Genomic DNA, 72089 nt, shown 5'->3' with positions numbered 1-72089 from the left:
TCTAGGAAGAGATGGAAACAATGCAGTGACATCGTTAGTATAGTCTCCTACAGTTTCCATATATACCTTGTGGTAATAAGAAACATAACTATTTAATTTCCATTTTGTTTTGTGTCTAAGAAGTATAAAAGATTGACAACTAAAATATGATTTTATTCAGAACTGAAATGGAAATATTACTTCTAATAAAAAGATGAATGATTTTTTTTCATTTTTTAGAGACATTTATCATACTAATAACTTGGGGCTAACTTCACAATGCACGACCCATTTTCATTAACAAGGAGGGTCTAATGGGAGGGGGTAGATCACAGATGAGCCTAAATAATGGTACCAAACTGCCTGTATTCACTGAAATGAAAACTAATAAATTAAATTTAAAAAAAAAAGAAAGAATATATTTTGTATGGACACACTGTTTACCATGTGCCATCATTTCCCTCCTCCCTGCCCCCAGTCACCTCAGTGGGGTTGCTGGTATTTACCAGAGGGTTTTGGGATATATGTTTTAAGAGCTGTAGTTAGTTAATTTTGGAGGAGTATACAATGCCTCAGGGTATGATGTCCCAACCTGTGGCTCTTAGATTCTTTCTGCCCTCTCTTCCATGAAATTCCCTGAGCTATGGAGGTAGGTTTTAAGTCTACTTCAGTATTTAGCTCTCAGGAGATTTTGGATTTCTGCTTCGGTATGTGTTGAGTATCTTCAGCATCTGTCTCCCTTAAACTGGTGTACATTGTTAGGCTGCCATGGAATAAGCACTCTTGTAGATCTCATCAAATACTCTTTGGTTTCACATGGACCTTGGCTGAAGCATTAGGGGTGTTTTATATCCTTAGAGCATTCTACCCCATGAAAAAGAAAAATAGATTCTCCAGTGGAGAATGAAGCCAGCATAGTTAAATGGGATAAGCATTGTTAATTTAGAGAGGCTTTGATGGATGTAGCCCTTCTTCTGCCCAAAGAGTAGTGGGAACTCCTCATTGGACACCATAGTTTTACTCTCCATGGGATTCTGACCTGGTTACCAGTTCCAGCCATGGGTTTCTTTCCATTGGTGGGATCTCTTAGCCAATCAGAAAGCCAGTGCTTACACACCAAGTATGTGTTCCATCATTGCACAGGTACATATGTCTTGTCAGAATGGTTTCTTTTGAGTAGCTGTTACCCCTGTTTTCTTACAACATTGCTATCTACTTTCTCCCAGTAGCTCATGTTGTACTTTCTGACATTAAGTGGGCTAACCATCTGGGGACTTGCTCCCTTCAAGATTCAAGTTCATTTGGGTGTTCTATATCAGCAGCATGTGGTATCTTCTTCAACAGGGTCTTACCTTTTACCTCGGGCAGGTACTCAAGTGCTTTGACAGAAGTCTGTCTTATTTTGGAGACCTTCTAGGTCTCTTCAATCAATAGCTCCATGTTGGGAGCAACAGATTTCTGGTATTGGGGGTTATAGGCAAGAGGGAAATATCTTAAGTTTATGTTCCATCCCACCCTCTCCAGGGCTCTTCTTTCCAAATGGTCTCCCCATACTACTGTTGAGGGTTATATTTTTTAATGTTCTCTCAAGGAGAAAGTTTTCTATGATACCAGCTCATTTGGGGTTTAGTTTTGTGTTATTAACCCCCAATATTACACTCCTCTCACCAGTGACCCTTCAATCTCCATTGTCTGGTTCTCAAGATGCCTTTCAGGTATGCCAGCATCTCATGCTGTTCTAGGGTATTATTAACTACACATAAGTGAGAACATGTGGGGTTTGTCTTTCTGTATTTGTGTGAGTTCACTGAGTATTATCTATTGTAAGTCCGTCCACTTTCCTACCAATTTCATTATATCATTTTTTTTTTCTTACTGCTGAGTAGAGTAAATCTATCTTATTTTCATTATCTATTCATCCAGTGTTTGGCACCAAGGCTGATTTCAGTTCTCAGCTATTATGAATTGAGCAACTAAAAACATGGTTGAGCAAATATACCTCTGTAGTGATTGTGGTGCCTTTAGAGTAAATGCCAAGTAGAAGAATATCAGGGCTATCGGTAGCTCTATTTTCAGGAGTCTCCATATTGATTCCCATTTGCATTCCCACCAACAATGAATAAGGGTATTTGTTCCCCACATCTTTGCCAACATTTGTTATCATTTGATGTATTTCTTTTTCTAGGTATGGTCTCATTCTAGCCAAGGCTGACTGGAATTCATTATAGAGTCTCAGGAGTTCCTTGACCTCATGGAAATCCTCCTACCTCTGCTCCTGGGTGCTAGAATTAAAGTTGTGCTCCACCTTGCCTGATTGTCATTTGATTTTTAATGATTGCCTTTTTGACTACAGTAAAATGGAATCTCAAAATTGCTTTAATTTGGATCCCCTAATGGTTAAGAAAGTTGCACATGTCCTTAAGCATGCATTAGACATTTCTATTTCTTCCTTTGAGAACTCCCTATTCAGTTCTTTGCCCCTTTTTTTTTGAGTCAGTTTTTTGAGCATTTATTGTTTATTTTTTGAGTTCTTTGTAGATTCTAGATATTAGGCCTCATTTAGTGGAATAGCTGACAGATTTTATTCTATTACATGAGTCATCTATTGGGTCTGATTGAGTGATTGTGTAATTACCTGTACTACTGGAGTATTTTGGGGGATGTCTTCCCCCTCGTATACCATGGAGAATTCTTCCTATTTTTTCTTCCAGGCATTTGATCCATTTGTACTTGAATTTTGTGCATGGTGAGAAGACTGGGTCTAGTTTCATTGTTCAATATGTGGTTATCCAGTTGGTTCAGCAACATTTGCTGAAAATGCTGTCTTTTCTTCAATGTACGCATTGGCTCCTTTGTCAAAGATCAAGTAGCTGCAGTTGCTTGAACTAAGGGCTAGGTCTTCAATTCTGTTCCATTGGTCTATATGTCTGTTTTTATGCCAGTACCATGGTGTTACTGTTACTATGAATTTATAATATAGCATTAGATAGTGTATACTGATACTTCCAGAGGTGTTTTTTGTTTTGTTTTTGTTTTGATTTTTGTTACTCTTAATACGTTTGTTTATCCAAGGCATGCTGCCATTCCATATGAATTTGAAATCATTTTATTTTTCTATCTCTGAAAATAATGATGCTGGGATATTTATTGGTATTGCATTAGATATGTATGTTGCTTTCAATAAAAATGTCATTTTTACAATATTAATTCTCAAGAGAATGGGTGATCTTTTCATCTTCTCATGTTCTCCTCAATTTCTTTCTTCAGTGTTTTATGTTTTATAGGTTTTTCACATCCTTGGTTAGTGTGATTACAAGGTATTTGATGTGTGTGTGAGTGCTGGAAATGGGACAGCCTCACTAATTTCTTTCTTTTGTGTTGATTTTGAATCTTGCCACTTTGCGGAAGGAATTTATAAACTTAAGAAGTTTTATATGGGAGTCTTTTGGGACATTAATATGTCTTATGCAAATAGGGCTAATTTGACTTCTTCTTTTCCAATTTGTATCTCTTTTAGTTCTTTCTCCTGTATTATTAATTGGGCTAGGACTTCTATTGCTATGTTGAAGAGCAATAGTAAGAGTGGGTACCCCGTCTTGTTTCTGAATTCATTGGAACTGCTTCCTCTTTAAGTATTATTTCAACTGTAGGTGCTGCTGTTATAACCTTTCTTATGTTGAGATACAAACTGTCCATGCCTATTCTGTCCAGTGTTTTGATCATGAAGTGGTATTGTATTTGTCAAAGGCCTTCTCTGAATCTATTGAAATGATCATGTGATTCTTGTGTTTAAGTGTATTTATGTGGTGAATTACATTAACTGTTTTCATATGTTGAACTATCCCTACATACTAGGTATGAAGCGAACTGGATCGAAGTGGATAATGTTTTTGATGTGTTATCGAATTCAGTTTGTGAGGGTTTTGTTCAGGATTTTGTAAGTAAGTTCTCAGAAATACAGACATGTATTTTATTTTCTTGTTTTGGTGCTAGGAAGATGATAGCATCTTAAAAGGAGCTAGAGAGGATTGCCGGTTCTCCAATTATGTGTAATAGTTAGAGAAAAAGTGGTTTCAGTTCTTCAATGAAGGTTTGATAGAATTTGGCTGAGAAGCCATCCATTCCGAGACTTTTCATTTGGGGGAGGTTTTTGCTTATAATTTTAATCTCAATAGATATGATAGGTTTGTTTAGGAGATTAATCTGCTCTGAGTTTAGTTTTGGTAGATGATGTGTGTCTAGGAATTTATTTATTTCTTCCAGATTATCCACTTTTATCAAGTAGAGGTTTAGGATGTATGTCCTGACAATTCTTCCAATTTCACTAATGTCTGTTATGACCTCTTCCTTTTCATTTTGGATTTTGTTAATTGAGACTTACCTTTTTTTGTTTGATCAGATTGGCCAGGGGTTTATCAATCTTTTTTTTTTTTTCAAGTAACCAGCTTTTCCTTTTATCAATTTTCTTCATATACACATTTATTATTTCAAATATAATATGATGGACTGTATTAAAATTTTGGGCCCCCAAAACTTATTTCATAAATATTTATTTTCTTTATTTTTATTTTTATTTACCAATACTCTCAATGGAAATGGAGTAGAATGTTTGTGGAGGAGTGGGGTGAATATTGCAAATGCAGTACACATGCACATATATAAACACAGTGCATATTTGAAAAAGGAAACAAAATTCTATTAACTTCTCTAGCTCTTGGATATATCCAGTTCCATTGTGCAAGCTTTTCAAGTGATGCCAAGCTTAGTTTTCTTTTCTTTTTTGGAGATTCTGCTTCTCCTCCTTTAGTTATTTTCAATATACATAGCAACATAGCAGTAATTTTTCAAGTTTTTTTTTTCGTATTGAATGAACTTTTCAATGTGTCTTACATTCAAAATACTTATATACAAAGTGCTTTTGCTTTCTACAAATCACTAAATGCCCTTGAATAAACTACAGTAACCTCTACTTATAATTTAGACAGATACTGTTAGCTCTGTTGAAGCAAACTAAATCATTCTGGTAATATAAAACCATGTTTAAAAAAAGCAAACCAAGAAAAAGAAGAACCCTTGTACTTTTGTCTTTCTAAAGCATGCATGTACTTTTACTTTTGACATTTTAACTATGGCTTTCATCAGTTTTCTTTATTATTATTTTAGTACTACTAGTAGTGGTGGTGGTGGTAGTAGTAGTAGTAATAGTGTGTGTGTGTGTACATGATGTGAGTGTACAGGTGTGTGGTTTCCCTGGTTTATAAGTACAGATCAGAGGACACTGTCAGAGTTTCTTCTCTCCTTCCAATCTTTGAGACAGTGTATTTGTTACTGTGCTTGTTATCCTCTGGATACTTCTGACTCCATCTTACACTGTAGTAAACACATTAGAATGACAGATGCCCATGGTGCTTTGCACCCTGTTTTACACGGTTGCTGAGGCAGTCCAAACTTGGCTCAGGAGCTTACAAGCAAGAATTATCTATTGAGCTATCTCTACAGCAAATGAATAATTTCTTTATTTATTTTATATATTTAGTTAACACATAGAGATTTTAGGATCATTTCTTCTGTCCTTTCCACAATAATTTGATTTAATGATGTCACATGTTGGTCCAGGAAAATATGACATAATATCACAAAGAATAAAATTCCATTGTTATGAATAGTTTTTAATATAATTTGAGAATATAATGTGATATAATATTAGAATTGTCTTAGTATTACTTCTTAAATAGATCTTTAATAATGAATTTTTATATATTTATTTTGTTCATATGTTAGTATCTCATTACCTTTTAAAAGTTTTTTAGTCCTCTATTTTCACTGATTTTTTTTGCCTGCATTTTTGTATTTATTTAAAACAATAAAATTGAGGGCTGAAGCCAAGTGTGATGGCACACGCCTTTAATCCCAGCACTCAGGAGGCAGAGGTAGGAGGATCACCATGAGTACAAGGCCACCCTGAGACTACAGAGCGAATTCCAGGCCAGCCTGAGCTAGAGTGAGACCCTACCTCAAAAAAAAAAAAAAAAAAATTGAGGGCTGAAATGACTCAGTTGATAAAGTGCTTCCTGGACAAGGATGAGAAATGGTGTATGAATCCCTGAACACCCATGTATAAGCTGGAAAGAGAGACACATGCATGCTTTCTCAGAAATGGGGGGGTTGGCACAGGAGGATCCCTCAGACTTGCAGCTAACTAGTGTACTATAGTCAATGAACTCCAGGTTCAGTGAGAGATGCTGTCTTAAAAACTAAATGAAAAAACATTGAAGAAAACACATTAAATTGATCTCTACTCTTCACAGGCATGTGTGTGCACTTGTGCATATGCACACACACACATGCACACATACACACACAACATCACATACTCATGTGCTCACACCCATATGATAATAAATATATACAGGATTGCATGCATACCACACACACATACATGCAAAAAGATATAATTGTTGACCAATTGAATTTTATTTAATCGGAATATGATAGCTTACCTACGAATTTCTTAGACAAAAAAGGTAATTATATCAGTGGTGAGTACTTTTCCATAATAAAGTAGATATCCATAAATGTCCAAGAATTATTAACAGTAGATATTGATTTCTAAATAAAATTGTTGATTTCTGCTGATACTAATAATCAGATTTCACCCAACCTTGTTATATCCAACTTTTTGTTCTGTTTTGTTTTGGTGAGGTACTAACTTGCTCTAGTCCAGGCTGACCTGAAATTCACTATGTAGTCTCAAAGTAGCCTTGAATGTTCAGTGATCATCCTACCTTCGCCTCCTGAGGGCTGGGGTTAAGGGAAGTGCCACCACACCCAGTTTATACCCAACAGTTTTAACTGTCATTTTGTATTTTGTTCTTTTCCAAGGTTTCCTATGAATAATTTGCTTAATAACTCCAATAGATAATTACCTATATATTAGATGTCTCAGACTTATGACTATTTTTCTATCACTTGGATTCCTGCAGCCAAAATGACCTTCAGTAATTTCTGTTCATATTGTAACAGTTTACTTATGCTAAATGCTAAATTAGTAAGTATTCTTTCAATGAAAAGTTCATTTGAGGATATTGGGCCTTGAGAGGCCCGGGCCCGAGGCCTAGTGGAACTTCCTGAGCCTAGCTAAAGTTTGGTGGCCTGTCTCTGGCCAGCTAGGACTCAGCAGGGCACCTAATTGCCTCTGGCCTGCTACTTCTGCAAAAAGGTTAGAGTTCCCACACACGCTTAGAACCAATCATTTCAAAAGTCGTGATATGCTATTGGCCCTTACACCTCATCCTTTTCTGAGATCCCCACCTTCATACTCAACATTATATAGGCAACCACCTGTAGCAATAAAGCGAGTTCCTGCTTCGACAAGATTCCCAACTTAGTGTGGTTTTTCTCTGGTGACTAGGAGAGGTTCTGAGCTGTCAAAACTCATCCTCCTCCTCAACCACTTGGGAGGAACCAGCAGGCCTGGTCCTTCCTCAGCACTACCTACTGGGGGAGCCCTGCATCTGGCACCTAATGTAGGGCTACAGGAACCCGGCAGACTAGTGCCCCATGAGAGGCATTCGTTGAGGAGTTCAATCAGTGTGTGGGTGAGAGTACCCTCATAAATTATGAGGCAGTCTTCATATTTAATGTGCTAAACTTTGCTTCTATAACAACATCTCTTCATTCTCTTTTTCTTTCCTTTCACTTTGGTTCACCAGCAAGCTGCATCTGTGGCTTTTGTATAGCATGTTTACCGAGCTTTTGGATCCTCGTGTTTGTGTTGTACTCATGTGTGCATGTGCGGTGAGCGTACCCTCATAAGTTATGAGGCAGTCTTCATATTTAATGTGCTAAACTTTGCTTCTATAACCTGTGCTTGCTTGTCAACATCTCTTCATTCTCTTTCTCTTTCCTTTTACTTTTGGTTTGCTGGCAAGCTGCATCTGCAGCTTTTGTACAGCATATTTACCTATCTTTTGGATCCTTGTGTTTGTGTGTCTGTGGGTTGCTATAGTCCTGATTTTATGGACATTTCTCTGTCAACTTTATAACATGGGACAGTCTACCTCTAAATCCAATCCTGCCTTAGAATCTTTCAGGGCACTCCTAACAAGTAGAGGGCTTCATTTAACTGATAATCAGGCTCAATAGACCTGGGATAGCCTTCTTATACTGGTGCCATGGCTGCTGGAAGGAAATATCTTTGACCAGGACACTTGGGATAGGGTAGAGACCCTTGTTTCTTGGGCACATGTGGAGAAGGGTCAGATATCCCCTTTAGGGGTCCTCCCTACGATCTCGGCTCTCAAGGGTTGCTTCTCTCCAAGGCCAACCAAACACAAACAAAGGACAGAGGAAAAAGATAGTGTACAGCCTAATCTGGCTACTCCTCCTGAAGATACAGCTTTAAAAACCCCAGAAAAGGGTACATCTTTATACTCCTCACTTGAGCCCTTTCAGAGTGCTCCCTGGCCTTCTGGGTGACCTCCTTCACCTCCTTCATTGACTAACCCTTTCTGGACCCCCTTGGCCCCTCCTTCATATTTGGCCATCAAGCTGCCAAAAAATTAAAGCTACTTTTTTATTTCCCATCATTCTAAATCCTGGGGGCAATCTCCCTGCTGCCTGGTATCTGTGGGAAGCTCAGGACCTTAAGGAGCTTAAAAAGGCGGTCTTGGAGGATGGAACTAACTCTCCTTGGGCTGAGACACTGTTACAGGGACTTGTCTATCAACCTTGCACAACCCAAGATTGGAAAAATCTAGTCAGGGCTGTCTTGTTGGGTCCCCTATACATTAAGCGGTGCGCCTTTTTTAAAGATGAGTGCCATACACAGGTAGAACAAAACCAAAGTCAACAGCCCCCTGTGCCGATAACTTTTGGGATGCTCTCCAGTGTCGGGAGCCATAGATCCTCTCCATTTTACCTGGGCCTGCTCATAAGCTGACTCATTACTCAGAAAGCTGGTCCATCCAGCTTTCTGTTAGGTACTTCTGGAACGTCGGTCAGCAGACTGCTTACAGAATCTTATCTTTTGCAAAAGGCCAGTTTATGGTCAGGATATGAAGCCTGGTGCAGTCAGGATGTTAAGCCATTGAGGCAAGATTAGATGAACACCTAATTACATCCCCTCTAGGTTTCCTGACAGTTCCAAAGCACTAAATCATGTCAGCCAGCTTATTCCCCCACTTTTTCTTCCCCTATATAACCACTGTGTAAAAAAATCAAGGTTCTGAGGCCTTGACAAACATCTAGCATGGTCTCCTTCTTGTGTCAGTTTGCCTTTTATCATTCAGGTTAACTTCCCCTTGGGTCCTTCTTCAACTCCCCACTGGCTGGGGCACTCCGGTACCTCTGATCAATATGTTACAGGCACTCAATGGGTGGTTATACCTGACCCGTATAGGGACCAGATCAGGACACTGGGCTTGGTGGCATGGAAAAGTCTTGATGGGGGACCCTCTGAACCCCCCCCCCCCCTTATGGCTATTACTCAAAAAGAATCTGTGGACTTGGATACATTTATAGATAGGGTTGAAAAAAGTCTCCAAAGAAAATTTCCCCCAGGGGCATTACAGGATCAGTTTATTAAAATGTTGGTCTGGGAAGGGATGATGGCCGATCACCACCTTGCCTGTGCAGATCTCAAGGACAATTCCATGAGTAGATGGATTGTAGCCACCAAGGACACTGGCACTATCTCCCATCAGGCTAGGGCCATGGCTGCTGCCCTCCAGGACTGGGAGTTGGAGGGCAGTCCACTTCCTGGGAGACTGCCATGTGGCTCCCTTGGACTGACCCAGGTGGGGAGAGGGGAGAAGTCCACCCTTTCGTGGTGACTAGGCTCACTGTACTCAATTACAAAAACAAAAGGGGGAATCCTTACCCCCACAAGACCAACTAAAAAAAGCATTATTTACCCTAAATATTTTAAATTTTTCTAAAGAAGATAAACAATTATCCCCTTTCCAAAAACATTGGCCCTCATCCGCTACCTACAGTTCTATCTGGGTAAGATGGAGGGACCCATTGACTGGGGCCTGGAAAGGACCAGACCTGCTCCTCACAGCAGGGAGAGAGTTTGGGTGTGTCTTTCCTTAAGATGAAAAAAGCCACATTTGCATACCAGAAAGAGACCTAAAATATTTGTCCCAACAAGGGGACAGTGAAAATCACTTCTCCAGGGAGTGTTCCACCCCTGAGGACTGTTCCTAAAATGATTTTCAACCTGCTAAACCAAACAATTCCTTCCCTTGCGGAGGATGGCTGGTTTTGCCTCTGATCTGGGCCTCACTGGCTGCTTGCAGTACAGTTGTCCATTCAACCTTAAAAATTTGTTCAGCCATTTTCCCCATCCCTGTCCAGCTTTTCTCAATGTTTCCTCTGGAACTTGCATTTGGGCCCTGCCTTCCCCTAATAATTCCAGTATAGACGTGGGGTACATTCATCTTTCCTTAGGTACTTTTAACACAACTGAGCCCAGTGCTCAATACTGCCTGCCTTCGGGAATGGTTTATGTTTGTGGAGGCCGGGTGGCCTATGACTTTCTGCCCACCAATTGGATGGGCCTTTGTGCCCCAGCCACCTTAATCCAAGATGTAGATATCATTCCTGGAAGCTAGATTCCTTGGCTGAAGTAGTCCTACAAAACAGGAGAGGACTAAACCTACTAACGGCCAAAAAGGGAGGCATATGCTTATTTTTACAGCAAAAATGCTGCTTTTATGCCAATAAATTGTGAATCATCCAGGACAAGATTAAGAGGCTCCAAGAAGCCTTGGAGAGGGGGCGGTGGGGCTTCCAGAACAACCCACTATGGACGGGCTTACATGACTTCTTACCCTACCTTCTTCCTCTATTTGGGCCCCTCCTTCTCCTTCTCCTCACTGTTGTGCCTTGTATAATTAATAAGATTACATAATTTATTCACCAATGACTAGAGGAAATAAAACTCCATCAGGTCGAAATACATTATCATAGGCTCACTACTCACAAGTCAAGCTCCTCATATGACTGGCTGTCCTCTTATGAGCATCCCTCCTCTGCCCTCCATGTGGCCAATGAAGGGTAAGATCTCAGACAGGCTTGGACAACCTAAGACATGGAGTGGATTCTCAACGAGCTGGATATATGGTAACTAGTGACAGGTAAGATCCCCAGAGGGGGACAACCTAAGACAGGGGCCATGTTTTCCACCGTGCTTTCAAAAACAAAAGGGGGAGATGTTGGGCCTTGAGAGGCCCAGACGCAAGGCCTAGTGGAACTTCCTGAGCCTAGCTAAAGTTTGGCGACCTGTCTCTGGCCAGCTAGGACTCAGCAGGGCGCCTAATTGCTTCTGGCCTGCTACCTCTGTAAAAAGGATGGAGTTCCCGCATGTGCTTAGATGCAATCATTTAAAAAATTGTGATATGCTATTGGCCTTTACACCTCATCCTTTCCTGAGATCCCCACCTTTGTTCTCAACATTGTATATGCAACCGCCTGTAACAATAAAGTGAGTTCGTACTTTGACTCCCAGCTCAGTGTGGTTTTTGTTTGGTTACTAGGACAGGTTCTGAGCCGATGACACTCATCCTCCTCCTCAATTCCTTGGGAGGAGCCAGCAGGCCTGGTCTTTCCTCAGCACTACCTGCCAGGGATGCCTGGCAGAGGAAAGTCTAGGTGATCATTCAACCTAGCTCAAACTTTCTCCTGTCCTTAGGGACCATGTGTTAGTTATTCATGGATCAGGCTAACTGATGGCTTTCCATTAGTAAATCATAATATTTTCACTTTCATTTTATTTTTCTGTGTATACTTTCAGTATTTTATTGCTTCATCCTTAAATTTATTATTGTGTATTTCTGCTATTAACCCAAGTCACTGTGGTCTTCATCTCAGGTATATATATATATATATATATATATATATATATATATATATATATATATACAATTTTTATTTAAAAGGCTGGTTACAGGCCAGAGGAATGGCTTAGTGGTTAAGGCATTTGCCTGCAAAGCCAAAGGACCCAGGTTCAATTCCCCAGGACCCACGTTAGCCAGATGCACAAGGGGGTACATGCGGCTGGATTTTGTTTGCAGTGGCTAGGGCCCTGGTACACCCATTCTCTCACTCTCTGTCTCTCTCTTTCTTTCTCCCCCTCTTTCTCAGTCAAATAAATAAATAAAAATAAAATATTTAAAAAAATAAATAAAAGGTTTGGTTAGACTTCTAAATAGTTTTCACATATGTAGAATACCATTATAAAATGTTTTCATATGACCTTGTATTCTAATTTCAACACCTGGTCCAATTCTTAGTGGTTTTCATTTGATTCTTTCTTCATTGGGTAATATTATATTTTTCTATTTATTTACATGACTTTTCAACTGGATATTAAATATGAATTTAACATTGCATGTTTCTGAATAACTTTATATTACCACACATATTCTTGTACTTTTTTCTGACATTAAAGTAAGTTATTGGGAAAAGCTTCTGTTCTTGTAGGAGTTGCTTTGTTCATTTTTTTTTTTTCATTTGGAATTGGGCAGTGCCCTGTCTAAAACAAATACTCCAGACTTCTACGATAAATATTTTGTTTACCTGAAGTTCCTTCAGTAATGCTATATTACATTCTGTTGGGAGCAAACACGATTGCAGGACAGTTACTTTCAGCCCTATTTGTTCTCTCCTTGCCTTAAACAGCTTCCTGGCATTTGTGTGCTCATTGGCATTCAGTTTAACACTTGCAGGAGGTCCTTTGCACATCTCTAGGGGATTTCTGTCCTCACAAATATTTTATTTTACTCCATTCTGCAAACTGCCAGCCTCTTGCTCTCCCTAGACTCTGTGGTTTGTTTCCCCAGCTCTACCTAATGCTGTGTGTGTGTGTGTGTGTGTGTGTGTGTGTGTGTGTGTGTGTATGTGTGTGAATTTACTCATCACTGTGGCCTCAGGGTACTTTCAAGTAAGTGGCTTAGACAATTAGTGTGCAGCATCTTTGTTTCCATTTCTCCAAGGCTCATCCTTTTCAAACTCTTGTAACTTGCAATCATTGTTTATAGTGTTTGGTCACTTTTTGAGGATTTCAAAAACAACAAGGACAGTAATCGTTGGCCCATACATTTATATTCCTATATTTTGTTGTAGCCTTTTATTTGATATTTTCAGTTGTTTTACCTCTTATAAACCAAGAAATATATTATAAATTCATTTTGAATAAATTATCAAAGTGATTTAGCCTTGTCCATATACTTCATGAAGGCACGTAGATGATGCTAATTCCTATTTGTCACTGCAAATTATACACACACACACACACACACACACACACACATATATATATATATACTGAATATGGGTGTGCTCTTATATGTGTGTGTGTGTGATTATTTTGTAGATACTTTTATGCCAAATGTGCTATAAATACCATTTAAAAAGATATGTTTGTGATGACCTTAGTGTATAACATGCATAATCCTACAATTCTGGTGGAAAAGGGACTTGTAATATAAAGGGTCAAAGAGCATCCTGAGATCAGGTTGAGTGATGGTAATGAAGAAGTGGAGGTCAACAAATGTCCTGACAAAATTATTAGAAAATAAGTGAATCCAAGGTTTATTTTTGTTAGAGAATATATTAATGCATGTATATATTTCTTCTTATAGCAGCCCATCAGTATAAGTTTGGGGATAAGTTTTTGGTGTAGCATATCTTTTTTTTCCATTAATTTCCAGCTGTGTAATGACAGTCCAGACAAGAACACATTATACAACTTACCTTGAAACTAAGTGTTCAACTTCATGCAAATAAGTTGTAGGAGGAAATTCATGTAGCAGTTTTCATGGAGTAGGAGCTAGGCTCCATATTTGTTTTTACATTGCATTTACTCACTATCTATGCCAATGTATTGGATCTTCCAAATCACAAAGGTAGAGGACTGATGGAATGGAAGGGTTAGGGTGTCTCAGAATTTCTCAGAATTTACCATTGACAGTCACTTATGGACCTTGATGATAGAGAAGAATCATGTTTAATCTGGTTTATGGTGTGCTTTTGGACACTATCTACTAAAACAATTCTACCTGGCACACTATGTTCCCAACATCTAATGAATTGATTTAATGCTTCTCATGTATATTAAGATATATTTTAAGAAAAAAAATTAAATTTTAGTCAGTAAAATTTGTTCATACTTTTTTTATTTATTTATTAGAGACGGATGGAGGGAGACTGGGGGGGTGGGGTGGAGAATGGACACACCAGGGCCTCTAGCTACTGCAAATGAACTCAAGATGTATGCTCTACTATGTACATCTGGCTTACATGGGTTTCTGGGTAATTGAACCTGGGTCCTTAGGCTTCACAGGCAAGCGCCTTAACTGCTAAGCCATCGCTCCAACCCTGTCTTTACTATTTAACATGCCAGAGTTTTAAATTTCCATTGTCATGTTTAAATACTTATGCCATTGGAATTTCTTTGTGGAGTTTTAGCAGAGGAAATTGAGAGAGAAATAGTGGAACCAATATCAGCATGTGTAGAAATGAGACCTAGATTTTGCAATGGAGATACCAGTAAATTTCAATATGCAGAAGCATTCTTTTTGGGAAAGTTTTCCACAACTCCTCTGGCTTATAATTTATAACTTGCCTGGAGTCACCATTAGTGAGATGTAGAATGCAGTTGATTCTTTGTTCCAGGTGTTCAATGCTGGTAAAAAATAAAGCTAATAAATCTCTGAATCACAAGTCAATCACCTTACAAGTCCCTTTTGGGAGAAAGCAGTTTTTCTCTGAGCTAGAAAGCTAACTTTGTTAATTCAGTTGGTGTGGTATCATAATCTGCAAATAAATAGATAAGTCAGCCAATGGACAGAGATATAGGCAGAATTAATTTTATATCAAACAATATATTATTTGTTTACTAACATATATGGCAGTCATAGTAGCATACAGAAACAATTCCATATACTTTTAGGAGGAAAATCTGATAGTAATCATTGAATAAACTAAATAGTAATAAAAAGGAAAATATAAAAATCTAAACCTCCTTCCCTCATGTTAGTTTACATAGTTTACATGATCTGAAACATGACCTTGTTTTTTTTTTTTTTTGTTTGTTTGTTTTTTTTTTTTTCCTGTATAGAAGACCTCAAACTGCAGCCCAGGTGGTGTGAAATTCAAAATGTAAGCAAGGCTAGCTTTGAATTTGTGCCACATTTTTCTGTCTCTGATGCCAAAGTGCTGATATTACTGACATGAGCCATTCCACTCAGAGAAAGTAAATAGTGTGAGCTGGTCAACTATTCAAGTAGAGAATCCAAGATGTCTTGATGAAATAAAAGGCCTACCCACTGCAGTTGGGATAGGGAATAAATCCTGGATGCTTTAATACAGGATGTTTGCTTACATGAAATGTTTATCCTATAATAGATTACTTGTCCTACCCTGACCCTGAAATTCAACTCTAAAGCAAATTTTGTTATGCAGCACTTACAAAACACTTCTTACATATCTGTCATTGTCCTCTACAAGGCAAGCTTTGAATCTGGGCTATATTTATTATGCAAATTCCTTTAAATTCCTTGGTGCAGGTGCCTCTCGCCTTTCAAAATTAGTTTGCATACTAAATGTAGCATAGAAAATGATGGCCCCAAAACTTTAGCTGTTTTGTTTGTAATGAGAGACTGTAGAATAGAGTGTACTGGATATTAGGGTAATTCCCATACAATGGCAGAAAGTAATGGGAAACACTCTGGTGCTCCCTTTGTTTTAGACTATACAAGCTGAAGAAAGCAGATGTTCCACCAGCATGTTTGCTCAATTGATTCATTTTATTTGCAAAATAATTGAAGAAGAAAAAAAATGTTCAATGTTTATTAGGAACATTTTTTTTTGTGACTGAGTTTATTTCACTTCTCATTTACTTGTTTTTAAATGAAAAAAAACTGCCTCAAGATGTCATATATACTTTTGGATGACTATGGATTAGTGGCTAAATGTTTTTGTATAAGTAAATGCTCACAGGAAACATTAATCATAGCATATTTTTAACTAGAAGAATTTAAATAAGTAACATGCAAATCAGCAAATTCATGCATAACTTTATGCATTACAGATTAAGTAATTACTTTTTTTACTTCTATGATGGAATCTCAATTGCATGGTCATGAGTAAGACAATCAGAATAATTTAAAAGTACTTGCAAATAATATTTAAATTCTACTTTAAAGGCTTTTGCAATATTTTATTTTAGCATCAAGATGTTAAAAGTTTCAAACCCGTCCCTCAATCTTTCCTTAAAATATATAAGTACATAGAAAATCAGTGAGTTTTCTTAGAACAGTTAAAGAATTGATATTTCAGGGTTATCCCCACCCAGAATCTGGAGAGAAAATAAAATTCAGAAAGTCCAATGGCATCAGAACAATAAAAATATTTTTAATAAATTATTGAAAAAAACACAAATTATCAGAAGACTGTTACATTTAAGGGGCACAAGAGATAACAATACAATCATAGAGTTATGTATAATTGTCCCCTGCTCTGAGTGTGGTTGCACATGTCGTTTTTTGTTTGTTTGTTTATTTTTATTTATTTATTTGAGAGCCACAGATAGACAGAAAGAGGCAGATAGAGAGAGAATAGGCATGTCAGGGCCTCCAGCCACTGCAAAGAACTCTGATGGTCCCCTTTCTGGTTTCATAACCCATATCCAAACTACACCCACATGTATACACAGTCATATAAACTAAAATCCAGGATCAAAATATGAGAGCAAATATGTGGAATTGTTCTTTCTGAATCTGTTGCTTCATTTGATATAATTTTCACATTTAATCAATTTCCTTAAAGTTTATAATTTCATAGTTCTTCATAGCTGAATTATATTCCATTGTGTATAGAGGGCACATTTAAAACAATTGTTTATTTTTATTTATTTATTTGAGAGTGACAGAGAGAGAAAGAGGCAGAAAGAGAGAGAAGAGAGTGGGTGCGCCAAGACTTCTAGTCACTGCAAAGGAACTCCAGATGCATGTGCCCCCTTGTGCATCTGGCTAACGTGGGTCCTGGGGAATTGAGCCTTGAACTTGGATCCTTAGGCTTCACAGGCAAGCGCTTACCGTCTAAGCCATCTCTCCAGCCCTACATGCCACATTTTTATTACTCACTCATGTGCTAATGAACATCTGGGATGATTCTGTTTCTGTGCTATTGCGAATGGATGAGTAATAAAAAAAAGTTATGCCCATTTCTCAGTAGTATGATATAAGGACCTTTCAGTATGTATATCCAGGAGTGGTATAGATTGGTCATATGACAGGTACATATTTATTTTTATGTGAAATATTTCTGTTGATTTCTAAGTTGGCTGTATGTATTTGTACTTCCACTATCAAAAAAGAAGAGTTCCTTTTTCCCCACATCCTTGTTGTCAGTTGTTTAGATTTCTTTGTTTTTGATGATAGACATTATGAATGGAATGAGGCAGAATAGGAAAGTTGATTATTTTTTCTGAGGTAGGGTTTTGCTCTAGCTAAGGATGACTTGGAATTCACTCTGCTGTCTCAGGGTGACCTCAAACTCATGATGACTCTCCTACCTCTGGCGCACAAGTGCTGAGATTAGAAGTATGTGTCACCATGACTAGCTCAAGGTAGATTTAACTCTCATTTTCATTAGCCATCCCCTGATGGGCAAGGAGGCTATTTTATTTTTTAAATTTATTGAAGATATATGTTTCTTCTTTGGAGAAAGAACTATCTGTTAAGTTTTTAGCCCATTTATTTATTGAAACTTATTTATTTATTGGTGTTTAAAATTTATTGTTCTTTTTATATCCTAGATCACTCTTTGGGAAGTAGAACTGGCAAAGATTTTTCTCCCATTTTGCTCTGCTAATAGTTTTCTTTGCTGTCAGGAAGCTTTTAATTAATTAATTATTTTATTATTATTAGATGTGGACATATTTTTGTATGCAAACATCACATGTTGATACCATCCTTTCCTTCCTCTCTGTCCCTTTTCTGAAGTGGCCTTCCTCATTGAAGATGCAGGTCAACCCCATGGGGATTATGGGTCATTCATTATGGGGTAGCAGTCAGTTATGGGGGAGAGGCAATGTCTCTGTGCAAAATGTCCCAACTTGTGGCTCTAACAATCTTTCTGCCCTGTCTTCTTCAAAATTCCCAGAGCCATACTGGGAGCATTTTAAGTCTATTTCAGTGATGGGCACTTAAGAGAATCTACATGTCCGGTTTGGTAGGTATTGAGTGTCCTCAGTACCTTTCTCCATCACCCTTGTGCTGTATCAGGTTAACTAAGAGGCAGCATTTTTGCTCATGTTCCCAATTCCTCTGTGGTTTCAGCTGGGACTGGGGTGGTAGAGCATGCTGGGTCATTTGTCACCTCAAGTCCAGTTCCCATCTGAAAAAGAGAAGCATATTCTCCAATGAAGAGTGAAGTCAATGCTGGTTAAATGTGATAACCATTATTAATTTAGAGTGGTACTTTAAGGGTTTAGACACCTTTAAAGTGTAAGGTTAGTGGGATCTTGACAATGGCAAGCAGAATCATTATCTTGATATGATTCTGATTTGTTTCCCAGTTCCAGATATGGTTTCCTTTCTACTGAGCAGATCTGTTAGTCAATCCAAGAGCAGTTGGTTACCTACCAAGGCTGTGTGCCACTATTGCACTTGTGTAAACATCAGTCAAGTTGTTTGCTTCTGAGTCGCTTAGTCTTTGAGTTCCTTGGACAGATGGCCACATTCCCCTGGTAGCTCATGTAGTACCTTCCAGCACTAGATAGAATAATTATCTGAGGACTGGCTCTCCTCTGGATTCAAATCAGGTCTCTCCATGGTCCATGCCAACAGCAGTTGGTATCTTCAGAAGTACCAATTCTTATTGTAATAACATTCTGGTTGACCAGCACATTGAAAGAAAAGGCTCATTTTTGCTTATATGTCAGAGCCCAGCTTGGGCATCACCTCTCACCACTTCTGAGGGGAGGTAATAAGAGTGAGCAATACTGATACCCAGTGGACTTGACTAATCAAAGTCCTTCCCCTATGACACATTCCTCCAGCAACTTTTCCCTTCTAAAATGTCTACCAGCTAAAGACTGAGTGTGAGGCTTAATCACCAACAAGTGAAGCTATGGTGGACATTATAGAGTCAAACCACTAGAAAGATAAGTTTTTTAAAAAATTTTATTGAGAAAGCAAAGAGGGGACAATGACCAATTCAGGTTCAACGATGATATATATACAACACATTTATTTTAGGTTTTTGCTTGATTTTTCTATTTTTGTTAATCAAATTTGTCAAATTGGTTTATAAAAAATCTAAGACCTGTAGAATTCAGTGTAAATATATGATGTATAAATATAGGTAAACACTGTAATGTTGAAATTAGATTATCAGTATTCATCTACTACAATATTTTCATTTATTTAATGACATATAGTTAGACACAATGTTTATCATTAAATATATATTTCCAGTAAACATTTTTATTTTTTGTATTCTCTGTCACTTCCATCTAAGCTTTATAAAAATTTAGTTTTATTAAGACTTTATCTTTATACTAGCAATAATGAGATCATATCTGGAATATGGTCCCTGAATCCATCCCAATCAGTAATTTCTATGTAATTTCTTCTTTTGTTAGGTAAAATCTCAGGGATAGAGGACAGATTTACAAACCAATTTTGGAAATTATTTCTTTTATGCACCTGCATGCAGCATGCCTTTGTTTATTCTATAAAAGAAGTATAATGCTTGCTTTTCCTTGATAACAACACTTCTTTTAAGATTGCTTAATATATTTTTCTCCAGTTTTCCAATTGAAAGTACATTATTCCATATTTACCTCATTCTGCTCCAGCAATAACATGCATATAGAGTCACCTAGAGTTGTTGGAAAATCAGTGCAGCCCCCTTATGTTTGCTTTTATTGCCCCCTCCTGTTGAATTTTCTAGCATTGTTTTTATCATGCTCATACTCTTTCTTCATCACTCAGTATTTAGAGAACAGCAAATTTCATAGTAAGTGCTTTGCTGCCTTTCTAATTTAATTCTGTTTGATTACTCCAATCACATGGTTTCATATGTCCTCTTACTCTATAATTCTTTCCTTCTCCAATGTAAGATTCATGAGGGCATGATTGTTTTTATTTTGTTTTGTGCTTTCTTTATGTTGCTTATTTCTCTCCCCCAAATTTTCCAAGCACTCTCAGTGTTACAGACAGTAAACAACTGTTCATCAAATTCATTCCACATGCAAACTTCTCAGGAATTTTAAAGCCCAAAGTCTATCAGACCCATCAAAAGCATTTGTCTAGGATGAATATTTTTAACTCCCATACTAAAACATTCATGCTTGGTGACTGGGCTGGGGCCAGAATTCATTTTTAATAAACAGATGCTGTTCTTGCTCTGAAAAAGACTAGATTAGTCTTATATTTTTAGTTTCTACCAAACTTCGAATAAATATTCTTTTAGCACTTAAAAAAGGTGTTTGTAAACCCACATACTTTATTGTGTAAATATTTAGTTTTCTATTTGTGAGAATGTTGTCTGTCTTGCTTTTAATCCTATTAAAAATACCTTCATTTTTCAGTATGTTATGTGTTTTAAGATTTTGACATTTTCTTTTTTTTGTTTGTTTTCTTTCTTTCTTTCTTTCTTTTTTTTTTTTTGATTGGTTGTTTGTTTGTTTGAGAGGTAGGATCTCACTCTAGTTCAGGCTGACCTGGAATTCACTATGCAGTCTCAGGGTGGCTTGAACTCATGGTGATCCTCCTACCTCTGTCTCCTGAGAGCTGGGACTAAAGGTGTACACCACCACCATGCCCAGCTCTTTTATTTATTTATTTATTTATTTATTTATTTATTTATTTATTTATTTATTTATTTATTTTTGTTCTTGAGTAGAACTCATTGCTATTTTATTACTTTAGACAAGTTTTATAATGTTATATTGTAATGATCAAAAAAGGATACCAAGAAATGTGTAATATCATATCCCTCAAAAACTTTAAAATTTGGAAATAAATATCAAGATAAGTAAATATAAAATTAGCACATGAGGTCAGAAGTAAGTGGAAAATCATTCTAAAACTTTATTTTCTAGCCCAAAAGATTTATCTATATTATATTTTATACTGGTACATATGCAATTACTATGCATTATAAAAGTCTACATTTAATTTACTTAATTTTATATATTTCTCTTTAATTTACTTAATGTTTTGAGATTACATATACAGAAAGCTACACTTTAATAAGTTTGCGTATTTTGTGGATGGAAAATAAATACAAAACATTAATTCAAGAAGGATACAAGTCTTAATAAGAAAACATGGAAGTAACCATGTTTAAAAAAAGAATCTTTTAAGTAATTTGAAAACTAAAAAAAAAATAAAATAATTTTCAATTTTTGTGCATATATAATCAAAAAGATGTTGGTTAAGTAACCCAATTAATGATTTAAAATAAAGAAAAAATAATAATCTGAGGTAAATAAAATAATTTTACTGGCTATAAGATACTCAGTTGGTAAAGTGCTTACCTTGCACAAATAAAGACCTGTGTTTGATCCCTAGAACCCACATAAAAATATCAGCAGGAGCCGTGCATGGTGACACATGCCTTTAATCTCAGCACTTGGGAGGCAGAGGTAGGAGGATCACCATCAGTTCAAGGATACCCTGAGACTACATAGTGAAATCCAGGTCAGCCTGAACTAGAATGAGACCCTCAAAAAAAAAAAAAAAAAAAAAATTAGGCAGTGCTAGGGAAACAGAAACAGATAGAATTCTGGTACTCAGTGATTATTTCTAGAAATTCATTTTGTGACTCAAATAAAATTCCTTGCTGAAAATATGTATGTGAAATAGAAATTACATGACTGAGAATCAATGAAATTGAAATGGTAGCATGTATTTGTAGTTTATTAGTTAAAATATAAATTTGAATTCTGATATTTTGAACTGTTATAGGAGCATGTCTAATATGATTAAGAATATTTTCAGTTAATGATGAAAAATCTTCAGTATGTTATTCAATTTGTTTTGATTCTTTTACCCAACATGCCTTTTAAATATTTTATTTTATTTTTATTTATTTTGTAATACAGAGAATATGGGTGCTTTACGGCCTCTAGCCACTCCAAATGAACTCCAGACACATACAACACCATGTGCATCTGGGTTATATGGATTCTGGGGAGTTGAACTTGGATCCTTAGGCTTTACCTTTTAAATATAAAGGATGTATATTAAATAATTCATTTAGTAGAAAATATTATAGAATCAAACATGTAAAACATGTTTTAAAACATCAATGTAATTTATTTTTCCATTATGGTTTCTTTTCTGAAATCTCAAGACATCTGTCTGGCATGCTGAGTATATAGGAAATGTCAGTTTTCAATGCACAATGTATATCAGAGGAAATATGAGACATCTAAACTTTTGAATTGAAAATTTTTATACATGTATATAATGTGTCCTAACCATAATCTCTTCCTATTATTTCCCTCTGTCTCCTTCCCCCATATTCCTTCCATTGAACTACTTCTTCTTTTGAAGAAGTCCTTGCTGTTTTGATGTCTTTTATGTTTTGTCTTCCTCCATCAGCCATGCCATGCTGATGGTCCCAGTACTGGGAAGCTAATGACAGCCACAGCTTCTTTGCTGTCATGAATGCAACGAACACTTGGTTTTCAGAAAGTCATCATTTCAAAGCACTACTCCTTGTCCACTGCTTCTCACATTCTTTCTGCTACTTCTGTCACAGTGTTCCCTGACCCTTGGAAAACATGGTAGTGATTTCACTGAACACAAAGCTGTCACTTCTCAGCACTTAAATGAGTTTTGAGTCTCCTGAGTAGTCACTGCTATCTTCAAAAAGAAGCTTTTATGACCAAAAAGTGTGAGCAACACTGATGTATGGTCACAACCATAAATACTTATAAGGAAATTTGATGGTCACAGAACTCTCATTCAGCCAGACAACAGTAGTAGTTTCTCCCCAAGGACTTATGCCCTCCCCAACAATAGGCTTTTGACTAGGTTTCCAGTACCAGGCATGAATTCCCTCCCATGAAGCAGGTCTATAAACCCAATCAGACAGCAGTGGGTTACCCCATAATAATCATGCCATTATTGCATTATCAGCACATCTTTCCTAACTGGCCAGTTGTGTAGCTTGCATAATTCACTGCTGATTAAGATTGTTGATGAATTTCTTTCCCCTACCAGCATGCATATCACCATCAAGCACTATGCTATCCAGTAAGGAAGTAGGTTTCCTGTTCAGTTCCAATGTTATTACTCCTTGTCCTGAAGCCAATGTATGTGGAAGACAACTATATTTTTAATTACCAAATGAAATTTCTTGCATCAACACAGTTTTAAATAGAATAATTTGCTGGGAAAGAAACTTCATTTCTTATATTTTTATTTATTTTGTTTTTATGCTTAAAATTTTATAGAAACAATATACATATTTACGAGGAATGGTAAAATGTTTTGACTGAGACTTACTAAGGATCATTCCATCTTTCAAAGTCATTGAGTGGCCACAAAATTAAGGGAATATCAACAAGTACTAAATAATAACATGAATTATATCAAAACACAATAAATCCCACAATCAGACATAGAATTTGACAGGAAATCAAAGGACATGACTGAGTTAAGACAGAATAAACTTACAGATAGAGCTTCCACCGCAAGTCTACCAATGCACAGGAACAATAGGTGGAAAGGACCTAGAGTGAGCAGAGGAGTTCAATGGTGGTAGCAGCATCCGATGTGGATCCACACTAAGCCACAACTGAGAAACAATCTATTATGGACATAATACAAGAAGTTAACTTTCATCACACTTAAGAATTCATAAAATATTCCTTCCTTATGTATCAATATGTCACTAAGTAGTAGAAAAAGGAGGGTGTTAGAAGCCCAGGTGTATAGATAGGTAGGTGGATGGCTGTTAGTCCACCCTGAGACTACAGAGTGAATTCCAGGTCAGTTTGGGCTAAAGGGACTCTACCTTGAAAAACCAAAAAAAAAGAAAACAAAGAAATGGTTAGTGGATTTAATTTCTCAGCTGGATGCTCATTCAATAGAGTAGATAGTATTCAACAGGAATGGAAAGTAATATATATTAAACATAGTAACATATTAAAATAATAGTCTATTAAATAATTTATAATAAATTAAAATAAAAATGTTAAATTTATCATTTATTTATTGGTGTATATTTCTGATGATATTCTGGTGAACTTCAAATTCTATTGCTGAATTGATTAGAGCAGGAATCAAGTGGGAGACAACTCTTAGGCAGGTCTGTGATCACTTTTTCAGGGAGTATTTACTGACAGAGGAACATTTTCCCCCAGATTAAGTGGACATTGTGGTGCTGGACTATAATGAAGCCCAAGAGAGCACAGGGCCTTTAGCCTAGCTGCAAGTGCTGCTTGCTGGTTCCTTCCACCAGCCCTACTTAGTCTTCCCATGTGGTGTCTAAATACTCGTGATGTCTCTTTTTACTGGAGACCTAAATCCAGAAGTGGGCTCTATAGTCTTTTAATTTCTTTTTCTTTTTTATAAACTCAAAAACCATAGCATCTCTTTATCTTATGAATTTATTAATTACTAATACCATAAGATTTTATTTATACAGGGTGATAAAATGTTCAATTTACCAATTTTTCCATACTGATCTCTCTTATCACAGACAAATAAAGTTTTCATGTGTTAATTATTATAATAAATAACAATTAAATATTATTTTCATAATTAAATCTTATATTTATTTCTTATGTGAAAAATTTAAATATATCTTGATATTTTATAATTCCTGGCATCAAATAAAAAAAAACTTCCTGACTCTTTAAAAATAGAATTCTAATTAATAATACTTGAAAGAGAATATGGAAACTAGTATAAGCAAACAGATTTCACTTTGAAGGAACAAAAGAACTTTTGGTGTTTTCAATATCAACTACTTGCTAACTTAAAAATTCACATAAGTGTCTTTCACCAAAAGTTTCCCCCAATTAAACATATATATCTCCATCCATCCATTCTGGGAACTGGGAAGATTCCTCAATAGGTAAGAGTTCATTTGCTATGAAGAACTGAGTTTCATTTCCCAGTACCCACATTAAAAGCTAGGCATGAAAACACATGTCTGTAACCCCAGTCTTGAAGGTGGAGAAGATGGGGATGTGAATAGCACTGGGGCTTACTAGTCTGCCTGTCTAACTGAAAACTGAGAGCTTCCGGCTCACTGAGAGACTCCATCTCATGGCAATAAGCCAGTATAGTGACAGAGGATACCCATTGTCCTTGTCTGTGTTATGTATCTCTGTGCATGAGATCTGACCATATGCATGCATACATGTGCAAATACCACACACATATATACACACACAATTAAAATTTACACAGTTTAAAAGTATCTACTCTGCTTTAATTATTGAAGCATTGCTTTTTCTTTATTGAATCAAATGTATATACCTACTGTAGAAAGACCAGAATATGGTTTTTAGGAAGGACTCAATACATTCTAATATTGTCACCTATTTATTATTCACTATTCTCAGATGTCACTAACACTTTGATAACTTTAGGGTTTAGTCAAAGTTACGTAGTTGATTTCAGGAAGACTAAAAGTTTCAGGTGTTCTGATTACAGAAGCTGTGGTGCTTACAACCACAACCCAGTGATATTTCCTGGGGGTGGCATACTTTCCTAATATAAGAACAATTTTGCCATAAAAAAGAGGAGGGTGAAACATGAAAACAAGTCCTTTAGTAAAGACATTGCTGACTAGGCAAGGGCTACAATGCAGTGATAGGTGACATCACTGGGGTTGCAGAACACAGAATTCTTACTGACTGGCAAAAACAAAAGAGAACATGTACATTCACATAAGAAAGAAAATGAGGCACCCCTTGTTAATGCCAATTATTTACCTTCTTGATGGCAAACATGACTTGCCACTTAATTCCATTTGGTCAAATTAGTTCCTTTTAAATAGTTTTAAATTCAAAGAAAAGTAATGTAGACAGTGTATAATATTCCAACACCTATAGCCACCCTTTTGTTTCTCCTATTATTAACATATTGCACTGATATTTACTGAGTATTAGAAAATCAACATTAACTAAATCACATAGTTTGTATTAAATTTCAGTCTCAGTTTTGGTAAATATCTACAGGTCTTTATAAATTTAGACTATCATAAGTCCAATTTTAAATTGTCATACCCCATAAAAATCATATGTATCCTGGTCTAATATATAGAATGTGCTGGACATTTAGTCCTATTCAGATATAGAATTGGAATTTTAACCTTCTTGCTTTACATAGAGTTCAGCTACCTCTCAGAAAATTTGTGTATAACAAACTCACATATGTGTATAGGATGCACATATATGTAAATGACCATATAAAAGTGCCTCTAGTTCCTTTATTTTACACATGACTATACAATATAGCATTTAGAGGGAACAAGGAGCTCTGGCAATAGTTCAAAACTCATCTTGAAAAAATTCACAAAAATAATTTACTAACTTGTTTACCAGTGTCGGAAATATGATCTATGTGAAGATAAATCCAGAGAAATATTGTTAAGTAGTAATGTAAAAATATCTTTATGGGGCTGGAGGGATGGATTAGTTGTTAAGACATTTGTCTGCAAAGACATTGGACCCAGGCTTGATTACCCAGGACCTATATTAGGCAGATGCACAAGGGGGTGCACATGTTGGGAGTTTGTTTGCAGTGGCTTGCGGCTTGAGGCTCTGACACACCCATTCTCTCTTTCTCTCCTTATTTCTTTGTCAAAATAAATAAACACTAAGTGAGGTAACCCAGGCCTAGAAAGCCAAACATTGCATGTTCTCTCTCATATGTGGATCCTAGCTACAGATGATTGGACTTCTGCGTGAGTAGAAAGAAAACTCAGTAGCAGAGGCCAGTAAGCTAGAAAAGTGATATAAAGGGAATAGAAAGGAAGGGATAATTAATAGGATGTTATTGTATATATATATATAAGTAGAAGAATAGATTAATAGGGGTGAAAAGGCCCAAGTGAGGTCAGGGGAAGAGATTGTGTAAAGAAAAGGAGGAGGGAGGGCTAATCAAAATCTAAGAAGATATAATAAATCAAATGAAAACCCATGTTTTTGGACAATGGAACCCTTAGGAGCAGTAGATTATTATGAAAAAAAAAAAAACAAACAAACGTTTCAGTGCCATGGATGGGATACCTTCCAATAGTTGCTGGCCAGGGAGGTCCCTGATGCCCCCCAAACATTGCAGGCCTTTGCCAAGGCCCTTGGTTTCACACTAGAAATAGATGGTAAGATCCTATTGCTGAAACTCCAAATATTTGGGCTGCAAGGTTACTGAGAAATTCTTCTAGAGCTGAACTGAAAACTTCTACTATGTATACCAGCTGAAAGAAAGCTGAAAAGAGCCATGCTGCATGCAATTCTATGGGAGAGAGAGAAATCACCAATAAAGATACTCAACAGTGGACACTGCAACCTTTATATTTGGCCAGCCAGGCCCAATGAGCTAATGGGTGCAATAATGGCACAACAAAATTTTTGGTTTGCCTAAAACTAAAAAGGAGCAAAGAAAACAAGTAGTAAGAAAGTGATCATTGGCCACATCTCTGAATTCACTGAATGTTATTTTAAAGTCTTTGAATCATATTCGTAAAACTCTTTATCATAATAATTACTATTTACATATTTACATAATTTTTACATAAATATTTACATAATATTTAATGTTTTTATAAGAGAAATTGGTGACTAGAAAGTGGAATGAGTAGTGGAAATGAATACAAAAAGAGGGCATTTTTGTACTTTTCCCAGTGAGAGGTAATAAGCATATATTGTATTTTATCAGAATGAAAATAACTTATCTGGTTCTGAATAGCATAAATAATAACAAATATTTTCCTAATAATTTATTGGAGAGTAAGCATTTCATACAAATAATTTCATTTTAACTTTGTAGCATGAAGTGATAATTGTTCCTAATATTATTCACATTTGACAAAAGAATGCTTTAAAAATTAGGTGTTTAGGTAAATACTTAAAGTAAGTTCATGTAACTACTAAGCAAGTGAACCTCTATTCAAACAGAATCCAAGCCAAATGCAGAGTTAGTGCAGTTAATTGCAGTGCATGTACACATGCTTGTATAGGTGAGTGTGTATGTGTGTGTCTGTGGAGTTGTATTCATGAATTCTCAGACAATGTGTTTTGAGCTTGAAATATCTTCCAAGGATTGCATTGTTGAATATTAGCCACTATTTTCTGGTGCTACATTGGAAGGTGGACTTGCATGGACAAGGTAGATCATTAGAGAAGTTTCCCTGTGCTTGTCTTGTTATGGCCCCCCTTCCTTCTCTCTATTTTTTGGTATCTATGATGTTCTAGAAGCCATAGTGCATTGCGCCAAGCAAGAAATGGGTTTACTAATTTGGTGAAAGAAGTTTAAAGACAGCATTCAGATTGAGGCATGAATATTGTTGTATGCTTTTGGTGAGGTTTACTGTTGGGAGAAACTCTAAATGGAAAATTCTGAAAAACATGCAATTTGACTAGAAAAAAGAACAAGTTGAAAATTGTAGACAATTGAGGTCTTTTTCACTAATATGTTTAGTTCCATTAAAACAGAATTGAAGGGACTGGGGAGGTGGTTCAGCAGTTAAAGGCACTTGCTTAACAAAACCTACTGACCCATCTTGATTCCCCAGTATCCATGTAAAATCAGATGCACAAAGTGGTATAAGTATCTATATTTCATTTTTAGTAGTAGGAGGCCCTCGTGTGCCCATAGTTCCTTTCTCTCTCTCTCTCTCTTTCATTCTCTCTCTCTTTCTCATTCTCTCAATCTTCATAAATACATAAATAAAAGAAGCCAACTGCTTTACACTGGGAAAACAGGAAAAATTCCTTGAGGAATTTGGAAGAAATCAGAGCCTACCCTTAAGAGGTTCCAAGTTGTAAAATTATAAATTCATTTAAGGGACTTTCCCTTGAGAAGAGAAAGTCACACAGCGCCCTGCTCATAGGGCTACAGAAGGAAGTGATTCACCACATTCAACCACTCAAGAACTCAGATGACACTGCACCTCTAGTTAACAGGAGTTTTGCAGCGAGATTTGGTAGTACACCTGGACATTGGCACACAGAATGTGTTAGATGTCATGGAGAATTTCACCAAGACTTCAATGGAAGATCTGGAGAACCTGAAATATGCAATGGTGTCAGGATTCCCACAGGCAGCTTTTGCATTAACAATACATGAATCTCTGAAGGAAAATCCTAAGATTCCAGGTGGTCCCAGTATGTCAGGAAAATGTGGATTGCCTGCCAAGAAAAGCTGTAGCCAGATGGAATGGAGCCAGCCCAGGAGAGTTTCTATATGAGAAGCTGTCAGTAAAAAAGCTAGTAAAAAGCTGGCCAAGCTGTTTGAAGTGTGTGTAGTGTTATCACATGTATAGTGTGCCGGACATGGTGCTACAGGAATAAATGTTTAATCTTCTGAATTTGGGCCTTGCTTTGATATGATCCTTCCTTGTTATTCTTCCATACCTTCCTTTGGGAAATAAATGTTCACTCTGTGTCATTTTATCTGTGAGTATATAACTTTCCTTTTGATTTTATTGGTCCTCACAGCAAACCAATTGCCTTGTGTCTCAGGTGAGATACTGGACTTAGACCATTGAGGAATGTTATATTTTATAATTTCTAGCCTTTGGAGACTCAGAGATTGACTCCATTCACTTCATGATAGATCCCTGTGATATTTTTTTAAATTTATTTATCTATTAGAGAGAAGTGAGGAAGGGAGAAGGGAGGAGGCAGGGATAGAGAGAGAATAAGCATGCCAGGGCCTCCAGCCACTGAAAACAACCTCCAGAAGGGGGCAGCACCTTGTGCTTCTGGCTTACATGGGTATTGGGGAATTGAACCTAGGTCCTTAAGCTTCTCAGGCAAGCCATATGTCCACCACCTCCATGAGATTTTTGAAATCATAGCCAAGGTCTTGTGATCTGTATATAAAATGTTCCCACAGCCTCATGTGTTTCATGTTAAATATTTGTCTTCAGATGGTGGCAGTATTTTTGAGGTGGAATGTCTAGGAGTTAAAAAAAAAAAAAAAAGTCATTTTGAACAGGTCCTGAAGTATCATGCCACACTCCTTTCTGCCTTTCTGATTTTTGGCTCCAGTGATCTTCTAAGTGCATGAGATCCAATAATTGCAGGGTCAATCCTCTTGAACCATGAGTTAAATCAAGTCTCTCCTCCCTTACATTATTCTCTATCTGAGTCATAGTGACAATACTTATGAATATTATCAGAGTGGCCTTAGTAGCTGCTAAAGTTATAATGATAGGGAAAGTAAGAGGAAAGCTAGTGCTACAGATTATGGTGCTGCTAATATGAAACAGTGATCAGAATGATAAAGACAAGAGCTGAGGGAGATGTTTCAGCTAGGTTTTGAACATGTTTTGTGTTCTAGGTGATAATAGATATATAATTCAAATAAAACATTAAATGTGTAATAATAATTTGGAAGTTTACTGATAAGAGTTAGGTACATATACTTCAATAACAAACAAGACTACATTTGTGTAATGTTTTGGAAGTTAGAACAGAGTCATACTATTTCAAATAAAAGAATGGCTAGCTTCTTTCAGTACTGAAATATAATTTACTATAATTTCATGTTCTTTGATTTTTCTTGGTAGTTTCATTTAATTATGATTAGATATTTCCTGCCAGAAAAATGAAGGTCTAGTTAGTAGCTTGTCAAAATGGTCCACCTGAAAAGTGATAGTGGCTTGAACTACATTGAACAAAGAAATTGTGAAAGTTAATAAGAAACATGAATTATGTTACACATAGACTTTTGAAGACAAAGTACAAAACTTCTAGTGGTCTCTAAGAGAAGCTTTTTGAATTCTTACTTATTTTCATGTCAGTGCACCTACCTTCTGGTTATAAATTTTATTCCCATGTAGGTTGCCTATATGAGAAATAAATAAGTAGTTATATAGACACAAAAGTCTGACCTACCTCCTGTAATTTATTCTACTGTAAATATAATAAATTGCCTCTCTGGATTATATACTATGTGTTGTGTAAACTTTAATCAGTATAAATTAGTTTTTGCAATTACTATTATCAGAGTCTGGAGAGATTGCTTGGTGGGCAAATTCACTTCCTGTACAAGTATGCAGTCTACAGGGGTTCTGAGATTACGCTAGCTCCAGTCCTCAGAACCAAGTAAACAGCTGGGTGTAGTTAAATACAATCATTTCACCCCAGTCCTACAAAGGGTAACAGAGACCAAGCAAATTCCTCTGAATTGAAATATTGTATCCTAAATGGAGGAGAGAGCCAAAATACCAACATGTCTGAAGGAACTGAAACAAAGGGTCATAGACCACTTCCCAAAGTAATAGGCTGTTGAGGATCAATTGAGAAGCAGACTTGACCAGTCTTATGTAGCAGCTGAAACATTCCCTCTTGGTTGGGGAAGGGAAGAAGCTCAGGAGACTGAGGAAGTAAACAAATCTGGGATAAGTAGGCAAGTCCCCCTTCCTAAAGCCATATAAAGGGAAAACAACTGCTGGGGGAGAGACTCTCTGACTAAACTGCCTGGAAGTCATTTCCTGTGCTCCACACTATGTCCAGCCAAGCTGCCTGCAAGTTGAAGTGTGTTTCAGAGATGTAGATTCTGTGAGTTTTCGTCTATGCTGGGGTATGATTTTTGTGATATAGCTACCTTTGAGTCATCCATTGCTCCTGTAAGCAACCCCTCACATGCTCTTTAAGTAACCATGATGAACTCATTGGTTCACCAAAACTGGTTTTGGTGTAACTGTACTTTGGTTTGTCATCTGTGCTTTGTTTGTGTTAAATAGGAGGCAAGTTTCCCAATAGCCTGGGCTCCCACAAGTAACATCAAGCTCTACTGTCTGTAAGATTCCTGCTCAAATAAATTGTAGAATAGTGATAGAGAGAGACAGACCATGTTCTGTTCTAGCAACTTCAGGTGAGAAACCCCCCACCAAAGATTAGTACACGAGGAGCCGCAAGTGCATATACACATGCATATACCACCTCTACACACACACCGCTTCACATACACCACATTACACACATGCATACATAAGTAAGCAAAAGAATAAAATTACTGTCAGCAGTGTAAAGTGAACAGACATATTTTGAACCCCTTATATAACATATTCAATAAGGAAAATACATTAAAAACTAATTTGAGTGCAAGAATTCCACAAATATTCTGCTTTTATTATTCAAAATTTATAGAAATCTATCTGTCATACAGTATATAAGGAACATAAAATGCATATTTCTTGTCAAAAATAACCTTCTGTAGAATGTAATGCAAAATGCCATAACCTATTAGAAGAGATTATAAATATGAAAAGAAAAAATAATTAGCCTGAATTTTTCCTAGCCCTATATATTCTTCATACAAGAATTCACCATTTATTCATCAAATAACCAGTCAAGTTATTTCCACACCCAAAAGACTTCCTCTTTCTTATGATTCCAAGGATGGTTTGCTCTGCAAGCAATGCTGGAAGGAATCACTTTGTTGGCAAGTTTACTTCTCAGTCCTCAAAGCCCAGAATTTATTTGAGAGAAAAGCATAGAAAAAGCTTTTCTCTTCAGACGGTGACCATTATTTATTATTTTGAAAACCAGCTAAAGCTCAAGTGCTCCAGTAATGCAGAAAACATTTGTCAGTCATCTGTGGAAATCGCTTATCTGCAGTTTTCTGTGTAGAGTTTAAAAATCATGTTTGCAACACTAATCCAGTGAAACTACCCAAGTAACCTTACTGAGCTTTCCTCAACTCTCTACAGAAAACTTCCCGTAAATAAAGGAAGACATATTTTCTTTTTAAGATAGATTTTCCTTAATATGTCTTCAGATAGGTAATTGTGTTATTACTTATATAAGTTATCTTAAATTTTAAATCCCTGTAAGGTTTATGTTCAGAGTAGTCCTTGAGATACTCTAGGCAATACCACATATTAAACACATGTTAGAAATAGTTTTGTCTTGAGCATCACTAGAACGTGGTATCATCACTGGTGATATTGGATGTTAATGTGGTAGAAGGAATTTGACAGAGAAACCAGACACAAGTAATCCTCTGAAACCATTTCTATTGCACAAGCCTTTGCCAGGGAGACAGCAAGACCCTGAGTCTCCTCCCTACCTATGCAGCTACAACCCAGGTTGTCATGCTTTGCAAGCATGTGCCTTTAATCATGGAGCCATCTCATCTGCCCAACTGAACTAATTTATTTTTATTTTATCCCCTTGCCCCATTCCCATTTCCCTGCAGGCCTTCCTCAAGGTTTATTGATATTTACTATCAGGTCATGAAAGCCTTGGTTTCTGTCAGGGAAGGGAGGACTTACAAAAAATGAAGTTGATTAACAAATTTAAATCTAACTTTTGTTTCTTTCTTTCAATTCTTTTTTTTTTTTTTTTTTTTTGGTTTTTCGAGAGGTAGGGTCTCATTCTGGTCCAGGCTGACCTGGAATTAACTCTGTCATCTCAGGGTGGCCTTGAACTCATGGAAATCCTCCTACCTCTGCCTCCCGAGTGCTGGGATTAAAGGCGTGCACCACCATGCCTGGTTTAACTTTTGTTTCTTAACATTAGATGGATTATCCACCATGCTTTCATTTTTTTTGCAGCTTGAAAACTAATTAATTTTATAAAGAATTCATTAAATATTTACTCTACTTCAGGTACCATGCCAGGAATAATCTATATTTATTATTAAAATATCTTTCCAGTGAGAGGATTTCTTAGCCAATCCAAAAGCCACTGGGTACCCTATAAGGCTGTGACCTACCATTGCACTGGTATGTATTTCTTGTTAGGCCGGTTGCTTCTCAGTAGCTTAGACCCCTGCATGCTCACATCAGTATTGGTCACATTCCTCCAGTAGCTCCCATAGAACTTTCCAGCACTAGATAGCTAACAGTCTTGGGACTGGCTCTCTTGTGGATTCCAACCAGGTCTCTCTGTGTTCTGTGTTATCAGCATATGGTATATTCAGCAATACCTCAGTCAGCTAATCAAGTGCTTTGAAAGAAGCCTGTCTTATTTGAGGAACCAAGTAGTTCTCACCAATCAATAGGTCAATGTGGGTTGCACCAATTTCTGGTACTGGAGGTTATGGATCAGAGCCCAAGATTTTTAAGATTAGGCTTCATCCCATCCCCTCTCCATTGCCCTTCTTTTTGGGTGCTCCCCTATACTCTTGTTGAGGGGTGAATATTTTAATATACCTTCAGGGGAAAAGGTTCTATGGTACCAGTTAAATTTTGGGTTCAGTTTTGTGTTTCTCCCTCCCCACCCAACCTCTCCTTCCCCTCCTCCATTCCCTTCCATCCCTGTTGTCTGGGCCTCATGTTGCCTATCTGGTATGCTAGCAACTTGAGCTAATCCAGGTTAGGAACTGCAGATGAGTGAGAACACGTTCATTTTGTCTTTCTCTGATTGTGTATTTTTTTTTTTTAGCCTTGCCTGGCAATAAATATTTTAATATTTGTTTCATTTTTATGATGACAAATAATTTTCAAGTTTATTTCCTTTTTGGTTTGTTTGCTATTTAAATACAAAGCTAAATCACAAAATAGGTACAACCAAGACATTTAATCTCACAGTTAGATGCTCCTGTCGGATCCTCCTCCAATTCTGTGACCAGGCTAGCAGGGGTGGGGGCGGGGGTTGCAGGGAAGACTTTCTTAGGTAGCACCGTCATGAGGCCAGGGGTCAAGGGCAAGGGTAGGTTCTCATACCTGGATCCATTCACATGTACTGGCTCCCGAGCCCCATCCTTGGATTGAAGGTGAAGAGTGAGGACCAGGTCCTCCCCAGGGAGGGAGAAGGAAGCCGCCACTCAGCTGTCACATGTGAGCCTCCTCCCAGTTTCCTGCCACTGAGCCCTGCTGGCTGCCACACACACCTGGTGTCTAGGCTGGCAGGCTTCTAAGGACACCAGGGAATCAACAAACAGGTCTTGGCAGCAGAAGAGGGAGTGAAAGGGGGAGGGGATCAGTTTTAGTAATTTCTGGTCCCACTACAAAACTTTTCTTTTGATTAGAATAGAATACCATCGTAAATCTCCTCTAAAAAAAAACAAAAACAAAAAGATAAAAATGAAAAGAATACCAAAATAAAAGAAAAGCACAGCCACTTCACTCACTTCAAGACCTATATACATGTAAGTTGTTTTCTGTGGATTTTTTCCATTTTTCTTTAATTTTTTGTCTTTTTATTTTTACTTTTTATTTTTTAAAATAAATTCAGTGTTCACATTTCTATAAAGAATGAACGCAGTTTCAGGGAAAAGTGCTTTTCCCGGCATACCTCTAGTCTGATGCCCACCCTGATGCTTCGAGGTACCTGGGAAAGCAGCGAGCCCTGGAAGAGAAGGCCTGCGCTTGGCTGGCGCCTCCAGGCCCCAGGCAGGTAAGCTTTCAAGAAAGCAGAGGGGAAGACTAACTCACTGCTTTTTTAAAAAATATTCATACACTTTGATGCGCGTCCGTTGAGACAATGAGAACAAGAGCTTGGAGACATCCCGTCCAGGCCATGCGTGGGGGGCAGCGGTGCCCTCGCACCTGCCTGTCATGGGACATTAGGGTGCGGGGTAAGTTCTGGCTTTCAACGCGGGGCAAAGCCTCGCCCAGCTTCCTAGTTCAAGGTTGACTCTTTCCTCTAAAATCTGTGCTGAGTCTTTGACTGCATGCACGGGAAGCATGAACGTTCGACTTGTATGCAAAAAGGTACAAAAACAACTAGAATATAAAAGTTTTGGTAATATAAGGCCATCTGTTCAAGTCCACCTTGGAAACCTGTAACAGATATTTAAATACTACAGTGAAAAGGCATCTTATTATACTTTTAAAAACATCTGAATTCGCTAAGATTAAGTATGTAAAAAAAATCATTTCCCTTTGAGAGCACTTTGTCCTTTGAAGAAGGGGGTTGGAGGGGAGGGCACCACCATGGCTAATGCTTCAGCCACGGGTAGGCTTCAATGGAGGCCTTGCTGCGGTCGCCATAGTCGTACAGGAGCTCCTCTCCCGCTGCGATGTCACGCCAGGCGATGAGGATGAGGTGAGGCACGCCATCCATGTCATGCAGTTTAGTTTGGCAGTTCCCACATTTGCTGTGGTTGATCAGTCTCCCTAGGCGATTTGTCTCTCGAGTGGCATCCACGCGGTATGTTTTGCTCAGATACTGAAAATAGTACATGTAGCAGCCCGTGGAGGGGTCTTGTGCATACACAGCCTCCCGCTTCTTGGCGTCAGTGATCTCAATGAGGTCCCCGTGGTATTCCACCACAAAGTCACCCCTGCAGAACTGCTTGGTGGCAATCACGCCCCTGCCTTTGCCATCAATGAGGTCAATCTTCATGCCTTCTTCCTTCCCACTCTCGATCAGCTCGTCTATTCTTTTCCGTTCTTCAGACTGCAGCTCAGCTTTGCTCTTCCTGGAGCTCCTTCGGACCGGGTAGAAATCTGTGAGTTTGCGATTCTGCTGTGTTTTTCCTTGAGCTTTTTTCCGGGGGGCCTGCTTGCCCTTGAGGGGCTTTTTCAGGGCTTGCTTGGTGACAACTGCATTGGTAGAATCAAATGATGGGGGTGGAGTTTTTGGAGGTTCTGCTGCTTCAGATTTTTGGTTTGGAAAAGGTGCCAGGGGATCTCTCCTGGCATCTTTGATCTTCTGTTCCTCAGACTTCATGGTGTTTCTTATGGCGTTCCCAGCATTTCTTTTCTCTTCTCGTTTCCTGTAGATCCCAGCTAATGGTTTCCCTTGGCATTTGACTTCGTGCTGTATAACTGAGTTCTCTTCCTGAAGGGGAATACGCATTCCAGAGCACTTGTTCGGGCTCATGTAGGAATAGATCTTTGATTGCCCAGCAAACACATTCTCCTGCAGCCCGGCCAGGCCCATGGCGGTGCGCCCCGCGCCCTCGCGGCCCGGCCACCAGCGCTGCCGCTGCCGCTGCTGTTGCTGCTGCCGCCGCCACCAGCGCCGCCGCGGCGCCCCGGGGAAGGGCCGACGGCGCCCCACGGCGCCCCCTTCCCCCATGGCCTGCGAGCAGGGCCCGGGCTCCCGTGCGCCGCGGCCGCCCCGGGCCGCCCGGAGCTGGGGACTGATTGTGTATTTTTGCTTAATATGATCTGTTCTAAGTTCATCAATGTTCCTACAAATTTTGTTTTTTAATGCTGAGTAGAATTACATTTTGTAAATGTACCACACATTCATTATCTATTTGTCCAATGATGAGCACCTGGGTTGATTCCAGTTCTTAGCTATTGTAAATTAGCTAGTATGGTTGAACAAATATTTCTGTAGAGAAACATAGAGCATTTAGGGTAAACACTACATAAGGGACTGACTGGATCTGTTGTTAGTGTTATATTCATCTTTGCCTGGAATCTGTATCAGTCTCCATACTGGTTTGTATTTCCATCGACAATGAATAGGTTTCTTCTTTCCTCACATCCTTGCCAACATTTGTTGCTGTTTCATCTTTTAAGGACTATAATCTTTACTGAAGTAAAATAGAATCTTATAATTGTTTTAATTTGCATTTTACTTATCATTAGGGATGTTGAACATTTTCTTAAGTGTGTGTTAGCTATTTATCTTTCTTCCTCTGACAATTCACTGTTCAGTTCCCTGCCCCTTTTTTTTTTTTTTTTTTTTAGTGGTTTGTTTGATTTTTTTATTGCTTAGTTTTTTGAGTTATTTGTATATTCTAGGTATTAGGCCTTTGTCAGTGGTGTAGCTGGCAAACATTTTCCCCCATTCTGTAGTAACCTGTTGGTGCAGCTTATGGTATGTTTGTCTGTGCAAAAGCTTTTGAGTATCATGGCATCCCATTGGTTGAGTGATTGTTTAATTTCCTGGACTACTGGAGTATTTTTAGGATGTTCTTCCCCACTCCTATATCATGGAGAGTTTTTCCTATTTCTTTTTCTTTCAGTAGTTGAAGAGTTTCAGTTTTTATATTGAAGCCTTTAATCCATTTGGAGTTGAGTTTTTTAAATTTTTCATTTATTTTATCATTAATAACATATTTCATATGGATACATCATGTGTTAGTACCATCTTTTCACTTGTTCCTATCCCCATTCTATTGGGGACCCTCCTCAGTGGGGTTGCAGGGATTCCCTGTGGAGTTGTGGTTTATGCATTGTGGGAGCAGCTTTGTGTATGCTACATGTGGTTATCCAATTTATTCAGCATCACTTGTTGAAGGTGCTGTCTTTTCTCCAGTTTCCATCATTGGCACCTTTGGCAAACACTGGGAACCACATCAGAATCCTATGGACACAAAAATTATGCTCTTCAATGTCAATCTCCTCTAGTCTTTGGCTAAAAGAGGTAGTACATCTATCAAAATCTCCCTAAATTACCACCACTTATCCAATTTAACCTATACTGACATCGCTCTCAGTTGGAGAATCTGTTTCTCTTTTCAGAAGTAGACCCAAAGAGATAAACCATCCTTTGCCTTTCAAACAAGGCCCAGGTGAAACCACAGAGGATCTGGGGACACAATTAAGAGTGCTGCTTCCATGGTGAGCCTGAAAATCATCACCAGCATGAAGGAGAGAAACATTGACAATTCTCAACACATACAAAATAGAAATCCAGAGGATCCTGAGAACACACCAATGAAGTATACTTAAAACATATCCAACATGGCTCAGGGACTTTTGCAGAAGAGGGAGCAGAAAGACTATAGGATCCATAGGCTGGGTTGTAATGCTCAAAGGCATTACCTTCCCACAACTGACTGCTGCTCCCAATATAAATAATACACAACTCCTTGGTGAATACCAGTAACCCCTCTGAGGAGGGCCCCCAGCAGAATAGGGGAAGATTGGAGAGAAATGATGGTACCAACAAATGATCTAACCTTACAAAGTATGTTCTTAAAAAACAAAAAAAGAAGAAGAAAATAAAATATCCTCACATATTTCACAAAATGGTACAGGAAGATAAATAACATAAAATGATATATTCACTGCATTTAGAGAAAAAAAAATGAGTGAATAACAAAACAATAATAGCTAGGTTAATATTAAATATACATAGTAATATATAAATTGCAAGTTACTTTGTGTCAATGGAGCTATAAGTGGAAAGTAATTTCAAAAGATGGCAAAGAAGTTCCCTTAAAATTAGAACATGAGAATGGGTGGAACTTTCCCACATAGATTACAGATTAGATTGGTTTAGTAAAAAAAAAAAAAAAACAACAAAAAAAAACTAATTAATTAATTTTAGAAACCTAAATAAATTCATTAGTCAGATGTGTAGAAAGGTTCTGGCAGATGAACGGGACCAAGGCAGTTAAAGTTGTCAGCCAGTTTGTCCATGTGTCTCACAACAGACTTGGAAGGCGCAATTCTCAGATTATACTGAAGGCAGCTGTGAGATCAAAGACAATAAGGCAAGCATAATGTGGCATGTATCTGTTTCTTTCCTTTCCACATTAACAAAATCTTTACTAGAAATTGGGAACATCTTTTTTATTATTTTTATTTATATATATGTAGAGAGAGAAAGCAAGCGAGCATGTGAGCACAAGTGAGGGGGGGGGGGAGAGAGAGAGAGAGAGAGGGAGAGGGAGAGAATTGGCATGCCAGGGCCTCAGTCACTTAAGTTGGAGTCCAGACACTTGTACTACTTAGTGAACATGTGCAACCTTGTGCTTGCCTCACCTTTATGCATCTGGCTTGCCTGGGTTCTGGGGAGTCAAATATACGTCCTTCGGCTTCACAGGCAAGCATCTTAACTGCTAAGCCATCTCTCTAGTCCTAGAAATTAAAATATTGTTTATTCAATTTGCTCAGTAAAACACTGATATATAAGACAAACTCCATTTTGATTATTATCATAGCTTCATAGTAATTTCTAATTACTTAAAAGTGCCAATTATCCTGAGTTCCTGGTAATATTATTGTCCAAATTTAATTATTTTAATTTTTTCATTAAACTCACCCCCAGGCTTGGAACATGATATGACTTCCTAAAATGAATTATTTTCTAGTTAAGTACTGCACTGTAGTATGCTCCTGTAAAGAGCAACATGCATTTTCAACAACAATAACAAAACAAACATTTTAGTTTGTGGAAGTTTTAATTTTACTATTTATTTAAAAATTATGTGTGAGTGAGTGTGTTTGTGTGTGTGTGTGTGTGTTTTGCTGGTGCATGCCAAGGCTCTCATACAGAGGTAGAGAACAACTTTGGGGTGATTTTTTTTCCTTTCCTTCCACCTTCCCTTTTCTCATTGTTTTACCTCTGCATGTGCCAGTCCAGCTGGTCCATGAGTTTCTGGATTCTCTGGGCTCTGCCTGTCATTGACCTAGGTGGCACTTAGTTTCCAGCTTTTTATATAATTAGATTTGCAACAGCAGGCTTTACCCCAAGTGTATTTAAACACTGAGCCATTTCCCCATCTCTATTTTCAGGGATTTTTAAAGTGGATGATACCCATATTTTATACATATAATTGCTATTAGCTTTATAGACAGCCCTGTCTCTATTTATGATTTAATGTTGTATGTTCAGATATTTTATTTTTACACAATTTCATTTTAGACTGCAAAGTTCCTTTAACTCATAGGCAATAGTTCAAGAGAAATACATTGTTTGTATACAAGATGTCAATCTTAATTTCTTTGAAATTTTCCACATAAGAAATATTGACTATGATACCTGAGAAAGAATCATATTGGTGCTTAGTGAATTGCTACCTAAATGCTCAGTTGTTTTATGAACTCTCGTTACACTTTACTGTAAAATGAGGAAAAAATAATGAATTTCTTACGTTTAATGTAATTCTATCTAAACCCTATTTTTCTCAGCTGATATTCTGCTAAATATTGTAAGAAGTAAGCCCTTTCTTTTAATCAATCTTATTGTTTCTTATGTGTTCAGCCTATCAGTGGATCAAGAAATTATTAAAGTGTCCTAACTTGCTTTGTCCCAGAATCTATCTCCTTGATTTCATCTCTATTTTTGCTCACTGTGTGTTCCCCAGAATATCTTCTTTACTAAGGACATAGCATCTGAAAGGCATGCGTTTTACTCACATTTGCCTTTTCTCGTTATATGCTGAGATCTCTCCTCTCCTAACTATTCCTGTTACACAACCTTAATTGTCTTAAAAATCTGTTCTTAAACTCAAAAGGAGCTGATTTTCCTAACCCTTTTACACCATATCTTCACGAATCCCAGTCATTACTTGCCTGAATTTTCCCATTACTCTTATAAACTATGACATTTTAAATATGAGTTGTTCATTAAATTTTACAATATAAATTTAGTCAGCACAGGATTATAAGATTTTTTTTCCCCTAATTTTGCCCTAGGAATATCTAGAAGAATGCTAGGGTCATTTAAAGAACTTAGTAACTTACTGCTGAGCAAATGAATACATTCACTTAATAGGGTTTCAGCAAACACACTTGACCTCTATTAGATGCATTTATAGTGCAATGATAATTTATGTAATGAATTAGGAATACCTTTAGAAAGTAAAATTACACTTCATTATTAGACAGAAGAATTTTGTTAACTAGTGATCTTATCCTGTTTGGAAATTTCTTTCCCAAAACTACTGCAACATGATATCTTCTGTCAAAGCATAACCTCTCTCCTCATTATCTAGCCTACAAGAAAAAAGAAAAGAAAAGAAAAAAAAAAAGAAAAGAAAAAAAAATTCCCCTACTTATTTTGAGAACTTTGCTATTTCTTGAAACCACTGAGTCCTCATGTATTTATTACCTAAAATATTGCTATGAAAATCAACCTATATATAGTCTGGAAAATTAAGTATAAAGCCACCTTATGAGGTCAAGATTTACTATTTCTTAAATTTATTTTTTTAAATTTTTATTTATTTATTTGAGAGCAACAGAGAGAAAGAGAAAGAGAGAGAATGGGTGCGCCAGGGCTTCCAGCCACTGCAAACAAACTCCAGACATGTGCGCCCCCCTTGTGCATCTGGCTAACGTGGGTCCTGGGGAATCGAGCCTCAAACCAGGGTCCTTAGGCTTCACAGGCAAGTGTTTAACTGCTAAGCCATCTCTCCAGCCCAATTTCTTAAATTCCACCGTGATCCTTATCAATGATTTGCCATGAAAAGGATATTTTCCATTTGCAACCATTTATCTCATATATCATCTATATATCTATTAAACTAAGCATGGTATAAACAAAAAAATAGAAGAATTTTCTATCTGTGAGAATACATTTTAAACTCTTATTTTTTTACTACCTAAATATAATTTTCTTGCATTAAATACACCATTATTCTATAATGCCCTGTATGTGTAGATCATGTCAAACCTAGTTATTTTAATAGAATCATAATATATTCTGAAATGAGTAATATATTTAGCTAGTAAATAAAATACCAATATTACTGTCATATATAATTAGAAATGAAACATATTAATCTTTTTGAGAAATACTTATATGTTTTCTTCAAAGAATCTTGGACTAATTTTCTTTTTCATTTTTTCTTATGAGACTCACCTTACAGTTCTCTGCATTAAGTTTGGGTTACTCCATCATGGAACAGACATCTGGTAGTGTGTTTACTTACAGATGAAATAATCATTTTAAATTATTATAGGCTATTTATATATTGTCAATAATTGGATTCTTCCACCATTCTTTTAGAAGGTACAGTAAGTAATACTAAGTAGAGTAAGTAGTAGGTATGAAGTATTAATCATTGAATGGATTTGTTATTTATTTTTACTATATGATAGTGGCTTATGGTATTCTATAGTCATTGTACTTTTACATTTTTATTTATACTCAAATCTCATTGTGATCAGGAGTTAGAGTCAACTATCGTCCCTGACCATACTGACAGCATAACTGACATTCAAAAGAACCTTAAGTCAAGAATGTATATGATAGCAAAGCCAAATAAATATGTATGCTAAGGCAGGTTGAGGAAAGCAGATGCTCCTTCCTCAATTTAGACTAAAAATAATTTAAGTCCTACACATAGGTCCCATGTTCTGTGGACTATAGCCAGATTCCTTCTTAGTAAACAAATTGCTTATCTTAAAACTACATGCCATAAAATCTAGAAATTTTTCTCAAGATAGCTTATATTATGTAGGGTCATTATTTATTTTGCCTATATAAGGTATTTGTGATATGTGCATTAACCTTAGAGTAAAGATATTGTGGGCCAAAAGTTGATGCCTCTGTTCTATTGGAACAGAGAGCTCTCTGGATCCCCCACTTTTAAAAATGAGTCAAATTGTCTTGTTTTGTATTCAAGCCCTAAGGCTTTCTCCATATGATCTTCTAGACACTTTCTCAAATTTGGTTTGTACAGAAATATTTATATATGAATGTAATGTATTTCTTATATTTGTCTATTTTCTGTTTGTTTGTTTCAGAAGGATCTATTGAGGTTATTGTTCTATGTACTTCAAAATATTTTTAATATTAATATTTTATTATATTTTTAACCAATATGTAAGAATAGGAACTTGTATAATGAAATATTGAAAACTGTTTCTTGACCTTTTGCTTCCCAAACATATCTCAACTACATACTTTTGTTCAGCTTACTTTTAGTCTGTAATTATATGCAATATGTTTTTCATAACAGCTTAGTTGCTTTTTTTTTTACCATTCTATTGTTATACACATGACTGATGCTTTGCTTTTTGATAAATTTCCTCTCTGCTTTTGTATACCTAAAAATTTATTATTTATATTACAGCATTTCTGAGTAATGTTATTCTCATTGAAAATTTTCATATACATTACCAGATAACTTTATTCCACATATTAGAAAGACATTTTTGGTCTTAGTTAAGACTTTTACAGTATATTTTCTATTCATTAATTTCATTTTTACTTTATTATGGATATTGGTTCCCAGAGGAACTAGGTCAGAAAAGACTTAAGAAATATGATCAAAATGGGTGGCTAAGCATGTTATAAGCTAATTTCTTTTTCATCCAAACTAACCATATTAACCATTTTTTTTTGTTCTTATCCTATATCTTTCTCCCCAACCTTGAAATTCCTTAAGTGTGAAGTTATTTAGTGTCTGTAAGAGCTGTCATTATGAAAACAGAAACAACATTACTGCTTTGTTGTTAAGTCATTATTTTAGATGTCACATGTTCAATCATACTCAAGTTTACTCATTAGTCCATTTGTCTTGATTCTGAGGCTTTCTTTGGGTAGTTCATAACACCATAGGTTTCTTTTTTTTCCCCTCCCTTTTCTTCAGTGTTGTCTGTTTTCAAATTCTCTCTGTGTCTCTCTAACTTTATTTCTTGCTTTCTGTATCCTTTTACATGATTTATTTTCTTTCTCTACAGAGTCAAGCATTTTTATTTTAATATGCATTTGCATAATTTATTCCTTTTTTTAGTGGTGTTTTCTTCCATGGAGTTCTGAGATAGCGAAGACAGGCTATTTGAATCAAAAGTCCTGATTTTTATTGGACTGCATGCTATGTTCAGTTTTACATTAAAGTACAACGTAGGTGTGATGAGTAGGCCACATTTTTATTTTAACACAAACTGAACATTCCTCTAAGGGTTAAAGTCAGCAGACTATCCCAGAATATTTCAGGTTTTTTTTTTTTAATTATTATTTCTCTAGTCACTTACATAGCTACAATAATTTCATTCTGGCCCCTACCTCATTCCATATTCACCTTCATTATGTAGCGTTTGTATTTCATACTATATCTGCTTTTCTGGATTTTTGTGGAAAATGCCCATTTTTACTTGCTTCCCCTCTTCATTCACAACTCTGTTCCAATGTCATTTCATAAGGGACACATTATATAATATTCTTTCATAAACAAGTGTCCTGCATTGTTTTCTCCTCAGGCATTTATTCTGCTTTTCCCAGCCATCTATCAATGAATATCAGCAGTTGCATAGTTTATTATTGATTCATCCACTAAGTAGAAGGTCTTTGAGCTTATCTCTATACTAATTGTATTATATCTATACTAATACATACTTTAAAATATTTGTATTTATTTTCAAGAAAAGAAAGAGGAAGAAAGAAAAAGAAGGGGTAGGGGGTAGAGAGAGTGGAGAGAGTATGGCAATGCCAGGGGCTCTTGTTGCTACAAACAAGCTCCAAATGCATTCACCGATTTGTGCACATATTTTTACATTGGTACTGGGAAATTGAACCTGGAGCTAATGGTTTTGGCATGCAAGCACCTTTAACCAACGAGTCATCTCCCAAGAACTTCATGCTTTTTACTTGGCTTTTTTCTCAAAATCTGAATAAATTCTTCAAACCAGTATTATCAGTCAAATATCACATGAACTTAAAAAGTTTTATGTTTAACTCTAATTGAGCAGCTTAATGAATTTGCCTTAATATATGCTGATTAGATAAATAACTAACAGAAATTGAACTCGTTTTCTATTCTGTTGACGGCCTGGATACAAAACATAATTAAGTTCTGGGATCATAAATACGATATCGCCAGGTAAAGCAGGTGTTCTATTTGTGATACTCAGACTTTGGGAGTATTTAGTATGAGGGCATATGCACAAAGATGTGTAAAAAAATAATCTTGGATAACAGATTTCTTTATTAAATCTGTAGAAAACCTCCATGACTGCTGAATTGCATTTTCTTCATATTTGTGGACTTTTTTTTCTTTTTATCTTATAAACTACACGTATGTGGTAAGGGCAAAAATTTCTGTGCAAGTAATAGCCTACCACATACACACTTAAAATAGAATAAATAAAAATAAGAATTTTACTCCATGGTGATCTCTGTGACTTTAATTTACATCTAGTTCTTTTAAATTTTATGTGAATAGTTGGTGACTCTCCCTTTTGATTCTGAGTCATTTTCTCCTCAATCTTAAGTACATTTTGGAAACAGCACATTGTTTAAGTAACAATTTATTTTAAAATTCAGCTGAGCTTTTTGTTTACATTGACATAAGTATAAAATTGCCAGTCTCACACCCATTTTCTAAGGGCAGCATTTATTGTAATGCAAATTGCAATAATTAATATACATCTTTTCATCATTATGAAGATCATTAGCATTCATTTTGTAAAATGCAGTATCTTTGTTGGTCATTCAAATAATGCAAGTACCAGGATTCTAATACTCCTATATTTACCATTATTGAATTTCTCTGGAATGACAGACTGTTATGACTATTAAATATTCAATCAGAAGCTCCCTGTATGTCTCAATTAAAAGGTGGTATCTACATAGGCTACATAAATGTGTGTGTATATAAGTCACATGAAATACAAATTTTGTTGCTAAACATATAATTTTAAAAATCTCTTCATAAAGATATGTATTAGTATATTTTCTATTCTTAAATGTCCATGATTACATCATTTACCTCTATGAAGTAGAGGCAAGACTAGTATAGCCAGAGATATTTACTGACTCTCATAGAGATATTTAAACTTTCTGTGAAAATGATTACTCATTATAGTTTTACTGAATATGTGTTAAATTGAAAGTGTAAGTGATGATTACCTGATAGATCTCAGAGCTTGCTTGCTTAAGGGGGAAAATCAGTTACCTCATATTGCATAAGTATTTTCATCATTCATCTTATCTTAGAACTATTTGTATTTGTACAAGTTTGTTTTATTCAAAAATGAGCTTCTTGCCAGACAATGACTGTGGCTATGTAGACTGAATATTTTTTCATGTTTATGTATGCACAATTTCTTGATTCCTTAGAATATCAAATTTACAAACAGATTTGTAGCATGTAGTATTTACATATACTTGGAAGCATAAGCATGTTACGGTAATATCTGTGTGTAAAATGAATGGAATAAATGCTTTCTAACTATAATTTACCAAAAGATTAGTTATATGATTTTAGGAATTAAAATATGACTGGTATACCTACAGACTAAATTTTGGTACTGCAGCATAAATACATTAAAATTTTAAAAAATTTAAAAAACTTGTAGTTCATAACAACTACATACAAAAATTAGAATTTTAAGCTATTTTGTTCAGGTATGATCTATAAGCATGTGTTTTTAGAAACATGTAACAATTTATCAAGAGCCATTTTTATTTAGGGTTTACAAATCTGTGTTGCAAAATTTAATCTTAAATTTCTCATATCTAATATACATTTAATCTGTGAAACACATGGTCTTCTTCTAAATTCCAGGAATCCCAATGATACATAAACATCAAAAATATTTGTAGAGAAGAGTTTCTCAGTTATGAATCCAAGAAATTTATGATTTTGGAATTTTACCATTACTATGGATATCTTTATCTATTTTATCATTTAATAGAAATTACAATATCTCAGTGCTATGCCTTTTTTTTTTAATATTTTTTTGTTCATCATTTATTTATTTATTTGAGAGTGACAGACACAGAGAGAAAGACAGATAGAGGGAGAGAGAGAGAATGGGCGCGACAGGGCTTCCAGCCACTGCAAACGAACTCCAGACGCGTGCGCCCCCCTGTGCATCTGGCTAACGTGGGACCTGGGGAACCGAGCCTTGAACCGGTGTCCTTAGGCTTCACAGGCAAGCGCTTAACCGCTAAGCCATCTCTCCAGCCCCCTTTTGTTTTTTTGTGACAAGCATTTTTTCCCTCAAAGTTAATGATTAAGATGAAAAAATAGTAAGATTGTTTTTGACTGTTATATCTCATAAATATACATGAACCTCCAAATTAGATCTTGGACTACTATTTTCTTCATTATTGCTCAATATCCTTTACTTTGTTTTTTGTATTATTAACATGTAATCTTTTTCATCTGTGTGCTTGTTTAGATATACTTAAGGTATTCTGGGGAGGCTCTGTGGAAAAAATAAAAAATTTCCAAGTAACTCTGAATACCTGAGTTAGGACATCCAACACCTATGTGAAGATTGATGTGTTAGCAGGAATCTCTGCAATCTTAGTATACCCACAGAGAGATAAGGCGAAGAGATAGGCAATTCCCAACTCCCAGGAGCAAGGGCCAAGTAGCTTAGTGAATGCAATGATGATGAATATATGAACCTGCCTCAAAATAAACTAAAACACAAAGACCAATATCCAAGGGTGTCCTCTGTCCTCCACATATGCCTTGTCATGTGCATGCCCACAATCAAACATTCACATACATACACACACACACACACACACACACACACGCACTGAATGCATATAATTTCTCATATTCTTTGATTTTACACACCATGGCAAAGTGTCCTTGTGGTACTTGCATCACAATGATCAAGACAGGAAGGTAAAGAAGGAATCATGTTTCAATGCTGGAGACAAAATCAAAAAACAACAACAAAAAAAAAAACCCGAATAAACAAATAAAAAATAAAATGAGACAGGAAATGTAGGCTATCCTACTTAAACTGGGCATCAGTGTCAACTTCTTTGACATAATGTGTTTAAGGTAAACCCACAAATGCAATACTTGTCAGCTCATGCCAAGAGCAAATATATACAAATAAATAAAAGAAAGAAATAAAGAAGAGAAAGAAAACACAAAATTCTAGTCAAAAGAATCATAGTAGTGGCAGGAGTGAGGGTATGCTCAGACAGGAGAGAACATGTTTACTCTCTGCTTTTCCCACACAATGAAATCTCAATATAAACAAGAACCACAGTGATTCCATGCATCATTGGCCCCAGGAGGATGCCAATTACAAAGTGAGTATTTCTTGGATAAGCTTTAAATATATTGGAAAACATCAGTGTTCATTGCTATGATTATTTCCTTTAATGCTTGCTATAAGTAGATAATTTCCAAATTATGAAGATTTATTTGATCTTATAGTAATTCTTGTATGGACTAAAGCACATTCTTAATTCCATAACAATTGCTGTGCTGTATTATAAGGAAACTTCTTTCATTCATGAATGCATGCATGGCCTATATTTACCAATGGTAAATTTCTGCAACATTCTCCTTAGAGTCAATCATGTTAATATGTTAACCAAAATGTTTTCAGTCGATTATTTGAACAGCTTCATATTAGTTTTTGTAAATTGTTCATCATGTTTTTGAGTGGGATTATATTCCATGGGTAGTACAGGGTTGGATGGCTTTTCTATTTCAGTGTACATTTTATACATTAATTTTTTGAAATTAAATGATACATGATGTATCACAAGCATTTGAAGTGTACAATTGAATGAGTCCTAACATACACCTAACCTACGAAAGCACTAGGACATCAAAGAAAATAGACATACCCATTAATCTTAGAAGGTTGATTTCAACCTATTACATTCTACCCATTTCCTCTAATAGTTATAGGCATTTATTTGTTTTCTTTCATAATATATTATATTTGCATTTCTCTAGTTTCATTTAAATGAAATACTATAGAACACACATATTTTGACTACTTTCACTTTGCCTAATAATTTGATGATGCATCTGATGCATCTTTGTTGTTCCATGCATCCATATTTCAGTGTTTTTACTGCCAGTAGTAGTCTACTGTATAAATATACCATAACTGGTTAACTTACTTATCTATTGGCAGATGTTTGAATTATTTACAGTTTTTGCTAACATAAATAAACTATGTGTGTGTGTATTTCTATTGGATAAATAATTGGCAGCCAAATGGATAGATTGTATGTTAGAAATATTTATAAATGTTTAAGAAACTGTCAAACTCTTTTTCCTAAGGCAGGTTCTCTATTCTAACTATATAAGCAGTAGGCCTTGCTTCTCCACATTCTTTCTACACCTTAGATTTAAATGTAACATATGTGTAAGGAGATATCACTGTAATCTTAATTTCAATATTTTAATGCATGCCAATTTTAGCATCATTACATTTTTTTAAATTTTTTTAAATTTATCTATTTGAGAGAGACAAACACAGAGAGAAAGGCAGAGAGAGAGAGAGAATGGGCGCGCTGGGGCCTCCAGCCACTGTGAACGAACTCCAGACGTGTGCGCCCCCTTGTGCATCTGTCTAACGTGGGTCCTGGGGAACCGAGCCTCGAACTGGGGTCCTTACGCTTCACAGGCAAGCGCTTAACTGCTAAGCCATCTCTCCAGCCCAAGCATCATTACATTTTATTTTTATTTATTTTTTTAAAATTTTTATTTATTTATTTGAGAGTGACAGACACAGAGAGAAGGACAGATAGAGGGAGAGAGAGAGAATGGGCACGCCAGGGCCTCCAGCCTCTGCAAACGAACTCCAGACGCGTGCGCCCCCTTGTGCATCTGGCTAACGTGGGACCTGGGGAACCGAGCCTCGAACTGGGGTCCTTAGGCTTCACAGGCAAGCATTAAGCCGCTAAGCCTTCTCTCCAGCCCAAGCATCATTACATTTTAAACAAGTGCTTTTACCAAAGTGTCTATGTTAATACCAATCTAATGATATTTTTGCTCAGCTTTTATTAAACTGTCTGCCTATTAGTCAAGTGATAATTTTTAATGTACTTATTTGGATGAAGACAGAGAGAGAGAAAGAGAGATAAAATGGGTATGCCAGGGCCAGAAACAGTAACCACGATGTGCATCTGGCTTTACATGGATACTGGAATATAGAACCTGGGTTGTTAGGCTTTTCAGTCAAGTACTTTAACCTCTGAGACGTTTTATAAAATCTAGCTATAAGATATATTTTTAAAAAATTATTAATATTTCAACATATAAATTACATTTCCATCATTTTTTGTTGTGGTAGCACTGCAAAAAGACCTCAGACTTTCTATATAAAAAGCAAGAATATTACCATAAGTTATAGCTATAGCTCTTTTGTTATCTTAATGGTATGTTTGAGGAATAAAATTGATTTTAACTAAATAAAATTACCAGTACATTAACTTTTTTTTATTATTTAAGAAATTGCTGATATAGTTGTAACATCTTTATGATCATCTTCTATGTTTACTTGTAGTAACATTAGCATTTCATACCTATTTCTAATTCTTATGATCTATTATTCTAAGTTTTGCAGGAGGTTTTAGAAAAATGCAAGTCATTATTTTGCTAATTATTATCTAATTTAAAATTCACTAGCCTGTAAGCCTAGCTTTCCTTCTTTAAATTACCTTCTTGATGAAAATCAACTGTCCATCTGTGTTTGCATTTTATTTTATAAAGTATATGCATATATTTGTTCTTAATCACATAGTTTATGAGAAATCTTGAAATCTGATAACACCAATCCTTTTTTTTTCTTCTAAAAAGTTGTTTGACTTGTAATTCTTTGAAATTATATATTATTTTAGAATCCCTGTCTCGATTTCTAAAATGAACTATGTTTTATATATTCTCATTTTCCTCTTTCTTGTAATGTTTCTCTGTCTCTAAATGACCAGACCACTCTCAAGAAAGGTAAAATTTTGTTACTGTTTGAAATTCAGTTCACAAAGGTTTCACTCAATCTCAGTCTCATAATTCCATAGAGTACTGTGTTTTTAGTTATGTTTGCTTCATTCTTGTGTTTATTCCTAGGAAGTATAGGTTTTTTGCACAATTCTAAAAACACTTGCTTCACAGTTTAAAATTTGTTTTAGTACATATTGGCTTTTACAATTTATTATCCTCTGTGCTAACTTCCTCCCAGGAACTTATGGTAAGTGTAATTATCAGCATAAGCAAGGAAAATAACTGATAAACTGGATGAAGATGTTTTAAGAAGTGACACAAAGGAAAACTTTATATTATAAGGTGTGTTATTGACAGATATTAACCAATGTTGAAACTAGAATAGTTAGAATTCATGAAACTAATACAAGCATAAAACCAGCACAACAGATCATCAGCAAAACAAAGAAAAGTATTCCTTCTATAGGATACATGCAAAATGAAAATTAGAAAGTAAGCCAATCTCATTTTCCTTCTTATAAATATTTTATAAGGAAATCCAAGATGCTATTTTTAATTTTTATTTATTTTAGATTTTTTAAAATTTATTTATATTTGTTATGGACATAATATATAAACAACATATGTTGGTTCCATCCTTTCCCTCATCCCTGCCCCTTTTCCAAAGGGACCCACCTCATTGGGAATGCAAGTCATCCCCATGGGGAATATAGGTCATATATTGTGGGAGCAGCCATCAGTTATGGGGAAGAGGCACTGTCCCTGTGTGTAATGTCTCAACTTGTGGCTCTAACAGTCTTTTTGGACCCACTTCCATGAAATTCCCTGAGCCATGTTTGGAGCATTTTATGTCTCCTTCTGTGATGGGCTCTTAGGATTTTCTGGATCTCTGTGTTGGTAAGTGTTGAGTGTTCTCAATGTATATCTCCTTCACCCTTGTGCTGATACCAGGTTCATGGAGAAAGTAGCAATGTTGCTCATTTCTGCAGTTCCTCTGTGCTTTCAGCTGGGCCTGGGGTGAAGGGCGATGGGTTGTTTATCTCTTCAGGTTCTGCTCCCATCTGAAAAAGAAAAGCAAACCATTATCAATTTAGAGAGAATTTAATGGTTGTAGATCCTCTTACAGCCCAAGATAAGTGGGAGCTTGATATTGGAAAGCAAAATCATTATGTGGATATGATTCTGACTTGTTTCCCAGTTCCAGTTATGTTCTCCTTTCCACTGAGCACATCTGTTAGCCAAGCCAAGAGCAGTTGGTTAGCCATTATGGCTGTGTGCCAAAATTGCACTTGTGTGAGCATCACATCAGGTTGTTTGTTTCTGAGTAGCTCAGATCTTGCTGGAGTTGACTACTTTTCCCCAGTAGCTCATGTACAGCCTCCAGCATTTACAGGCTGTCTGGGGACTGGCTCTCTTCCAGCTTCCATCCATGTCTCTCCATGCTCTGTACCAACAGTGTATGGTGTCTTCAGTGGTAGGGACTTACCATTAACTTCTGGTGGGTAATTGTTGCAGTCAGGTTTGCATTGCTGGTAGAAATTACCCAACCAAGATCAGCTTGTGAGAAAAAGAGGTTTATTTTGGCTTTCAGGCTCAAAAGGAAGCTGTATGGTGGAAAGGGAAAATGATGGAATGCACATAGGGTGGACATCACCCCCCAGCACACATAGGGTGGACAACATGAACAGGAGAGTGTGCCAAACACTAGCAAGGGGGAGCTTGCTATAACACCCACAAGCCAGCCTCCAACATTACAGTGCCTGCAGGAGGCATTAATTCACAAATCTCCATCAGCTGTGAACCTAGCATTCAGAACACCTAAGTTTATGCGGGACACCGGAATCAAAGCACCACAGTAATCAAGTGCTCTGACAGAAATCTGTCTTGTTTTGGGAAACTTTGTAGATCTCTCTGACCAACAGCTCATTGTGGGTGTTAACTACATCCTGGTATCCTGGTATTGGGAGTTAGAGGCCAGCGCCAAGGGAAAATAAAAAGGGAAAGAGAGAGACAGAGAGAGAGAGAGAGAGAGAGACAGGAGAAATTTAAAGTTAGGTTTTATTGCACCCTCTCTAGGCTACTTCCATTCAGGCGCTTCCCCTAAGGTCATGTTGAGGGTTCAACCTTTTAGTCTATCTTGCAGGACATAGGTTTCTATGATACCAGTTCAATTTGGGTTCAGTTTTGTGTCCTTCCATCCCCTCCCCCCACCCAAGTCCTATCCTCCCCATTGTCCAGGCCTCAAGTTGCCTATCTATTATATCAGCAACTTGGGCTAATCCCAGGTTAGGAAGTACAGATGAGTGAGACCATGTGATGATTGACTTTCTGTGATTGTGTGAGGTTACTGAGTATGATCTGTTCCAAGGTCAACCATTTTTCTACAAATTTTATTGTGTCATTTTTTTCTTACTGCTGAGTAGAAGTCCATCATGTATATATAGCACATCTTGGTTATCCATTCATCCAATGATGGGCACCTGGTTTGATTCCCATTCTTAGCTATTTTGAATTGTGCAGCTATAAACGTGGTTGGGCAAATTTCTCTGAACTGAGGCATGGAGCTTTTAGGGTAAATGCCCAGTAAGTGAGTAGCTGAGTTGTTGGTAACTCTATACTTATCCTTTTTCCAGGGTCTCCATATTGATTTCCTTAGTAGTTGTACCATCTTACATTCCCAAATCTTACAGTGAGTGAGTGTTCCTATTTCTCCCCAGCCTCACCAACATTTGTATTCATTTGATTTTTTAATGCTTGCTATCCTTACTATGGTAAGGTGGAATCTCATAGTTGTTTTAATTTGCATTTCCCTAGTGGTTAGGGATGTTGAAAATTTTCTTCTGTGTGTGTTAGCCATTTGTAATTCTTCCTCTGAGAACTCTCTATTCAGTTCTCTGCCCCACTATTGGAGTGGGTTGTTTGATTCTTATTGTTTATTTTTTGAAGTTCTGTCTAGATTCTAGATGTTAGGCTTCTGTCAGTGGTACAGCAGGTGAACATATTTTTCCCCCATTCAGTGAATAATCCATTGCCTCTGCTTATGGTGTATTTGTGCAAAAACTTTTCAGCTTCATGATATTTCATTTGTTGACTGCTTGTTTAATTTCCTGGGCTACTGAGGTTTTGATCAGGAAGTGCTTCCCCACTCTTTTGTCATGGAGAGCCCCTTCTATTTTTTCATCCAGTAGGAGAAGAGTTTCAGGTCTTATACTGAGGTCTTTGATCCATTTGGACTTGATTTTTGTATATGGAGAAATGAGTGGGTCTAGTTTAATTTTTCTACTTATGGTCTTCCAATTTTTCCAACACCACTTGTTGAAGATGCTGTCTTTTCTACAGACTACATTATTGGCACTTTTATCAAAGATCAAGTAGCTATAGTTAGTTGGTCAAAGGGCCAAGTCTTCAGTTCTCCTCCATTGCTCTATGTTACTGTTCCTGTGCCAGTACCATGCTGTTTTCCTTACTATGGCTTTGTAATATAGCTTTAGATCACATATGGTGATACCTTCAGAGGATTTTTTTTGTTTGTTTGCTTGTTTGTTTGCTGAGGATATGTTTGAATATCCAAGGTCTGATGGGAGGAGCTGGGGAAGAGGGATCTAGCCTATTCACTCCACACATCACCCACCCACCCTCAAGTACAGGGTACCCTGACCAGGGAACTGGGAGGAGCCAGGGAACAGGGACCTGGCCTACTTACATCTTGTCTGTCCTGAACACCCTCCAGTACAGGGTACCAGGGCCAGGGACTAAGATACTTATTTTAGATGTTTCTAAATTTCAATTTACAGTATGAGGACTGTAGCAATAGCACTTTCAGTGAAGTGTCTCCCATATACTCATGAGGACCTGAGTTTGGTCCCTGGTACCAATGTAAATGCTGGGCTTTTTGATGCACACCTAAAATCCCAGAGTCACATGAGTGCAGCAGGATGGCAGGGGTTTCAGGCCAATAGCATACTGTGTCTCACAAAGACATGAAAAATGTTCCTGAGGATAAGAACCAAGGTTTTCCTGTAGCTAACAAGCATGCAGACACACACACACACACACACACACACACACACACACCACATATATGAACATGGCCACTTTACCTTCCCCAAAAAACATATTTAAAACCTTATGATCATGGTCCCACCTTCTGGCTCAGGTAGGCCAGAGTGAGTGATGATTAATCTGGTCCAGGGGCTGTCTCAGGAAGAGGCCAGCCATGACACCAAGTTGTTGGGGGCTAAACTTGACCAACCACAATATTAGGATTTAATCCTATGAAAGAAGGCCTCCCTCCAAGGAGGGACCCAAGTTGTTTGTAGAAAATCAAATCTAGGGAAGTGATAAGAAGTCAGGTAATATTTTTATCTCTAGTAAAGTAGAGACGGCAAGGATACATTCAGGGTTCCTGTCACCCTAACTGACTAAAAAACCTATCTAACTCCCTCTCAGCACAAAGGTTACTTGCTCACTACCCTACCTGTACCTCTCACTATGGCTTTTCTGTCTCCAGGTGCTCAAGCACTTGTTGCTGGAAGCTATAGGGCTAAGAGGGTTTGAAAGTAAAATATCCCCCATAACATAATCTGTTTATGATTAAAACTCATATCTATTCCCCAATTAGTAAAGGCATTGGGAAGTGGAGCACAGGTGGAAGAGGGATGTCACTGGGGATTGGCCATTGGGTATTATAGCCCAGCGTTTCTTATTTCGAGGAGCTCATTCTCTCTACTTTTATCTGCTGCTGCTGTGGAGAAGTAGCTCACTGCTCTCTTCTCCTACCATATTTTTTCTCCTGCCAGAGTGAAACTTCCTATCAACCTTCTAAACTGAAAACAAATCTTCTCTTTTCATAAGCTGGTTTTGGCTGAGGTGTTTTGACATAAAAAACATTAACTGCTGTGAGGTATGCATTTGGGTGAACTTACACAGTCTCTTCTTGTACCACTTGCCTAGATAAAACAGCAACACATCACCTCCTGCTTCAATACTGTGCTTTATAACTCAAGAGAATGAATTCAGAAAGAAAAACCACAGGAAGCATAATTTTTAAATTTCTCTAAATTGGAAAAATTAGGGTGGCAAAACCTAACATGTCTATTACAAAGTAGATTACTAAATAACCAATGTCTTGAGTTAGGATTTATTTCATGTTTACATTGCTAATTTGGTTGAAAAAGTAGTGAGTGAGCATCTCTTAATTTTGAAAAAAAAAAGATTTCAGAATGCAATGATTTACAAAAGACTTCCTTAGTGGCTACATTAACCTATCATAATTGTATAGAACAGAGTAATTTTGAGATGATTGATAGACAGTGGTCTTAAGCTCCACTGTAATATTTCAGTCATATATAAAACTCTGGAGGTTGGCTGCAGCTCAAACTTAAGCACTGAGAGCTTGCATCAATACAATTGTCAGTGCAAGGATTTCTGCTACATCTTACCTTTACTAATGCACTGTGTAATTTTATAGGGAAGAATTATAATTTTCTCACCTAGATTAGCCATTTATAGGGGTGTACTTCAAAAACCATATGCAGAACAGTCTTATACATATCTGAATAATCAGTGGACAATATGTTCCAGGTTTGGGGACTGTGAACAGAGCCAATTGGGTGGAATTTTAATAACTGTTTTGCTAATTTTACTGTTTACCTTAAGCCAGAAAGAGGGTTAACAACCTTTGAGATCAAAGTCTTCTTTTTATCAACCGAGCAGATATAGCAGAAATAAAACCTTCCCATCTGTCCATTCCCCTGCAGTAGAGATTTTTACCTATGAAAGATGAGAGGATTTCTTACCCCTTTGCCTTTTTCCTTCTCTTGAGAGACTATCTCATCCAGTAGCATTCACATAGGCAAGCATTCAACAGATTTAACAAGGGTATGTAGATTTCGTTTGATTTAGGTATTTTTCACTTTACCAAAATCATAGTTGTAAATTATTACATCATTTATATACTGTATAATTTTCAGCTAACACAATATAAGTTATTTCCATTTTGTAATTTTTGTTGAGAGAATTTAGATACATTGCAAAAATCACATGATATTTTATTACAATGCTTAAAAGTATTCATAGACTTTTATTATATAATGGAATACTAAGCAAGAATTGGCAGTAGATTTTTAGATGTTATCATGGATTTGATCCAACTTTGATCTGATCATTAAAACTATTTTAATATGAGCCAAAATGAGGGAATTATATATATATATATATATATATATATATATATATATATATATATATATATATATATATATATATATATATGAAAACAGGTCACATATTTTGCATACACTAATTTGTTATTTAATAAACATGAACTGTCTCAAATTGTCATTTAAGGACATCTCTGAAACTTGAGTGTCTCAATTAATGTACAGTATTCTTTATCAGTAGTAAACAAAACAATGGTATCACTATAATTGATGGTATTTTAAATCAGATGACATATCATATGAATATTTATACTTTAAAGATAAAATTGGGCATCATAAGCCAGGTGTGGTTGTGCACGCCTTTAATCCCAGCATTTGGGAGTCAGAGGTAAGTAGATCACCTCGAGCTTGAGGCCACCCTGAGACTACATAATGAATTCCAGGTTAGCCTGGGCTAGAGTGAGACCCTACCTTGAAGAAAAAAAAAAAAAAAGCAATGCAAAATATTTCATGTAAGCTTTTGTAGTCATGTAATCTTGATATCATTATGAAACCCAACTATACACTATTATTATGTTTGATGCAGAGAGTACTGTGTGCAACAATGGGGGTGAAATAAAAGGAGTTCAAATGATGAGCATATACTTTGCTGAATACTATCTGTATAGAGTTCTGTGTGGGGTCAGGCAGACAGGTATTGTTAACTCTAAGGAAGGAATCTAAATCTGCTCAATCATGAAAGCCAGGTAAGTTGTTGAAAGGTTTTTGTTTTTTTTTTTTCATTTTGAGTATGTTAAAATCAGACATTCACCATTTACAAATTGATGTTGATAATTTTAGGAAAAAATGATTATGTTGATTAGTAATAATGACATACCTAAGTAAAACTTGAAACCTGAAAACATAGTTAATAAGTAATAGGAATACACTGTTCTTGGGTGTAGACATGGTCATGTATAATTTTAAAGATACAGCTCCGAGCATGTGAAAGTTTTAACAGTAAGGATGATGACTGGAAGTGAGCATATTGAAAGAGGCTTGTTGATTCCAAAGCAATGAAAATCCAATTGCAAATGCTATATCTACCCAAAGGACTAAAACTAGAAGGTGTAATGCAATGATATCACCAATAACATGTCTGTGTTCTTACCGTGTTTGTGAAATTTCCCTTCATACATTGTAACAACATCATTTCCATTAATAACAGAGAGGGGTCCATTGGTTTTATTCCCTGTTGTCACTGTTATAATTCTGGCCCCAATTTTAGCTCCAATTTCAACTATAATTATAATTATAATTTTCTTGAAACTCTGTTATCAAGTAGATTAACTAATCCAGGTAAATAATTTTGGAACTCTACTATTGTGTATATGTTCTTCTCAGTTCATAAAAAAATCAGGTTTCAGAGAAAGGGAAGACCAGGACCAGATTTAATCCTTTCCAATAGTACACTTATATAATAGGAATTCAAATGGCTTGTCTCAGGAAACAAAGTAATTTGGGACATATATCTGTTCTTCACATGTGGAATGAGTTCTGTTGTGAATTTATTTCTGATTGGATTAACTAGTTCAGCTAATATTTTTTAGGTTGATAAAATTTTGTTGGTACTTTGATAAGTTTAGTGCTAAGGAATACAGAGAGAGAGAAAGAGGGGAGAGAGAGAGAGAGAGAGAGAGAGAGAGAGAGAGAGAGAGATCCCCAATGTGAAAATGACAAGCTGTGTTTGCTCCTAAGTAACAAGTAGCATGCCATAAATGGAGCATAACGCATATTTTATAAGAATACAATTCACATTCCAGTTGTTCATCAGGACAATTTCTCTAACTCCTTCCACTTTACAACAATGTGATTAACCTCAATGGTTAACATATTGTGTGGAGTTCAAGTTGCTATCCCTTCATGGATGAGGCATTCTAACTTTCTGCCATGTGTTTACTTGATGCTGCAACTACTCTCACATTTGACAAGAAAATCCTCAGAAGCAACAGCAAGAAGGACACTAGGGAAATGTGATTTAAAATGACAGCAAAAAGAAATGGGCAAAATGTTCTTGATTTTTTTTTTTTCAGATGCCTAGGAATTTCTTCTCTAAGGTATGATGGTGAATTTGACATTCCAATCTAAAGATATGCAAAGTGCCTAGAGTTTCTGAAGTGTGCTTATTTTGTGGTATAGTTTTAGAGTTTTGACTTGTGGCCTCGCACTCTCTCTGCCTGGTCTTTTAAGAGGGGACAACTTCTTCTACCATTATGGAACTTGCCCTGGATTTGTCAACTTCAATAGATATCCCTTCTTCCATAACTTTGCCTGGTTTGGAAGTTCATCTCAGCAATCCTGAAGCTGCCTGCTACAGAAACTGGTACCAGAATGGGGTGAGATGAATCTGACCAAGTGGATTTTGGACTTTTTGAACCATTGTCTTGGAGGAATGGGCATGGATTTGGTACTTGCAAATGAAGACACCTTCTGGAATGGTAAGCCAAGTATTATGAACTATTCTGATGAGATTTTGAGAATGCAAAGTGCAGATAGTATTGAACCTGGAGACTTAGCTTATCAGCTTCCTAAGGGGAAGGAAAGACAGCAGATTTCCAGCCACCTAGCTGAAGGAGGTGTCACTGGGTGGTTCAGCCCTAAGGTGTGACAGTGGATTTGACATTCTAATCTAAAGATATGCAAAGTGATTAGGGTTTCTGAAGTCTGTTGTTTTGTGACTTGGCTCATGGCTTCTCTTACTCTCTCTCTTTCTCTCTGTTTGGTCTTTTAAGGGGTGGCAAACTTCTTCTATCATATCCTTGGATCTATAAGATTCATAAATATTCCTTCCTCCAAATCTGTGCCTGTTCTGTAAGTTCATCTCAGTGAACCTGAAGCTCTTTACTACAAAAATCAAGTAATATTATATAGAAACTTAGGTAGGTATATGCTACTCTTCAAATGTGCAAATATACAAACATCTCTTTTGTATAAAACTCATGAGCCAAGCATGTATTCTTGGCATATCCTTTCTGTATGCATTGTCTGTGTAACAAAATTATTTTGAATTCCATTAAAAACATTGGATTAAATTTCATTTCATTAATTCTACAAATATTGATTCAAATGTTATGATGCTTTTAAGAGATAGTGTCAATAACATGTGGACATTTACTTTACAAAATACAAGTTTAGGGCTGGAGAGATGGCTTAGCGGTTAAGCGCTTGCCTGTGAAGCCTAAGGACCCCAGTTCAAGGCTCAGTTCCCCAGGTCCCACGTTAGCCAGATGCACAAGGGGGTGCATGCGTCTGGAGTTCGTTTGCAGAGGCTGGAAGCCCTGGCGCGCCCATTCTCTCTCTCTCCCTCTGTCTTTCTCTCTATGTCTGTCGCTCTCAAATAAATAAATAAAAAATGAACAAAAAAATTTTAAAAAATACAAGTTTAATCTTTAAGAAATCAAAAAGAAATATAGTCATGTGCTATAGAAAAAAAAAGCCAAGGTAAGTAATGTTTTAGATTCAAACTCACATGACATTTTCGTATATGATTTCTGATCTAATCTACATATCAATCAATATGTTATGAAAATATTTTTATTTATTTATTTTCTCTGGAAAAGGTTCTAATATTGCTGGATATTTCTAGATAAAATGATAAGTAATAATTCAATCCATTTGAAATCAATGTTTTCCAGTCCAAACTGTCTTTTACAGTTATTGTTATTTTTCACAGTTATTTCTCTGGAACTCATTCACATTTATTTTATCCTTAGTGAAAACAAAATTGTTTCTTTCCAAACCCAGAAATGGTTTGTTACTCTTTTCTTTTTACTATTATTATTTTTAACAACATATTTCATATGGACACATCATGAGTTAGTACATTTTTCCCCTTTTCTCTGCCCATTTTCCATTGTGGACATTACTCCGTGGGGCTGCAGGTTATTTCCTATGGGGTTGTAAGTTATGTATTGTGTGATCAGTGGCCAGTTATTTTGGGGTGGAGGGAATGTTTCTGGATCTGATGTCTCAACTGGTGGCTCTTATAACCTTTCAACTCCCTCTTCTGGTGGGCTTGCATGGGGGTCTGGAGTGAAAAGGTTGGACCCATTTATGGGCTCCTCCCACTTCCCAGTTCTGAGTTCCTTGTGTGGACAGTGTGTGGGCAGCTGCAGTGGTCTGGAGTGAGTAGGCCAGAACCCTGTATCTGGTTCCCAAATCTCCATCAGCATTCTACATGAACAAACACACACACACACACACACACACACACACACACACACACACACAAAATCATAGAAAGGCAATCATCACATAATCTCACTCATTTGCAGTTCCTAACTTGGATCAGCCCAAGTTGATAACATAAATGAATAGCATCATGAGACTTGGACAAGAAGGAGGGTAGGGCTTGGGGGAAGGGAAAGGGTGGGGACCACAAAAACGAACCCAAATTGAACTGGTATCATAAAATCCTATATCCTATAAGTCAGACTAAAAGGTGTGCTGTGGTGTGATTCAGATGTCACCCATAAACTTAGGTGTTCTGAGTGCTAGGTTCCCAGCTCTTTTATCCCATAAGCTGCTCTTGGCTTTGGTAATTTCTACCAGCAATGCTGAACCTGACTGCAACAAGATGGACCTCAAGAGGACCTTAGAGGGAGCATCTGAATCAAAGGGCCCTGAAAAGAGAGTGAGAAAAAACCTAACCTCAATTTTCTCCTGTTTCTCTTTCTTCTCTGGGTTTTTATTTTTTCTTTTCCCTTGGCACTGGCCTTTAATTTTCTGTACCAAGATGAGGTCTATATCCACAATGAGCTTTTGATCAGAGAGATCTACTAGATCTTCCAAAACAAATAAGACAGACATCTGTCAGAGCAGTTGATTACCCATCAGAGGTGTATGGTAAGACCTACTGCTGAAGACACCAAATGCTATTGTTATGGACCATGGAGAGACTTGGTTGGAATCTGGAGGCAAGCCAGTCTCCAGGAAATTAGCCCATCTCATGCTGGAAGGCACTACATGAGCTCCTGGAAGAAAGTGGCCAACATCTTTCCAAGCAACTCAAAATCTAAGTGACTCATAGACGAACAATTTGATGTGATCCTCACACAAGTGCAATAGTAACACACAGCCATGGGGGGTAACCATGCTCTTGAATAGGCTAACAGATCTGCACAGTGGAAAGAAACTCATATCTGGAACTGGGAAGCAAGTCAGAATCATATTCTGCTTTCCATTGTCAAGCTCCCACTAAACTTAGACTATAAGAATTTCTAAACCCTTTTAATTATGTCTAAATTAATAACAGTTATCTCATTTAACTAGCACTGACTTTACTCTTTGTTGGAGAATCTTCTTCTATGTTTCAGATGGGAACTGGACCTGAGGAGATAAATGACACAGCACACTCCACCCCAGCCCCAGCTGAAATCACAGAGGAATTGGGGAAATGCACAAGAGTTCTGATTTCTTAGTTAAGCTAATATCAGCACAAGGGTGATGAAGAAAGATACAGAGGACACTCAACACCTACCAAAAAAGAGATCCAGATGCTCCTAAGTACCCATCACTAAAAGAGACATAACATGCTCCCAGCATGGCTCAGGGAATTTCGTGAAAGAGGACATGGAAAGATTGTTAGAGCCACAAGTAAGGACATTTTTCACAGAGACATTGCTCCCCCCAGTACATGACCCCCAATCCTATAGGGTTGACCTGCATCTCCAGTGATGAAGACCTCTTCAGAAAAGGGACAGGGATAAGGAAAGGATGGTACCAAATTGTGCTGTTTACATACAAAATATGTCCATTTCTAATAATAAAAATAAAATTTTAAAACATTGCCTGAGCCGTGGTGGGTGAGTTTTAAGTCTATCTCTTAGGAGCCTCTAGATCTCTGCTTTGGTAGGTGTTGAGTATCCTCATGGTCTGTCTCCTATACCCTAGTGCTGCATTCATGCTCATCTCCCCAATTCCTCTGGTTTCAGCTGTGGCTTGGCTGAAGTGCAAGGGATAGTTTATCTCCTTCAGTCATGGTATCTTCTGAAAAAGAACAGATTCTCCAATGGAGAGTGAAGTCAGATCTTTGCATCTGACTTTATCAGGGATTTAGGCCTATATATTTTTTTTTTCTTTACTTGTATCTCAATCTGGTTTTGGTAATAGGTTGATGTTAGCTTCATAAAAGGACTTAGGGGGGGACACTATATTCTCCAGTTGTTTGAAACACTTTGAAAAACTGGTTTCAGTTTTTCAATGAAGTTTTGAAAGAATTCAGCTGAGAAGCCAATTGGTTCTGGACTTTTCTTTTTGGGATAGTTTTTGAAAACATTTTCAATCTCTGTGGATGTGATAGGATTTTCAGATTAGTCTTCTTTGAGTTTAGTTCTTGCAGGTTACTGTATGTGTCTAGGAATTCATCCATTTCTTCCAGATTATCCAATTTTGTTGACTAGAGGTTTTACATGTATTCCCTGATAATTCTTCCAATTATATAGATGCCTTTTTGAGCTATCCTGATCTTATTAATTTGAGACTTCTCTTTCTTTTGCTTCATCAAACTGACCTGGGGTTTATCAGTCTTGTTTATTTTTTTCAAAGAAACAGTTCTTTATTTCATCTTTTTTGTTTTGTTTTGTTTCCAATTCATTAATTTCTTCTGTGATCTTGATTACTTCTTTCCATCAGGAGCTCTTAGTATAGGATTCTTCTTCTTCTTCTTCTTCTTCTTTTTTTTTTTTTTTTTTTTGTTGTTGTTGTTTTTCCAATGGATTTTGGTGAATAGTTAGGTTATTCCTTTTGTCTTTTTAATTGAAGGCATTTAGTGCTATTAATTTTCCCCATGAGAATGCCTTCATTGTGTCCCATAAGGTTTGGAAAGCTGTGCTTTCATCATCATTCAGTTCTAGGAATTTTACGCTTTCTTTTTTGATTTCTTCCACAAGACAGTCATTGTTTAAAAGTGTGTTGTTCAGTCTCCAGGAGCTTGTGGTATTCCTGAAGTGTCACCTATTCTTAATTTCTAGCTTTAAAGCACTGTGATCTAATATGATGCAGGAAGTTACTTCAGTTTTCTTGAATTGGTGGAGTTATGCCTTATGGCATTACAGATGATCTATTTTGGAGAAGGTCCCATGGGCTGCTGAGAAGTATGTGAATTCTGTAGAATTGGAATAGAAAGTTCTATCGATGACCGATGGCCTAGTCTATGGTGTTGTTGAGATGTATTATTTTCCTGTTGATTCTATGCTTGGATGATCTGTCTATGGATGATTAATGGTGTATTTAAGTCTCTGACAATGATGGTATTTGTGCTTATTTCTGTTTTGTTTTTTTTTTCTTCAAATAGGTTTTGTTCTATAAACTGTGGTGAACCTGTGTTTGTTGCAATTAGATTTATGATTGTGATCATTCCCTTGATGGGAAGGATGTGGACTTCTTTGTCCTTTTTGATTTCTCTTGGTTTGAAGTCTATTTTATCTGATATTAAAATAGCAACACCTACTTATTGCTTTTTTCCATTGCCTTGGAATATCATTTTTTTTTCTTTTCTTTCTTTTTTTAAAATTTTTATTAGCATTTTCCATGATTATAAAAAAAATCCCCTGTTAATTCTTCCCTCCCCCCCACACTTTCTCCTTTGAAATTCCATTCTCCATCATATTACCTCCCCATAACAATCATTGTAATTACATATATACAATATCAACCTATTAAGTACCCTCCTCCCTTCCTTTCTCTTCCCTTTATGTAGCCTTTTGGAATATCATTTTTGATCCTTTAACCTCAAGGATGAATCTGTCTTTAGTGAAGAGGTTGGTTTCTTGAGGAGAATAGAAAGAAGGGTCCATTTTATAAAAATATTTATTTATTTATTTATTTTTTATTTTGGATAAGAGGGAGAGAGATAGAGGCAGAAAGAGAGAATTGGTGCACCAGGGTCTACAGCCACTGTAAATGGTTACCAGATCATGCACCATCTTGTGAATTTGGCTTATGTTGGTCCCAGGTAATCAAACTGAGGTCTTTGGCTTTGCAGGCAAGTGCCTTAACCACTAAGAAATCTCACCAGCCCAAGGATCCTTTTTTTTTTTTTTTTTTTTGATCTATCCTATTGACTCATGCCTTTTGATAAATGAGTTCAGACCATTAATATTTAAGGTTATAACTGTGCTCAATTTAATCCCTGACATTATGGGTACATTATGTGGTTTGATACTTTCTTGTGTTTTGTACGTTTTTGAGCCTGGCCTATTTTTGGTTATTATGATCTTCTTTTTGGCCCTTGAGATTGGTTGTTTGACTTTCTGAGTATTCTCTGAGGTATTCTCTGTAGGTTTAGCTTTGTATACATATAATCACAGAGTTGACTTTTTTCATGAAAAGATTTCCTTTCACTATCCATTATAAGGGATAGTTTTGCTGGGTAGAGTATCTTGAATTGAAAGCCATAGTTTTTTGCTTTTGAAGTGTTCCATTCCAGGCCCTATTGGGTTTCAGGATTTCCACTGAGAAATCTGAAGTAATTCTGGTGGAATTGACTTTGTATATAGTGACTTGTTTCTTTCTTGCTAGTTTTAGCACTCTCTCTTTGTTTTCCTTGTTAAGAGATTCAACTATGATGTGCCTTGGAGAGTTTCTACTTTGTTCCTGTCTGTTTGGTGTTCTGTAGGCTTCTTGCTTCTGGATGGTTCTCTCTATTGAGAGATTGGGGGATTTTTCTTCTTTATTTTTATTGAATATGTTCTCTATGCCTCTGGCCTGGAAATCCTCTTCTTTGGGTATACCTATGATTCAGATGTTTGTTTTAGGGTATCCCACAGTTTCCTCATCTGGTAATTGGGAACCCAGGCACACTTCAATCAGGAAGGCATAACAAGGGCTATTTCTTGTGAAGAATATTTATCTTCATTCATTTTTTTAAAAGAATAGAAATTCAAAGAATTTTGTTTGTTTGTTTGTTTTTGCTTTTTCAAGGTAGGGTCTCACTCTAGCTCAGGCTGACCTGGAAATCACTCTGTAGTTTCAGGGTGTCCTTCAACTCATGGCAGTCCTCCTACCTCTGCCTCCATGCCCAGCGAAATTTTAACATGGCTTACCAAACTTGCTCTAAAACCAGTATGTTCCCATTTAAGCAGCTGGAACAATTCAAGATAGTTCTCTACTCATCTATTTGTTTTTCCTGAAATTAGTGGCTTTCAAACCTGTATAAACATCAGATTTAGGGGTGTTGTGGACTTCAGCTTTATAGTTTACATTTAGTAGTTTTTATAAATATCTCTAAAGTTCCTAAGTGATGTTTATTTCACTGGTAACATGATCATACAATGTTAACCCCTATTTTAACATATTTGAATAAATAGTCTTCTTCATGTATTCTTTCTGCTGTTAGCATCTTTTAAAATTCTTCATTGTATAGAGTAAAAAGTTGTATCATGACATGGATTCTAAAATTTTTTTGATCTTGTTCTAATAATCATTCCTAAGAGATTTCATAATAACACACATGACATATAATCCTCAGAACCTAATGGAACTTTCTAGGATTAACTATTCCTTTCATACAGGTGTTCTTTATATTACATATCACTGCCATTTTGGATAAATTCATCTTTTAAGCCAGCAACTTTTAAGCAAACAAGCAATAATTACATGCTTCAAGTATTCTGAATTTCTACTGTTGATTTTCACTAACATATTTAAAAAAATTTCCTAGATATATTGCTAGCTAGCAGCGATCCAAGTCAGCAAAACTAAAAGTGCTAAGAATATCATTCCTAATTTATGTTACACTCCCTCATTTCCCAATGCATTATATTAATAAACATTTATTAATAATTTTTATATAATAAGCATGCACTGAATTAGAAAAAGAACAACATGTTTTGTGTATTACAGAGACATCTATATGTGTTCCACACTTCCAAATAAATGGGTATAGTACATAAAAGCAACCTCAACATTAAACTTAAGCATTAGAAATTAAGCACATTTTATGCAATTCATCCTCCTCAATTTTGCTAAAACATTCTATATATGCAAATTGTGCAATTAAAAGTTCTGATAGATAAGTGATGACTTTCAGTAAAAAAAATAAAAATAAAAAATAATAATAATTAGACTATTCCATGGGGATTTTGATTCGTAATTATTTCAGTGGAGACTGACTACTTCAGTAGCTTTTTTGTTTGCTTGTTTTTATTGGACAAGATTGAGCTCAATTAAAAAAAAAATAAATTGAGTTTATGGGCAAGGCCCATAGGAACAGTGAGTAGAAAATCAGTGAAAGAAACATCAGGAGTGGAAGCTTCTTTCTGGACTCACCCAAATTCTTGCTGAACATATGACAATGTGATAGTGACAATGACACTAAGAAATACAGAATTTGATTGGCTATGCTATTGTGTGGGACTTTTTCCAAAATGAACTCACTAGTTTTCCTATGAGGCTGGAACTAACCAGGGTATGAATGGAGAATGTGGGGATTATGGAAGTCTGCCTAGAGTTAGGCCAAAGAGAGTCATTAGCTTTATTTCTGTCTGATCATGATCTTCATTGTAATAATTGGTATTCTTATATGCCAATGGGGGTAATAAACTGGCATAACAATACTTTGTCCTCTTCCTATAACCATAACCTCTTCTAAGTATGGCATCATACAGGTACTTATAGGTAATTAAATGAGTATCTGTCCACCATCAAAGAACATGAAAAATAAACATGTTTTTCAGAAGTACTAAGTTTCAAATATTAATTTCCATTTATATCTGAAAAGGTTTATACTTGCATATGCTGTTAGCTACCAGCTATTCTATAACCTGATATAGCTAAACCATGGACACAAGTTTTTTGGAAAAGGAAATTACTTAGTGTTCATTAATTTACTGTGAGTTTTCATGGAAGATGACCACTCAAGATGATAAGTAAGGGCTATGTATCCTCTGCCCACCAGCTCTTATAACCTTACTCAAAGAATTAAAGATAGGTACATACTAGTAGTGAAGCAGCAGGAAACTTCTATAAGAGGAAAGTAAAAGTTTGAACATACTGCCAAGAGGTACAGTAGGCCAATGGAAGATGACTTACATTATTACCTTAGGTTTCTATTTTAGGGGTTGTTGGGCCCCAAAAGGCCCAGGCGTGAGGCCTAGTGGACTTCCTGAGCCTAGCTAAAGTTTGGCAACCTGTCTTTGGCCAGCTAGGACTCAGCAATACACCTAATGGCTTCTTGCCTGCCACTTCCGTGCAGGAGTTGAAATTATCATTTCAATAGTCACAGTTTACTATGGTCCTTACCTCTCCCCTCCCCCATCCTAAAATCCCCACCTTTGTCCCCAACATTATATAGGCAACTGCTCATAGCAATAAAGAGAGTTCCTATGAGTTCCTGCTTTGAAAATACTCCTGACTCAGTGTGGTTTTTCTCTGGTGACTAGGAGAGATTATGGGTTGTACGATGTCCACCCTTCTCCTCAACCCCTTGGGAGGAACCAGCTGGCCTGGTCCCTCCTCAGTACTACCTACCTGCTGGGTAGTACTGCCTGACAATTGGTGCCTAACGTGCGGCTCTGGGAACCTGGAAGACTAGCGCACCTTGAAAGGCATTCGTTGAGGAGGTTAATCAGTGTGTGGGTGAGCGTACCCTCATAAGTTATGAGGCAGGCTTCATATTTACTGAGGAATAAACTGAGATGAACCTGACCATGTGGATGTTAATCTTTTGGAACCTTTGTTTTGGTGAAATAGACATGAACTTGTTGCTGGCAATTGAAGGTGTCTTTTGGAGTGGTAAGCCAAATTTTATGGAATATTCTAATGAGAGTCTTAAAATGCTAAATTCAGACAGCATTGAACTTTGAGGATTTGCTTATGAGCTTTCTAAGGAAAAGGAAAGACTGCAAAGGACTTTGTTGGAACTGGGCTACTGGCATAAGGGCTGGCAGTGTCCTGCTGCCCAGGCCCAAAGAGTTTAATCAAGGTTAAATTTGTAATGGACTGATAGGCTTAGCTAGAGATATTGGACTGAGAGATTTAAGATTTGTTTGTTTGTTTGTTTGTTTGTTTTTGTTTTTGTTTTTCAAGGTAGGGTTTCACTCTAGCTCAGGATGACCTGGATTCCCTATGGAGTTTCAGGGTGGCCTAAAACTCATGGTAATCCTCCTACCTCCACCTCCTGAGTGCTGGGATTAAAGGCGTACACCACCACAACCGGCAGAGATTTAAGATTCTAAGCTAAAAAAATCTCAAGCAAGTTTAAATTACAGACACTGAGACTAATTTTAGGTTATGGTTGTTCAATATACATTGTTTTAGTCTCTCCTTGCTATGCCTTATACCAGTTAAAAATGTTTACTCTATGCCTTTATATATTAGAAGTGTTTAACTTGCTTAATTTTACAGATCTTAATATCTTAAATTGGTCAAGACTGTGGGGACCTTTGAAATTAAACTGAGTACAATTTATAATATATAATGGTTATAAATCTATTGGGAGCCAGGGGCAGAATTTGGTAATTTAAATAGATGGACCCCTCCTGGCAGCTTGTGCCTGGCCCTCCCCTACTGGGAGTTGGTGGGCAATCCACCTCTTGGGAGACTGCCACGTGGCTCCCTTGGACTGACCCAGGTGGGGACAGGGGAGAATTCTGCCCTCTCATGGTGACTGGGCTCACTGACCTTTTCCAATGCCTACAAGGCATTGGCACATGCTGGGGAAAAGTCTAAACATGCCATTCGTCATATGCTTCAATGTTTTGTCACTCTTGGGCTGCCTGATCAAATTAAAACAGATAATAGCCCCTGCTTCTTAAGCAAGGCCTTTATAGATTTTCTCCAGACCTGGAAAATCTCACATTCCACAGACATCCCATACAACCCCCGGTTCCAGACTATCATTAAAAGATATAATCAGACACTCAAATCTCAATTACAAAATCAAAAGGGGGAATCCTTACCTCTACACGACCAACTAAAAAAGGCATTACTTACCCTCAATATTTAAATTTTTTCTAAATAAGATAAACAATTATCACCTTTTCAAAAACAGATGGTCCTCATCTGTTACCTCCAGTTCTATCTGGGTAAGATGGAGGGACCCATTGACAAGAGCCTGGAGAGGACCTGCTCCTCATAGCAGGGAGAGGGTTTAGATGTGTCTTCCCTCAAGAAAAAAAAAAAAAAAGACACATTTGGCTTTAGGCTTGTACTTTTAATGTCTAACTATCCCTTCATACTCAGCTTTAAAGTAGCTCCTGAGAAAGTTCAAACTGTGCCTCCCCTTAAGATATTGGGTTCAATCCTTACCCTAGAGTTTCACCTGTTAGACGCTTTATATACTAGAGTTGAAAGTTAGAACTCTTTTGGAGTGTTGTGTAGATTTTCAATGGATTTGTGTTACTTCTAAAAAATATAATGACAGTCAACAGCATTGGGAAAATGCATTTAAGAAATATTTGACATAATGATAATATTTCCTTGGATCTGATTCAATTACATTCAGAGATTTTATCTTTGCAAAATAATCTTCTTACTATTAGTGCAGCTAAAGCTGCTGATAACTTAATATCTGCTTTTAAGTCTGCCTTGCCTGGATGAAATTCTCTCACTTCTTGGATAGAAAGCTTTGCTGCTACAGGTGCTTGTCTTTTGCTCATTCTGTGTCTGCTGCCCATATTCGTTAAATGCCTTTTAAGATTCATTATAGATATCCATACAAAAGTACATGGGATACAGCTACAGACCCGCCCCCAGCTTCCTGAGACATTATCTTAAAGTGCCTGCAGAGGCTGGTAGTCAAATACAGGTAATATTCTCTCAAGTTAGGTCAACCTAAGACAGGGCATGAATGATGGAATTCATGTACCGATGATGGGTAAGATGTAAATATCATCGAGGACAACCTAAGACAAACATAGTCTTTCTGCACTGAGGCCCAGAATGGCCTGGTTCATAAAAAATAAAAAAGGGTGAAGGAATTGTCTAAAGCCATTTGGCTGGCCTTGTATCCATAGCTCTGGGCCATTTGACAGCAAGACTTTAGCACCTACATGTAAGCAAGATTATACACATTCAGTGTTACTGATAAGAGCTGGCTATTCTTTAATATTTATGTTTATATTGCTGAGATCAAAGGGTTTGCTTGTTTCCCAACCTTGGGATAATCTTTTGTACTGAGAAGTGAATAAAGTACAAACCTGTAACAGAAAGAAGATTCGATGGAAACTTATGTGAAGCTCATAAAACTTTTGGCCATGGGAAAACTTTGTAAAAAGAAAAGACTCATTTAGATACCAGCAAGAGACCTAAAATATCTGGGCCTTCTCAGCTGCTTGTAGTACAATTGCTCAGCCACCTTCCCCAGCTTTTCCCAATGTTTCCTCTGGGCATTTGGGCCCCACCTTCCCCTAATAATGCCAGTATATATGTGGGATACATTCAGCCTTCCTTCTGTACTTTTAACACAACTGAGCCCAATGCTCAATGCTGCCTGCCTTCTGGAATG

General features: G+C 36.8%; 1 protein-coding gene across 1 annotated transcript; it reads right to left on the bottom strand.

Annotated features, from left to right (window-relative positions):
- Positions 1-34705: 34705 nt before the first annotated feature.
- On the bottom strand, positions 34706-37168 carry LOC123459568 (N-lysine methyltransferase KMT5A-like). Its single transcript, XM_045146562.1, has one exon. It carries the CDS (start codon positions 37166-37168, stop codon positions 36083-36085), a length of 1086 nt encoding a protein of 361 aa, XP_045002497.1. The 3' UTR covers positions 34706-36082.
- Between the last annotated feature and the right edge of the window lie 34921 nt (positions 37169-72089).

The sequence above is a fragment of the Jaculus jaculus genome, chromosome 3, assembly GCF_020740685.1.
Source record: "Jaculus jaculus isolate mJacJac1 chromosome 3, mJacJac1.mat.Y.cur, whole genome shotgun sequence".
NCBI classification, from domain to species: domain Eukaryota; kingdom Metazoa; phylum Chordata; class Mammalia; order Rodentia; family Dipodidae; genus Jaculus; species Jaculus jaculus.
The sequence above is the reverse complement of the archived record's forward strand: the minus strand, read 5'-3'. Positions and strand labels throughout refer to the sequence as shown.

Excerpts from the sequence above, each read along its gene's own strand:
- LOC123459568 (XM_045146562.1), bottom strand. The coding sequence starts at position 37,168 with ATGGGGGAAGGGGGCGCCGTGGGGCGCCGTCGGCCCTTCCCCGGGGCG.